Raw genomic sequence first — 72,089 nt, 5'->3', positions numbered from 1 at the left:
TATTTGCAAATTTTGAAAAGTTAAGGTGCAGTTTATAAATAGTACTCTACAGTCTCGTTTAGAACTTGAATTGAATTGAGATCAACTCAGTTCAGTCTAATTTTAAGCTGAGTCTAATATCTAAACACCCAACTCTCAAATCATTAAACTCATATCAACTCAAAACTTCTTTATACGTGGGACCCACAATATTTTTCAACTCAACATCCAAACAGGGCCAAAGAGTCTTAGATTTGTAATTTCTTTTGATAACATGATTCCTCATCTAAGTATATCTCTCATTTCATTCCACGACAATTTATAAAACTTAAAGATTTGTAGGTTAGTTTCTAACTTACTTCCGGTTTATGGTAGTATGTTAAATAATAAATGACATGTTAGTGATCCATGTATTATTCTATTTTCTCATCAGTATCTGAAATATTTATGTTATATCATGTTGTCATCTATCATGACGTATGAACATTTATCATGAAGCATGAACATTGACTTGAAGTATGAGTCAAGCATGTCATTAGAATTTTGTCACGAACTCAATGCTAGGATTGAAGATTGTCTTAGTGGAACTCTCATATCCACTTTGGAATGCATAAAATGGAGTGAAATGCTCTGAGTTGACAAAAAACAATCAATAGGCTTTGAATGAGACAAAAAGGTTTCTGGAGTGAAGTTGTAGCACCTAATGCTAGTGGGTGCGAAATAAGATACTTTTTGGTAAAGGCAATTCGATTTGTCAAAAGCTAAAGGGTACTCATAGTGAAGGCATTATGATCTGCGTGAGTATTCCTTCTCTGTATGACGTATTCACAACTGGTCCAAGGATCCGTGATGTGGTGGGATAACTAGTAGAAGCACACAGTTTATAGGGAACCATGAGGCATCCACCCTCTATAAGAACAAGAAGAAGAATGAATGAGGTTTTATGAAATCAAGTATTTCATGAAGTTCTTATGACTAGGCCCGTTTGGATAGTAAGATGAGATGAAATGAGTTGAAATTGTTTATGAATAGTAGTGAAATTATTAGTTAAAATTAGATAAGATGAGAAGAGATGAGATGGTTTCATCTTACCTTTGTATCCAAACGGGCCCATTATTTTTATGAAAACAAGCATGTCATGAAGTATGAAGTCCTTATGATGATGAAGCTATTTTTTTTAATAGTAAGCTCATGTCATTTATGTATTCACATCATGTTTATTATTATGCATGCTTTATAAACTGTTAGTAGATTAGTAGAATAACTTATTAAGATTTGTAAAAATCTCACCGTGGTAGTCCCAACTACCATTCATATCCAGAATGGTAGGAGATGTACCAAGTTGTTCTGAAGAAGGACGAACAAGCCTCGACAAGATCGATTGGCGAGAGATTGAGCCCAGAGGATTTATTGGAGACTATCTTCCAATTTTTTAATGTCATTTTACTGTTGATAGCCTAGCTGTATGAGTAGCTCAATCTGTAGTGAGGAGAAAATTTAGATATTTGTTACTACAGAGTTCCTACTCCCGTACAATATTTCTTTTGGTTTAAGATTATACTTTTGATGGATGTTGAACCAGCATATATATTAATGTTATGAAAATTATTTTGGGATTTTAGTTTATTTTGGTACAATTTAAAAATGAACAAATTTTCCCTCACGATTAGTACATATTGCTAGATGTATGATAGATATATTGTATATTATCTGTCATGAACGGGGGTATGTGACATTGTGTTGCATGTTTTGAAGCTCTAGTCTCCGTTAAATTCTAAACGGTGGTTGGGTTGTCACATACTATTATTCACAAATATTCTGAGATATTTGTCCAAATGAATTCTTATTGTACTTGTATTGACAAGTAAATAGAACTTTTTTTTTTTTGTAAACTATGTATTTATTTTCTTATTTCCAAGAGCCCCTTGGAAACCAAGATTCAAATTCCTACATTATTAATTTTGATAAACCAAAGGAAGATATTTTATAAAAGGAATGGTTATTCACTTATACATGAATTATAAGGTTAGTAGTGTTTACTTTCTGAGCAGTGTACTCATGTATCTACTGCAAAATTGTCTAAGTTTTTTACACCACTACTATGCAAGCAAATTTCCGCAATTACATTCTTTCGTCCATCTCCCAAGATTCATCTTACAACAAGCAACTAATCAGAACTCCACATGTGGAATTCAAGTGCCAGGTCAGCACCAATATAAATAAAATATTAAAAAAAAATAGTTAAAGAAAAAGTTTATATTCCAAAATTAGTTTTTTCTTTTTTTTTTTCTCTCTCTTTTGAATATCTTTAATTAATTATTTTTGAGGTTTTTAAATAATATTTACAAATATTTTTCAAATATTTCTTTTTTTCTTTTTAATTTTTTTGTATATTTTCTTTAAAAGTTTTAGGTTCTTTGTTATTTTTAATAAGGATGCTAATGTGACATTCGAATGCGACATGTGGAGTTCTGATTGGTTACTACATGGGAACCTCGTTAGATGAATTGACGGTAGATGGAAAACTCACATACTTAGGGAGTAAATTATAAAAGATTGAAACCATGAGAATAATGTTTATAAGGCTAAAATCCTGGGAATGATTTGTAACTATCCCTTTATATTTTTATAATGAGTAGCTTTAAGCTAGTTTAGTTTTTGTAATATGGCGTAAGAACCATGCATTTTGTAGAACAATGGTGTTAATATCAACGAAAGGTAGTTTATGTGCAACTGATCATGTCTTGACGATTGTGAATCTGGTGTTGATAATGTTGCATTAATCTTGCAAAGCTCTAGATATGTTATAAGATGTACGGGTGACTGATCGGGATGATGTCGCGGGTAATTGCAGGTGCGGCTAGTAGATCGAGTCAGACTTCTTCTATAGGCTTGTTGTGCAATGTTGATCGGATGGGTTCACTATCTCAGTCCACTCCCTTAAGTAATGGCCTAGCTTAATTATTGCATCTATAGAATATGACTTGTTTATCGTAACAATTAACATGCATCCATTCTAGTACGTACTTGTTTCATATATATAGAGCAAAATTACATTTGAAAGATTTTTAATCGACTGTCATTTCGAGAGAACTCAAGTCATGAACGAAGCAAATACTACAAAAACTGGAAAAGAAATAAATAAATGGCGAATCTTAAGTTACTCGATGCCTCAAAAATAAGAGTAACACTTTTTAAACGCTCTAGCAGACTTGGTCATCCGTTCAAATATGTTTTTCTTTAGATGAATATCCTTCATCAATACTTAACTATCTCTTCCTCTACCAATTTATAAGCCATAAGTCACTTCAGTGTTTCGAGTTTCCTATCGAGTCTCTGGGTGGTGCCCTTGGCCCTACGTAGTTCCCTGGCTAGGAACCATGGTGCCCAAGATACTAACCGGTCGGCTAGATCCCTTGTTTCCTCGAACAAGGTGTCCTCCTCACGAATACAGAAAGTGTAAGTACGTGCCACTCACCATGCGGAATCAAACTCACGTACGGTCATCTAAGTATACATAGAAATACGCGCCCAACTTCAACCCCACCCCAAAAGCATTCAACAGTACAATGATATCATGTTATTCATGGCCATAGAAATCTAGGTTTTCTCCTCTGTTTTGACTTCCCACAACAACATCACCGACTCGATGAAACAGTACTTGGAAAAGTATTACATTAAAGAGGTCATCTGGTCGTGGGATATAGCATACAACATATAAAGAGAGTTGGGCTAACTATACAAGGTCAATCGGCCTCTAAGTTGGGCAAGGACCCCACCCAAGTGATCAATTACAAGCCTCTACGAACGAGAACCATAGCTCTCATTAAGATATTGTGTCGCAACTATGAAGTGAAGGAAGCCAGCTCTCAGGAAACTGAACAAGAAATGAGAAATAAGTACCCACACTTGTTTGAGGTTTAGTGACCTAAAAGAAAAATTAAGGTGTTTCGGGAACGTGCCTAATCCATAGAGCTACTGAGGATTCTATTGTACTAAGGAATAACAAAATATACTTTGGGGCGAAATCTCACCGTTCTGAACACTCAGGAAGCATATACTATTTATTAAGTACATATCTATAGTGTCACACGGCAGAAACTCTAATTTTCATTTTTTTGCATTATTCGCTCAAGCAGAGTGTCGAGTGCATCTCAAGCAAACTCTTGAGCGAGCCTTGAAACTCTTTGCCTGAGCTTCTCTCAAGCTACCTATTACGCAAACATCGAGCGAACTTTCCGCTAGCATTTCCTTTTATTGCAAACAGTACCTTAAGTTTTTCCTTTTCCAAAATCCTTGGAGACATGAACCCCAGTCCATATCACAAGTCCTAGAGAGCAACTAGATCATGCACACGGTTAACTAGTTTAGGGAGATTAGAGGACCTCAACAACGAGAACTAGGAGGACCTAGAGCTGGATCCAAGGGACGAAATGTGGTTAGATCTGATCTCACCCCCACAAATCAATGAATGAGATGAGATAGACCAAGAGCCCACTAACCATAACCTACCACCCGACTCAAAGTAAAACATTAATTGACCTATTATCTACACGCATACATGTTACTAAATCTTGAGGACATTTTTTGATGAGGGAAGAAATGTAATACCCCAAGTAGGGAGCAAGCTAGAGGAGGAGTTTTTTAAGGAGTTTTTTCAATTAATGCTCAAAACAGGATTATATGGTAGATAAGGTCCATTTTACATAAAAACAACAAAGTTTCTGTTGTTTGTGTAGAGAAAACACTAGTTCTCTCTATACGTCCAAATGTACATAGAAACTTGAAGTTTCTTCCCACATTTACCATAGGGAACTTAGTAAAGGTTGAAAAGCTGGTTAGCATGCATGCACATATACGTCAAATTATATTGAAAATTGAGACTGGAATGCAAGTCTTGATGTGTTCTTCCGTGCAAAACCTACACGGTGTTGGTCCGTACTACATAAGTTTTGTAGGAGCCATTCTTCCCCATAACAAAATCCTATAAGACTCATAAGACCCCAATGCAATATTAACAGGCTTTATTAGCAATCAAACTAATAAAATGTGTAAAATACTTGCACTTCAGTGTTACAGCCACCGTACACAAAAAGCTTGGAAGAAAAGCTTAAGGCCCTGTTTAGATGTTGAGCTAAATTGAGTTTTTTACGAATAGTAGTGAGTTGAAATGGTAGAGCGAGTTTTGTAGAGCCGACTTAAGAAAAGTCTAGATGTATTTGGATGTTAAGATGAGTTTAGATGTATTTATGAAAAGTTAAAAAAGGTTATGGGTCCTTCATGTAAAAATGTGTTGAGTAGAAAAAGGTTGTGGGTCCCACGTGTAAAAAGGTTTTGAGTTGAGATGAGTTTAATGATTTGAGAGTTGTGTGTTTGGATGTTAGACTCACCTTAAAATTAGACTGAATTGAGTTGATCTTAGTTCAGTCCAAGTTCCAAACGTGGCCTAAGTCTACGTAATTACTTATTGACCAGATAGTTCAAAGTATTTAAAACATGGTTTTCTTGTGAAAAATGATAGTTGGTAGAAAAATACACTTGACATACGATGCATTACCATGTGTGACTAAAAATGATAGAATTTACAATAAAGAGTGTGACGCCCCCAACCCCTGCTTTGTATTTAACAGCGACTGAAGTGTCAGGCCATGATACACACAGTTACGTATATATACATGTACATGATAGATAAGAATGCAATGCACATGGTATGCTTCTAGTAGTCTGCAATAATTGTAGCGAAAAAATTTAACTCAATCTATGATTTGTACCAGAATAAACTATAATCCCAAATATTTGATAGTAACTATAAACACAACACATTGTACGAACAGTTAGTCAATACAATATACAAACAAAAAAGGTCACAACCTATTGCCTTGGAGTAGCATACCCTTTCATTACAAACTTGAACCATCACATTGCTTCCATAACACATACTTAATAAAATAAACCATAAATAACTGACAATATATATATAACAACATTCCTCCATCCAAGCAAAGATTCTTCTCAGTCAATTCCATCCAATCCTGGTCTCTTCTTGATTAAGACCCAACTCTTCATATCTTATCATAGATTATATAATTTCGGGGTGAGAATGGTAGTTAGAAATGCCATGGTGAGATTTTCATAAATCACAGTAAGTTAAGTTAAAACCATATAAACATTTTATAGTAGCATGGTTAACAATAAACATGACATGTATGCATGAATAACATGAATTTGCATTACAAAAACTATATTTTTCTCTTATCCAGGTTCCTTTACAAAAACAAGATAACATCATACTTTCATAACATGCTTACTTTCATAAAACATCGTCATCATTGTCATCATAACATCATAACTTCATTTTCATTAGAGCATCGTAACATCATCTTTTAAACATGCTTAAGGTACCTCACGGCTCCCATCATAATCCTTGTGCACTTATTGGTTATCTTCACCACATGATAGGTAACATCTGCTTGTGGCTTCGTCTCAAGAGTACTCAAGCTTTACATAAACGTCCTTCACTTAACGTAGTCTCTAGCCTCCACCCGCGAGAATGCACATACTTACCCTTGCTCTGAGACTATTATTATCTCATTTGAGGTCGTTAACTATTCTTCGTTAGCCCAAGATATTCCACTCTACATTTATGCACTGGAGTTCCACTAAGATAATCTCCAATCTTAGCTTGGGTCGTGATAAAACATTTTTAATGCATAACTTATGTTTTATGACATGTACATATGTTTCATGAGAGATGACAAAATATCATGACATAAATCTTTCTGATATCAATGGAACGTTTGAACCTAAGCATTAATCTTACTATGTCGTTTATCAATAAAAATCTTAATACAAACCATAAGTAAGTTAAAACTTAACTTATAGACCGTCGTTGTTGTGTGTTTCGTGTTCACGTATCTACATAATCATAATATAGAGTTAGGACTCAGCTTAAGAACTTTTTATTAAAAACTAAAAATAACATTTCTAATATCATTTAAGACTTTATGTTGAATGGTCCTTGAACTTTTACTAATCACTCAATAACTCCTATACCTTTTACTATTGTAATTTGACCTCAACCTTAACCATTTTCCATAAAACAACATGAAATACTCGCTTTCATGTAACATTATTCTCATGTACAACGTGCATAACCATCAACACTAACTTGTTACAAACATAAAATAGAACCTAAATCCATCATTCTCTCATAAAGCTACAACTAAAAAATCAACACAAAGGTACACATACTCTATTCATTAATCACTTGAGCCCAACACAAATGCATAATTTCATATCTTTCTCTACCCAAGCATTCAAATACAATACCATTTAATCTCATAAACATATCCATCCATTTATCACTTAAATCATCACACAACAAACCAACACAATCACATGGTATCAAAGTCATAAATCTGTCCATACTATAAAAAGCTTACATACTTAACTCAACACACACTAAACTACCATAATTACATAGCCATACAAGCTCAAGCCGTGACCTCCCTTGATCCATGAAAACCAACACCACACCATCAATATAAAAAGTCTTTCCATAACATCTATGCTCCGACACAAACACAAGCACAATCCCAAAAGTTTATATATTTCCTTGATGGCTCCATAAAAGTCCCAACCATAATGTCACTTTAATATTTAGTACTAATTCACATAATTCCATTTAACCATTCCATATACACAACTCAAGTTTATAAAACACACTAACATACTCGTTGTCCATGTAAATCAATCCAACACAATTACATACCTTTATGATTTCCATTCATTCTCCATTCACCCAATACGTAAATCTATCCATTATCTAGACACAACCATTACATTTTCCAACCTCACTTACAACTCCATGATTCAATCCCAACACTTCAAGACAATCCTTCTCAATCCAAACTTCATACATTCTCATCAAGCATCTCAATTTTAATAAATTAAGTAACATGGTTCAAAATTCAACATAATCAACCAATTACAATCCACTTCCAAGCTCAAATATCAAGTGCAAGTAAAACTAAGGACCAACCTTAAAATCTGTCCAATACATACAACCAACTCAAAGAACTCATATTCCATTAATCTATCATTCAAGCTCAACATAAATTCGCCACACAATCATATATTCCACAAACTCAATCCACACATGATACATTAAATTTGACAACCATATATATATAACCAACCAAAATATACTTATATCCTACTTATATATCACCTAAAATCAACATACAATGCATTCAAGGCACCCACTCTATTTCCAAACTCTATTCATAAACCACATATTTAATACCTACAGTTTTGTCCAACCAACCTTCACAAACCCTTTACTCAGTCAATAACCCTTTTGGCCATACCTCCACATTTCCATGTTACAGCCCAATGCAAATACATGATTTCATTCCAAACCAACATCTTTCTCTGCCCCAACACTCAATTACAACACCATTCCATATACGTAAACATAATACTCATTGAGATAAAGAGATAGAAATTATACCATAGATTGAAGGGATGTTGTGGTGGTCACAATTGAGGATGTTGAGGAGGCTTGGTTTGTTCTAGTTTGGAGAGTAAAGGGGGGCCTTTCGTGACTCCCATCTGATTGTTGAGTGGGCTAGCTCACAACATTGAGAAGGGGACTAGTAACATCCCGTACTCGAAGGGTCAGGGAGTTAATTCCTATCGCCTAAAATCACATCCAACAGTATATCTATAGAGTCCATATAACACAAGAAAACAAAACTAACTCATAAAATCCTTTAATCAAAAGTATACATTCATCCACAATCATCACTGAAGTCCTCAACATATAATAATAAAGAACTCAACACAATTTAAGAAAGTCATCAAGGTTCCACAATACTAATTAGAGAAACAAACTTTCCAAATAAGACTTTAATAATCCATAGTACCCTTTCGTACTTAAACCACTATGCCCAAATGTAACAATCCGCCTAATTAACCATGAGAATTAACCTTTAAATGCCCTTAGATTAAGCTTATGATTTTGGGCTTTAAATTTTTTTATTTTATTTTTTATTACTATTATTAAATTATTTTGTTTGCTTATTTTATTATTTTACTTCAATGTGGATAGTTAGATTTATTTAGATCATGACACATAGTGTCATTAATTATTAAGCATGAAGGATTAGAGAAGCAAGCCCTTTAGTAATCCTATTAAGGCCTTTTAGAACCTTAGGACATTTATGAGCCAAGCCTAAGAAGCCTTAAACCAAGCTTCATAGGAGTGCAAACTTGGTAGGATGGCCTTGGCCTAAGTATAAGGAAGGCATAAGGCCTTTGGGCTAAGCTTGGTATGGATTTGAAAGGCCTAATTAGGTCAAGGTAAGCCTTTCAAGCCCCATCTTGGTAGATTTTGAGGCCTTTTTCAATCCCTCAAAATCTGGAAACAAGGTCCCCATTCACTCAAACCCACAAGCCATTTTAAGCCCACAAGGCCCAAAGCCTTGTTTTGCTTCTATTCACTCTTCAATTTGAAGCCCAATACATCATTCTATGGGTTTTCTCAAGCCCATATCATACCCTAAATACCCATATTAAGTTTTGAAATTTGGTTAAGACCATCAATCAACTTATCCATGATTAGTGATCTTTAAACCATATTTTGGAGCTTAATTTTCTTTCTTAATATTTTTAACCATTTTGATCTAAAACTTTCTTGTTTCATTATTCAATTACATCACTCTTAGATCATATTAGGACCCTAGATAAACATTCACACATGTCATTAGAAGAAATGACATATCAAATCCCAAACTCCACCAATCGGCACACATGTGTGCCATTTGTGTGCAATGGACTGTTTTGCCCTTAAGAACAATCTTTTTGTACCTTTTTCTCAAGGGAACTATGGTCTTTAAACACCTCATTTGATTCCTTTAGATCCAAACCAAGCCTTGGATGAAATTTGGTTTCAAAAACCAAACCAAAACCCTAAACCGATTCACCTTAAACTCTAGTTGGATGAGAACCGAATTAGTTAGGTTTCAACCTCCCATCTACCCATGGCTGAGCCACCACCCCATGCCACCTCCAGCACCACCCAATCCCAAAGAGGCCCTCATGGTCATCATGACTTTTTGACCAGGCTTTTGTGCACCACTCCACTCGGCAACCACCCTCCCTTGCATCATCTTCTTTGAGCTGCACCTTCATGATCACAAGACAGCCAACCTCCACCTTCAAAAAGCCTAAACAAAAAGCCCTCAAGAAGTGACTATTGACCTGCTTAAGTTAGCCTTGAAGAAGACACAAAGGGATGAGTCAAGGCTACAATCAAAACTGCCCAAGGAAAAACCACTTGCCCGTCAGCTCCATGGATGGTTTTTGATGATTTTGCTTCTCTTGCTTCTGCACCACAACTTGACCAGCACCCTTAGGATCAATGTAGCAACTGTAGTGATGAATTCACGATGATTTAGAGCACTATTTTATTCTGCACTTGTGACACAAGGTGATGAAGTGCAAGCTGAAAATTCAGCCCCTTACACCACTGCCCATCTCATCCAATTCCCATGAACTTAGGCCAATGTCTCCACTCTCTTGCCACCTATAAAAGGCCCTTCCACCCCTCATTTCCTCCACACCTTATCTCCTCCTCCACTTTGAGCACTGAGAGCAATCCTTCCCCCATAGTTTTGAGGGAAATTGAAAGGTGTGTGAGCTTGAGTGTTCTTGAATTTCTTGTGAGTTCTTGTGCTAGGAGCTTGAGTGGGCTACAAAATTTGTAATTATTCTTGCCCTAGATCTTAGTTTACATGTCAAGTTATGATCTTAAGTGTTGAAGTGGTTTCTAGATGAATTTAGAAAAGGTCACCATGCTTGTTTCAAAACCAAGCTCATTAAGAATGGTTTAAGTGTTTAAATTGTTTTAAGTGGAAATTTTAGCTATAACATGTCTTAGTATATTTTTATATTATTTATTAATGTCTTAAAAATATTATGGAAGGGTTGATTTTTTATTAGAAGCATGCAATGATAGGTTTTAATTCTATCTCATTTTGATCATCAAAACATGCATGGATTTTAAGTAAGTTTGTGATTAAGGCATGAAGCTTCATTTATTCCACCTAGGCTTGATGATTAAGCATATAGAAACCTTCTAATTGGAATAAGAATGAAAATACATATTTTGGGTAAAGTTTCGAAAGCACGCTTTTGTGATTTGCACTAGGAACATCAAAATTGATTAATGAAGGATTAATGAAGATTAAGGTTTTTAGCCATGATTAAGTGTTGGGATGAACTTGCTTATCCAAGGATTGGCCTTTATCACATCATCAATGACTATAGTGATTGTTTTTTATTAAAGAAAATTGTTTAAGCATGCATTCATAGGGATCAATAGTTGAAAACACATTACGGCATCAACTAGAGTGCATGCCACGGGTTGAGAGTGTTTGAGCTAGTCTCACTTTGAATTTTATAATTCTAAGAGTATATATGGTTTAATAATATCAAAAATATGAGGTCCATGAAGTTTGGTTAAATTTGTGGTTTGTTTGCAAATAGTGAAAATTTAGGGCCTTAGTAGCAATTTTTGAAAGTTTAGAGAAATTTTTGTAAATACCACTTTGATTATGAAAGTCTTCCATAGTGGTATTAATCCTAACTTAGTATGAATTTGATTTCAAACGCTACAACTTTTCAAACTCAGGAAGTTTGTAAGTTGGCTTCTAACTTACACATTGATAAGTTATTTATGATTTATTGATAAATGTCACATTCATGTTTCAATTGTCATTTTGAGCATAAAATATCATGTTATATGATACATTGAGTGCATACTTACATGACATGTGATATTTTCACCATTTTAGCATATTGCATCTATAAATGTCATTTTCACATGAAAGCATGCTGCATATGCACATGTCACGAAATACATTTTTCAACATAGAATGAAAAATAATTTTGTCTCGATCCCAAATGTTAGAATGGAGAATATCCTAATAGAATTCTTCTGTCCACTCTAAAGTGTTTAAGAATGAAGTGGTAACTCTTGCGTTGACGAAGAACAGTCAACGGGTTTCGAATTAGTTCTTTTTAAAAAAGGCCAGAGCGAAGTCAAATGTTATGATACCTAAGGCTGGTGGGTGTACATGTTATGATGTTATGTTATATTACCAATGCATTGAGAACGAGTCTGCAGGCAACATAGTTTCAATGTGAGCTGTACTACAGCCACCGGCAGGTACTCACAGTGCATATGAGGAACTGTGACAATATCACACTTTATGATGTTATTATTAAAATTACAAATAATGATGAAACATTATGATTATTTTTTCCAGTAAAGTGAAACATGTTCTCTGCACAAAAATTTGTCTCAATTTTCTGAAAATGTTACGAAACCTGGATGGGAGGCAGACACTGATTTTTCACATTTCATGCATTTCATATTTGTCATTCTTCATGCATAATTTATCTTTGTGCATGTTGGTTGTTTAACTTACTGAGATTTCAAATAAATCTCACTCCTTGTAGACCCATTATCATTCCACTCGGAATAATAGAAGTTATGTCAAGACTTGAGGAGGACGAACTGGATGGAGCTGTGGATCCAACTGATTAAGGAGGAGCCAGACCTCGAGAAAATATTCGACCTTATCCTTATGTTTATAGCACTAGTTGTTCATGCTCTAGAACTCATGAAGCAGTTGATTTAGCTTTGGAGACTTTTTATGCTTAGTTGTACTAAGTTTATGCTACCATGTGGTTTTGAATCTATGATGGTTATTAATGCATTGGAATGTTTTTAGTTATATTGACATAAGTTTTATTTTCACCCTTAATCCCCTGCAAATATTGTATTATGCTAGTTACACTTATAGGATGCATTGCATATTAACTATTATGTAAGGGGTATGTAACATTTTTGTTACATGTCCCGATGTTCTAATCTTCATTCCATCCCAAGCGGAGGTTGGGGATGTCACAGGGTGGTATCAGAGCAATTACGTCTCTAGGTATACCCACACACCCTTAAGAATAACATGCCAGAGTATAGGATTTAATCTATAGACTTGCTAAGCTTGAAATCTTGCAGCAGGAATTGGATCTGATACACGTGCCTCATAGGATTTGGAGAACTGAAGCAGCATGGCACGTGAAAGAAGGGAAAGAAACCCTGAAGGATCCAATGCTCCACAGGATCAGGACTGTTGTTTGGATGGAGGACATGACTTAGAGAATGCAATTCGTCAGATGACGGAGACCATGAAATGAGCCTTCTGATTTGTAAAGAAGTGGAAGCTAAGTCCAAGATACATAGTACCTTATGAGATACTAGAAAAAGTAGGAGCAATCGCGTATAGACTAGATCTTCCCACTGACTTCCAAGGAATTTACAATGTCTTCCATGTGTCTTTCCTCAAGAAGAGCTTCGAGAGACAGATACCAACAATTGTAGATACGAGAGATATTTCGCTCCAACCCGACCTAAGCTATGAAGAAGTTCCTGTTCAGATCACAGATTGGAATGATAAGGAACTACGAAATCAGAAAATTCCTTTGGTTAAGGTTCTATGGTGGAATCACGATATTGAGGAAGCTACATGGGAAAAAGAAGCCGATATGAGAAACAAATATCCCTTTTTGTTTGGCTTGTGAATTGTTTGACATCACATCATGCCATTCGCATCCATTGTTATTTCATCGTGTGATTCGCATTCCTTCTTGTCATTTTCAGTTGCACCATGGCCGGTAATGGTAGATCACACTTATATGACCCCCAGTCTACTTCAGAGACTGAGAGCTGAGCAGCGACGAAGACGGCTAGGCCATATGGTTGACAAATTTTGGACACAGTAGGAGAGGTTGGAGTACCATAGGAATCACATCCTCGACCATGTTAGGAGAGGTAACATTCGATTGAGGAGAGCACTACCGCATGAGGAGCATCAGCCTTATGACCCTGCCGATGGATGGGAGAGGCTAGGATTAAATGGCTTAAATTCCATTTTAGACCGACTCTCTCAGTTACACCAGATCAACCTGAGCTGAGCCAGGCATTTGAGTAGCATCAGGTCGACCAAGAGCCACTTATTCCTGACCCCAATCCCCTCAACACATTAGATCTTTTCAACTCTTCCCCGAGTCACGTTCATTTTCGTGAGGAGGGAAATCCCCGACTTGAGGACGAGGAATTTAGGCAGTGGAGATGCCATGAGGAGAGAGTTAACACTTTCTATGATTTAAAGGAGAATGAGTATTATTACCACACTCAAGATGAAATGTTAGAGGATGGCAATGAGAGAACTCTATTGAGCCCTGAGCTATAGCATGTTTTGTTTAATGCGTATCTTACTTTGACCCTGAATTCGAGGATGAAATCTTGTTTTAAGGGAGGGAGGATGTAACACCCTGCCTAATGAACCATTAGGATTAACTTTTAAACACCCTTGGATTAAGCTTATGATTTTGGGCTTTAAATATTTTTTTACTATTTTATTATTACTATCATTATATTATTTTGTTTGCTTATTTTATTATTTTACTTCAATGTGGATAGTTAGATTTATTTAGATCATGACACTTAATGTCATTAATTATTAAGCATGAAGAATTAGAGAAGCAAGCTCATTAGTAATCCTATTAAGGTCTTTTAGAACCTTAGGACATTTATGGGCCAAGCCTTAGAAGCCTTAAACCAAGCCTCGTAGGAGTGCAAACTTGGTAGGATGGCCTTGGCCCAAGTATGAGGTAGGCATAAGGCCTTTGGAAGCTTGGTATGAATTTGACCCTTGGCCCAATTAGGTTAAGATAAGCCTTTCAAGCCCCATCTTGGTGGATCTTGAGGCCTTTCTTAATCTCTCAAAATCTAGAAACAAGGCCTACATTCACTCAAACTCACAAGCCCATGAACCATGAACCCACACTCGTGGCCCTTTTAAGCCCACAAGGCCCAAAGCCTTGTTTTGCTTCTATTCACTCTTCAATTTGAAGCCCAATACATCATACTATGGGTTTCCTCAAGCCCATATCATACCGTAAGTACCCAAATTAAGTTTTGAAATTGGGTTAAGACCATTAATCAACTTACCCATGATTAGTGATCTTTAAACCATGTTTTGGAGGTTAATTTTCTTTCTTAATCTTTTTAACCTTTTTGATTTGAAATTTTCTTATTTCATTATTCAATTACATCACTCTTAGATCATATTATGACCCTAGATAAACCTCCACATAATTCATTAGAAAAAATGAAATATCAAATCCCAAACTCCACCAATCGGCACACATGTGTACCCTTTGTGTGCAATGGACTGTTTTGCCCTTAAACCCAATCTTTTTGTGGCTTTTTCTCAATGGCATATGGTCTTTAAACACCTTATATGATCCCTTTAGACCCATACCAAGCCTTGGATGGAATTTGGTTTAAAAAACCAAACCAAAACCCCAAACTAATTCAACTTAAACTCTAGTTGGATGGGAACTGAATTAGTTGGGTTTCGATCTCCCATTTGCCCATGGATGACCCACCAGTCCACACCATTTCTAGCTCTACCCAATTCTCAAGAGCAGTGTTTTAAATTTCATACCGTACCGGCCGGTACAGGTACTATATATGTTCCGTATCGGCCTACCGGCCTGAATTTCGGCCTGTACCGGCCTATATTTCGGCTGGTACCGGCTGATATTTCGGCCTGTGTTTTTTTTTTTTTTTCATTTTTTCAAACTACAAGCTTATTTTTTAACCCCCAATTCAGATTAGACTATTTAATTTATATATATATGTATTTATATATAATTTATTTATATATAGACTATTATTTTAGAATATAATTTTTATATATATTTATATATATAATTTATTAATATCGACTATCCCGAAACGTTATCCCGAAACGCTATCCCGAAACGGTACCGGTACCGAAATATTTCGTTCCAGTGCCTTGACCGGTACGGCGTCCGGTACGGTATTCAAAACATTGCTCAAGAGGCCCTCATGGTCAACATGAGCCTTTGACCAAGTTTTTCCATCCAAAGAAGGCACCAAAACGGAATGGCTTTTGTGCACCACTCCGCTCGGGAACCTTCCTCCCTTGTATCATCTTTTTTGAGCTGCACCTTCATGATCACACAACCAACCCTCCACCATCTACCGCCTGAAAAAAAATTAAAAAAATAAAAAACCTTGAAGTAGTGAATATTGACCTGCTCAAATCAGCCTTGAAGAAGAGACAAAGGGATGAGTCAAGGCTATGATCAAAACTACCCAAGGAAAAACCACTTGAACTCGTCAGCTCCATGGATGGTTTTTTATTATTTTTCTTCTCTTCCTTCTACACCACGACCTGACCAGCACCCTTAGGGTCAATGTAGCACCTATAGTGACGAGGTCATGGCGATTTGGGACAGTATTTCGTTCTACACTTGTGACACAAGGTGATGAACTGCAAGCTGAAATTGAGCCCCTTACAGCACCGCCCATCTCATCCAATCCCCATGGACTTAGGCCAACATCTCTACCACCTTCGCCACCTATAAAAGGCCCTTCCACCCCCTCATTTCCTCCACATCTCATCTCCAACTCCTCCTTGAGCATTGAGAGCCATCTTCCCCCTTAGTTTTGAGGGAAACCGAAAGGTGTGTGAGCTTGAGTGTTCTTGAAGTTCTTGTGAGTTCTTGTGCTAGGAGCTTGAGTGGGCTACAGAACTTGTAAGTATTCTTTCTCTAGATATTATTTTACATTTCAAGTTGTTATTTTTAAGTGTTTGAGTGATTTTTGGATAAATTTAGGAAAGGTTACCATGCTTGTTTCAAAATCGGGTTCATTAAGAATGGTTTAAATTGTTTTAAGTAAAGTTTTAGCTATGATATGTCTTAGCATATTTTGATATGATTTATTAATGTCTTACAATGATTATGAAATGTTTGATTTTTTATTAGAAGCATGCCATGATAGGTTTTAATTCTAACTTGTTTTGATTATCAAAACATGCATGTTGTGATTAAGGCATGAAACCTAATTTATTCCACCTAGGCTTGAAGATTAAGCATATAGAAAACTTCTAATTGGGATAAGAATGAAAATACATGTTTTGGGTAAAGTTTTGAAAGCTTGCATTTGTGATTTGCACTAGAAACATCAAACTTGATTAATAGATGATTAATGAAGATTATGGTTTTTAGCCTTGATTAAGTGTTAGGATCAACTTTCTTATCCAAGAATTGGCCTTTCTCATATCATTAAGGACTATAGTGATTATTTGTGATTAAAGAAAATTTCTTAAGCATGCATTCATAAGGATCAATAGTTGAAAACACATTAAGACATCAACTAGAGTGCATGCCACAGGTTTGGAGTGTTTGAGCTAGTTCTGTAAATGTAATTTATGTTTTGGCTAGGATTAGGTGAGTCTATATTTAAATTTGAATTATGGATGAATGTAATTTTAAATAGGACTCTAGGATTGCATCCGATAAGGATGAGTATTTGAATAGAAGTTATCTGATAAGGATAAATGTTTAAATTGTAACTCTTATCAAATCTTGTTTATGTTATAAGATAGGAGTCTACAGGAGTCCTATGTATGTTTCAAGTCTAAGAATTAGTTGAAGAGATAAAGACGCAAGCTTTATTGGCTTTCCTGGGTTTGGTTGCCCTATAGGGTTTTACTTTTGACTAGTTCTTCAAAGGATTTCCCTTCGTAACCAAATTATTGTGTTAATACTCTTAATATTTTATATTGTTACTAATCCATGCTAATTGTTTTTGTTCAGCATCAATGTGCATAATCAGGGGTACTTGGGTAATTTCAATTGGATCAGAGCATGGTTCACTCAATCTGAGTGTGATCCGTTCCCCTGGAAGATCATGGTGACACTATCATCACCAACACTTTTTGATGGTAATAACTATGCCTACGGGAAGGTAAGAATGAGAGTGTTTCTAAAGTCGCTTGAAGAAAAAGTCTGGCTAACCATGGAGATAGGATGGACAAGGCCCACAACACCTATAAAAGAATGGATCAAAGAATAATCAAGCTGCTATAATTGGAACAACAAAGGTCTAAATGTCATTTTCATAGCAGTTTCTCCTAATGAATTCAAGAGAATTTTCATGTGTGAGAAATCCAAGGATGCTTGGGATATTTTGGAAACTACACATGAAGAGACCAAAACGGTAAAAAATTCCTAATTACAAATGTTGACCTCAAAGTTTGAAGAGATAAAAATGCTGGATGATGAGACTTTTGCTGAGTTTTATGCTAAACTAAATGGCATTGTTAATTCTAGGTACAATCACGGTGAGAGGGTGAAGGAGGCATGAGTTGTGAGAAAAATTCTGAGATCTCTGCCTGAAAGGTTTCAGCCAAATGTGACAGCCATAGAAGAAAGCAAGGATTTAGACACAATTCGGGTAGAAGAACAGGTAGGTTCTTTGCAAACTTATGAATCTACTCTTCCACAACAAAAGAAAGGTAAGTCCATCGCACTCAAAACTGCTAAGGAATAAAATCAGTCTGATGATGAAGATCTGTGTAATGATGACTTAGGTCTTGTGGCCAGAAAATTAAAAAAAAAATCATGTTTAATAAAAACAATTCTGGTCAGATGAAAAAAGGTAAGAATTCACTAAAAAGAATGAATCTGAAAAGTGGAATAAAGACAAAATCGAGTCTAAAGATAAAGTCCAATGTCATGAATGCTCTGGTTTTGGTCACATAAGAATCGAATGTCCAAAATTTAAAAGAAAGGCGAAAGCTTTAAATACTACTCTGAGTGATGATTCTGACTTTGAAAGTTCATATACATCATTTGGTAATGAAACTGCCTTTATTGCTTTCTCTGCCTTTGTTACTGATTGTACTGACACCAGTAAACAATGTGCTGATGATAGAATGGTTGTTTGTGATACTGATTCTGGTGTTGCCACAAAAGTTGCTGATCATGAATTAAGTGTGCAGAAAGCATATGAGGACTTATGTGAAGAGTTTGTGAAAATCCAAAAGGTAAATAAAAAACTGTACAAAAATCTGACCACCATAGAGAATGAGAAGAACAATTTGGTGGAGGCACTGGAAGTGACGGAACTGGAAGTGACAAGGCTGCTCGCATAGAAAGAGGTGCTGGAAAAGAAGTTGGCAGCTTGTCAGGAAGTAAAAAAAAAAAAAAAAAAAAAAAAGGCTCCCACTCAAAAACTCAACAAACTACTGAAAGTTCAAAGAGATAGTTTTGATCGCACAGGGTTGGGATACAATACTTCAAAAGATCCACATCGTACAACATCTGCTGCCTATACATCCAAAGGTATCACCTTTGTAAAAGAAAGTAATGTAGAAAATGTCTCAAAGAAACCTGTGAACAAAGGCAAGTCAACAATGATTTCTCCAGGTAAGTCCAAAGGTATGCTTGTCCCTACTTGTCCTTTTTGTGGAATAATTGGACACACTAGGACAAATTGCTTTAGACTTAGAAAGAGAAAGAGAAAGGAAATAGAAATAAGTTTTTAAGCAAGGATATGAACCTAGAAATTAAGGTGGACAAATTGAGCAATCAAATAAACACCCTAGGTAAGAAACTTGATGAACTATCCGAATTGTGTTTTCCTAAAAAATGAATAATACGAATATCAAGACCAAGTGGGTAGTGAAAGAAAAGGCTGTATGTCTTGTAGCACACACAGCACTCAAAGCTATGAACACTAGCATGTGGTATCTGGACAATGCTTGTTCTAGACATATGTTAGGAGACAAATGGATGTTTAAGATGATTGAGTCCACCAGTGGAGGATTCGTAACTTTCGGTCATGGAAGTACAGCAACAATGGAAGGAAAGGAAAGTGTAGATGTTCTTGGTTTACCTACTCTTCATAATGTTCTATTTTGTTAATGACCTCAAGGCCAATCTATTAAGTATTAGTCAGTTTTGTGATGATCATCTTTTTGTACAGTTCTCAAAGGATGAATGCAAAGTCTATAATAGTGTTGGAAAATGAATCTTGAAGGGTACCAGAACTACCGACAACTGCTATGAGTTATATCTCCTATGAACACGATGCGTTGTCACAAAGTAGAGCTGGATGAAACTAAGTTGTGGCACTACCGTCTAGGCCATATCAACTATAGGTGATATGCAAAAGATCTCTAAGAATGAAGTTGTATGTGGACGGCCCAAAATTTTTAAAAACAAGAAGATGGTGTGTGGAGCCTGTCAGGAAGGAAAGCAGACCAAGGTACAGCACAAGAAGATAGTTGATATTCTGACCTCAAGACCACTTGAGCTATTACACATGGATTTGATGGGTCTTACTTAGACTGAGAGTCTCAGCGAAAAGAAGAATATAATGGTCATCATGGATGACTACTCAAGATACACATTGATCATTCTGTTGAGAAACAAAACAGAAACCTTCGACCTTGTGAAGAAATTGTTCAGACGACTACAAACAAAGAAGAATTCCTCTATCTCTCGTATTCGTAATGATCATGCTAGAGAATTTTAAAATACTAATTTCTCTTCTTTCTATGATGAACAAGGGATGCATCAAGAGTTCTCGGCCCCAATCACTCCACAACAAAATGGAATTGTGGAGAGGAAAAATAGGGCAATACAAGAGGTGGCTCGCTCCATGCTGAGTAGCAAAAAGTTGGCTTTATACTTTTGGGGGAGAAGCTATTAACACTGTTGGATACATCTTGAACAATGTAGTCTTTCGTCCACGCACCAAACTCACTCCCTATGAGTTATGGAATGGAAAGAAACCCACGGTAAAGTACTTTAAGGTGTTCGGGAGTACTTGCTACATTCTGAGAGATAGAGAGAATGCCCACAAATTCGATAGCAAGAGTGATAAATGAGTATTTCTTGGATATTCATCAAATAACAAAGCTTACAAAATTTACAATCTACATAATAAGACGGTGATGGAGTAAGTCAACGTAGTTGTGGATGACAACTCTAAGGAGATGACCAAGAAGGAACTTGACAACCTTATTGGGAAGGCTGAAGAAAACTTAACCGATCAAGAGGAACAGATCCAGTGGAACCTACTACACCAAGCTCAGTTTTACACTATGAAAAAGAGCCCTCTACAAGGATCAGCCACAATCATCCAAATGAGAACATCCTTGGAGAATTGGATGAATGTATGAGATTAAGAAAACGTGTTTTAAATCAAGTCTCTTACGTTTGCTATTTGTCTCAAGTTGAACCTTAAAGGGTGGAAGAAGCCTTACAAGATGAAAGTTGGGTCAATGTCATGCACGAGGAATTGCACCAATTCAATCAAAATCAAGTATGGACGCTAGTTCCAATACCTGAGGATCACAACATCATTGAAACAAAGTGGATCTTCAAAAACAAGCCAGACGAACATGGAACCATTGTTCAAAACAAGGTCAGACTGGTAGCACAAGGATACACCCAAGTTGAAGGAATTGACTTTGACGAGATCTTTGCACCAGTAGCTCGTTTGGAATCTGTTCGCATGTTGCTAGCAATTGCAAGCCATTTAAATTTTAAGCTTTATCAAATGGATGTTAATAGTGCTTTTTTAAATGACATACTCAATGAAGAAGTATATATAGAACAACCAAAGGGATTTTCTAATCACTTGTTTCCTGACCATGTTTTCAGGTTGAAGATAACTCTTCATGGATTGAAGCAAGAACCTCGAGCATGGTATGAGAGACTAACGAAATACTTGCTTGAAAATAACTTCGTAAGAGGTCAAGTTGACTGAACACTTCTTTTAAGAAAATTTGGTAAGCATCTACTTATTGCTCAAATTTATGTAGATGGCATTGTGTTCGGTTCCACTCTTGACAAACTCTCACATGACTTTTCCAAATAAATGAAAATTGAGTTTGAAATGAGTATGATTGGGGAATTAAATTTCTTGGGATTCAAATTAAACAAACTAAAGGAGGTATTTTTATTTCCCAATTTAAATATGCTAAAGATCTTGTTAAGAAATTTGGCATGGAAGGGAAGACACATGCTCACACTCTAATAAGCACCTCGGTTAAAATATGTTTGGATTCTACATGTAAGAACATTGATCCTACTCTGTATAGAAGCATGATAGGAAGCCTTCTTTACATTACTGCTAGCAGACCTGACATTGCTTTTAGTGTAGGTGTTTGTGCACGATTTCAAGCTAATCCTAAAGAATCACACCTCACAACAGTAAAAAGAATCTTGAAATACCTAAGTGCTACTGTTGACTATGGCATGTGGTATTCAAAAGATTCAAATTTGAGTCTAGATAGCTATTCTGATGCTAACTGGGCTGGTAATGTTGACGACAGAAAAAGCACCACAGGTGGTTGTTTTTATGTTGGTAGCAATTTGGTAGCATGGATGAGCAAGAAGAAAAACTCCATCTCCCTGTCCACTACTGAAGTCGAATACATTGCGGCTGGCAATTGTTGCACTAAGCCTCTTTGGATGAAAAAGATGCTTGAGGACTATGGGTTCTCTTAAGATATCATGACTGTCTACTGTGAAAATTCAAGTGCAATTAGTATCTCAAAGAACCCTGTGCAACACTAAAGAATCAAGCACATAGAAATAAGACATGACTTCATAAGAGATTTGGTTGAAACAAAGGTAGTGTCTCTGGTACACGTTGATACCAAATACGAATTGGCGGATTTGTTCACCAAACCTTTAGATGGTCTAAGTTTTGAATTTCTAAGGAAGGCCATTAGTGTGTGTGACATGCCCTATTTCTTTTATAATAATAATAATAATAATAACTTCATATTGCTATCATTCTGCAAGGTACAAGTTTTATGAGTATACTGGGTCTTTGAGCTTTGTGACTCCACCAATTCATTTTGCTGGGATCAAGGGTAGATCTTGTCTCGTATGTGTTTTTACTTTTGATGCACATCTCTTAAGGAAGACCACACAAGGATTCTATTCTCTGCATTGTGAGGAGCTTAAATCTGACCTCTAACAATTTGGTGACAACATGCGTATGCTCATACAATGCACAAAAAAAAAGGGGAGTCTATGCCTTGAATTGACTAATACTAGTTGAACCTAGTACCAAATCGAAAAAGGTCTCCTCTTGCCATTCATTAAGCTCAATCTGTATAGAAAAAGTCGGGTGTTCAAAAGTCATTGTAGAAAAAGATGAACACTCATGCATGGATCTAAGCTCTAAATGTCCTCGTAGAAAAAATCGTTGTCTCAATCATTGTGGAAAAATATGAGAAATACAAAATGGACATATAGAGTGAATATGGCTTTGTGCTTGGAAGGAGTTACTTTTTCGAATATCTAGGCCCTAGTATAAAGTTTGACTTTCAAGGAATGTTCATTTTCGCCCGACCACCCAAAGGTTTCTCCTTTACTACATTTTCCTCCCGCAGAAGCTATAGTCGAGATAGAATCCCCGAAGCTGATTAGGAGCCATGCGATTCGTCTCTTTGAATCTGTGGGATTTGGGTCAGTTGCTTCCAACTGAGGTTGGTCGAGATTCAGTTGAGGGATAGCGTGGGTCCTTCCGTCACCACAAGTATGGCTGCAACTCAGAACTAGTTTGGTAATGAATCAATTTTGCGCGCATGTTTCTTTACAAAATTAGGAGCTTTTTGTTTGTAGACTAATTTCTATATGTGCAGTTGTGAAATCTACCACTTTTTTCACAAATTTTGCTGTCAATATCTGCATTTTGTGCTTCACATAACTCATGTCCGTGGCTCGTACATTGAATGACCCAGTAAAAAATATATATTTTGCCAATACATCTTATACTAATTAGTTGTTACTAAATTATAGATAATCTCAAGTTTCTAGTCCTACTTGTTTTTGGAGTGTACCTGTTCTCATAACACAGTATAGAAATTAATTGATTAGTGTTTCGATAACATGAAGGAAATCTATATTTTTCTGGGACTATTCCCTAGTGCAGTCACCAAGAGAGTGACATTAGAGTAAAAAATTTCCAAAGTTCTGAAGAGAACAAGGAACAATTTTAACATCCACAAAAAGTTGGCATATATGTGTGTGTGTGTGTGTGTGTCTTTTCGTGGGGCTAACACAACAAGACTTTTTTAAGGATAACACACAAGGCTTGAGGAAATTTTTCAGAAGTATGTCTTCCCCAAGCATGACTCTGTACGAATTTGGTTCTTTTTTGAGCAAGTTTCCAGTTCTCATGAGCATATGAGGGGATTTAATGGTGGAGTCTTATGTAAGAAGAAATGAAGAAATTTTGAGGAGCCCATAAGCAAACAGTAAGAGAATTCACAATAGATTCTAACGAGTTGTGTATATCATTTCTGGAATTTCACTATTACGAATACCGACTTTAAAATCTCAATATGTGACACTAGAGAAACATTTATAGAAACCACGTAAAAGGGTGGGGTATAGTAGAATCATAGCCTCTTGGGGACTAATGAATTTATTGCTTGTGAAAAGATCATTGCTCTGGTATTTTTATAACAATACACAGTAGTGAAGTTTATTTTGTTGTAACGGTTTTTTTTTTTTTTTTTTTTTGTGTATCATTGCCAGATTGGAGTTGGAGAGATCAAAATATTCAATATGCAGAAATTTTAGCTATAAGGGCATTGTTGAAGTCGTGTTGAAGCTTGTTCTACCCACCCCTTGAGCCCAGGTGCATATTGAAATAGCTGAGTAGATGTAATTTTTAATGCTCAATTCAGGTGCAGGACAATTGAGAAATATTGAATGAATGTGCACATTTTCAGATAATATTGTTTAGAACATATATTTAGTAGTTGAGTTGTAGGTTTTGGACTCCAATTGGTACACCCTAGTGTAGCCCATAATTACATTAATGTGAATTCTATGTAACTGATCGACTTTGGATGAATGAATGTATTTGATTAGGAGTTGATTCTATTTCCTATTTTCTGTGTGGTGTTTATTATTCTTTTAAAGTATAATTTATCTTATTTCAGGTCAAATACTAAATATATATTTAGTGACTGACCTGAATTTAATAAGATGTGCAATATGTGTTACTAACATTACCTGTATAAGTATGACAACAAAACCCATCCAAAACGGCGAATGGAAAAAAAAAATTGAACCAAAGCATCTTTCGGTGAATTCAAACTCGCTGGAATTAAGAATAATTAAGTATTAGTCGCGACTATGTATCGCCGTCGATTACTTACTTGCAGCGATTTATATGCACTGCAAATCTGCAAGACTTCCGTCAAATACATATTGCGACGACTTGTGAAATCGACGCAAATATTTTTACGATGATAGACCAACTTTGCGGCGACTTTACGTTCGTTGGAACATCACAATCCGCGACGAAAATTGAGATTGTCGTGATCATTGTCGGGGCATTTACATCGACTAATATCGCCGTAAATAATACTAGTCGCGACGATATCACAATATCGCTGGGAAAGGGAAAATTTTTTGCGGCGATTTTACGTATCATTTACGACGATATAAATCGTTGCTTTTTACTTTTCCCAACGATATTGCACCAAACGGACAAGCTCTTTTGCGGCGTGTTATGATATGGTTTGGGACGAATAAAATTCACAGGAAAAAATGATTATTCTAGGCGAATTTTATTTTTCGCTGCGATTGATCAGAAAAGGCATCTTTATTTCGTCGAACGTGCAGCGAGGTAAAAATCGCCGGAATAAATTAATTGCAGCGATTATGGTATGTATTAGCGTCGATTTTGAGCGCTGGAAAAACCCTTTTTTCTTGTAGTGTAACTTTGAGGGGGCAAATCCATTGGGCAAAGTATCATTTTTCTAACTAAAAACTTAACAATTTTTAGCACTCATCTCGCAGGTGCTTTATTAGTTATAATTAAATGGTCAACGACCACTGAGGATCTCCTTAATCAAGAACCCAAACTTTCTCATCATCCTTTATAAATGGTGAAACTCCTTCTAAATCAACTTGTATCACATTCAGAGGTGGTATGATCATAGTCTCTGCTAACATGCACAACAAACTTCTCATGTCCACTATGTGGGGGAGGGGATGGTTGTGATTAAAAAGTTCATTCTCATAAATTATTGCCGCAGTTTTCTAAAAGTCCTAAGCCATCTAGGATGATAAAAGAACATGGTTAATTCCAAGCCCTATAAACACATGAACTGGCACAACTATATGGTAAAGGGTACAAGTTATAATGCTCGTTCACAGCATGATGCCTGATACGATGCTACGAAATATTATACCCTGAGTCGGTTTTTGCATTCCAAACTTTTATGAAATGAGCCCCATGTTCACTACATGTACACGCTGTCAACTGGTGTTTTAATAATAGGGCCACATTTACATATTATCCATCGATGTGTAGCACAATTCATGAATTTTAAGACATGATACCACTCTTTCCAAGACTAAACACAATAACTTGCAACCAAAAGTATTTCCAAAAAAGATATGGTGTTCCGACAAACTATTATTTAAATATAAAACCATTGCTTTAGCAAACATAATACAAATATAAGTCCACAATATGGTGCAGTCCCCCGGTCTTAGGTTAGTACTTCATAAACAAAATGAACACCCCAGAGTACAAGAATTTATGCAGAAATTTGGGTAGGTTCTCCCTCAAACAGAAATTTTACTACATGATAATTGTACATTCATAGGAGGTAATTTGATTACCTAGACAATTAAGAAACAAACGATGTGTTGATGTAAAAGTTTGTTGGCTAGGATTAGATGACTATGATCTATTTGATTTATTGGATGAATGTAATTTGCATTTATCTTTATCTATGAATATTTAAACTCAAAAATAAGTAGATTAATAGATAAAGGTTTATCTTTATCTTTATCTATAAATAATTGAATTCTAAGATAAGTTGTTGAATAGATAAAGGTTCAAAAGACTTTTGATCAAGATTGAAGGTTTGAAAAGATAGAAGATATCAAGTGATCTGGATAGAAAACTTAGAAAGAAGATATCAAGCAAGGAAGAATTTCGAACTATCTAAAAGTTATCTAAAGCAGTTATCTGATGAAGTTTTAGCGCTAGCGCGCTGTTAGCAATCTATCAGCACAGTTATCCCGCCAACAGATTCCTACTGCACCTGAAATTCCTAATAGACTCAGCCCGTCAGCAGAGTTCTACTACTGATCAAATACAGAGCAATTTACTTAATTGATTATTTCGACTGAGGATGGTATCGCTTGCACAGTGAATTTCCAGAGTGCTTGGTGATCCACATGAGATCCAAGAGTTTGAGTGTGAGAAAAATTATCTTGAAAATTTTCTAGTATTTGTCTCTTTGAAGTGCGTGCATACTTCATGTCGGAGTTGAGGTGATTAAGTTCAACCACTGGAGTTCCAGGAGGAAAGTCAATAGTTTGACGATCGCTAGAGGTTCTGGCTGCTACTGTGGTAGAAGACAAACGGGTCGTTTGTCTGGTCAAGTAAGAGAGTCAAGTTACAAAGGTTTTGTAATTGAGATTTACTTGTAAATGATTTTCAAATAATAAGATTGAATTTCCTGGGTTTGGCTGCCCCGTAGGGTTTTACCTTTAAAGAGTTCTTCAAAAGGTTTCTCTTCGAAACCAAAATTGATCTTAGGCACTTTTATTACTTTATGTATTTGAGTATTTATTAGATTATCATATAAGAAAGAGACTAATCAATTTAATTATTTGTGTGGTGAAGCGTGTGATCTAACTACAGGGGTACTTGGGTAATTTCACAATGGTAGCATGATCTATTGCAGAAGTAGAGTACATAATGATGGCTCAAACCACCAATGAATTGACATTGCTACAACATTGTCTACAAAATATTGGCTTCTATTCCAATTTCATTGTTCTACAATAATTAGCCTAGTCTACATGTCGCATCTAATCTGGTTTTCCATAAAAGAACCAAGCACATTGAAACAGATTGTCATTTCATTCGAGACAAGATACTAAGTGGAAATATTTATGCTCCATTCACTACGACTGGAGATATTTGCATATGACATAGCCCTAAAGTCCATGCGTTTACAAAGCCTATGTGCTAAACCTTTCTCTAATACCTATAATAGAATTCTAAGAGTGGTATTCTATTTTGAAAGTTCTGCATCCCTTACTTCGTCACAGTTAGAGCACTCACAACAGGCTCTCTATAGCCCTGTTTTCTCCAAATTTTAGGGTTTATATTTGGAAAAAATCCCAAATGCACCCTCCATCTGACCCCCAAATTAGGGTTTTGGTTTGGAGATTTTATTGTTCCTCCTCATATTTGAGGAGCCACTGTGCATTCCCTTTCCTCATTTCAGTTCCTCAACTCCTCCATATCTCGTCTCTCCCACGCCCTACTTCCTACCATGTCTCCGTCGTGTACCCATCCAGCAGCCCCTCGTATTATACATTACTGCTATTTTCTTGTTTACCAATCGATATTATACATTGTTGCTATTTTCTTGTTTACCATTCAATATTATAGCAATGATATTGGGTCTCTGATTTGATTGTATTTGGGTCACCACTATGCATCCATTTTCATTGTCTTCGATTTCCAAGCAAGAAGCTCTCAGTTGATGATTATGATTTTGGCCGTGATTAGGGTTGTGATTATCGAATGTTGGCTATAATTTTGGTTGTGATTTAGGTTGTGATTGGGGTTGTTGGTTGGTTGTGATGACCATTATTTGTACCTATGATTGGGGTTGTGATTACCATCTTGGCTCCATAGAGCTTCTATGCTCATGTTTTGGGGCTTTAACAAATTTTCATGGTTATTTCATTTCCATTTTACAGATTTTGTTATTTTCATTGTATAGATTTTGTGATTTTCATTGTCTCTGATTTCCATTACTGCTCTCGGTTGTTGGTTGGCTATGATGACCATTATTTGTGGCTGTCATTGGGGCTATGATTACCATATTGGTTTTATAGATCGTCGATGCTCGTGTTATGGGGCTTTAAGAGAAAACCATGACTCTTTCATTTCCATTGTACTGATTCTGTGATTTCCATTGAAATTTAATTTCCATTACTACTCCCAATTGTTGGCTGGATGTGATTACCATTATTTGTGGTTGTCATTAAGGCTTGTGAAAACCATCCTGGCTTCATAAAGCTTCTATGCTTCTGTTTTGAGGCTTTGACAGATTTCCATAACTCTCTATGAATTTCATTGTACAGATTTTCTGATATCCACTATCTTTGATTTTCATTACTACTCTCGTTTGGTATGATTTACCATCACCATGGTTGTGATTGGTGCTTTGTTTAATGTATAAGTTTTAAGTTTGGAATTTAATTGAGGTTGTATATGTAAGTGCAAGTGCTATGATAATGGTAGGATTGTTGGGTGTGTGAGTGTAATATCAACAGCTTTAGTGAATGTTCATCGATCGGTATGGCATGGTAACCTGGATGGCCATCTTTATTGTGAAATTTTCACAAATGCAATCGAGATTTGCAGCCATCCTATCTTGTGCCATTTGCTATGCTTGAAATTGTACCATTCTAAGCCTCCATGATATGTAAATATAACCTATTGTGGACTTTCATTTTATGCTTTCTTGGCTTAATTGGTTAGGTGTGCATGGGGGCTTGGCCCTTGTTGGTTGATGTGGCAGCCCCAAAATCATGTGCCCACACATGTTTTCTACATTGTTTTGTGCCTTATAACTTATTTTGAACTTTGGTTTTGTGATTTCTTGGCTTCATTGGTTGGTTGTGTTGCAAAAGGGCTTGGCCCTTGTTGATTTATGTGGCAACCCCATCACTGGTTTTGGCATGTTGTGCCTTATAACCAATTTGTGACATATTTTGTGCATTGTTAAGATGTTAGGTGGATGTGAAAGAGGGCTTGGCCCTTGTTGGTTGATGGGGCAACCTCATGAACCCTTGCTGGCAGCAACTTTATTGCCCCCTAGGTTAATGGGGCAGCTCTTGAACCCTTGGAATCATAAGTTATTGCCACTTCCTCTAAGTAAACATTCTTTTCCTGATCCGGTTTGCAAAATGCTTTCATTGTTGACCATTGAGTTTTTAACATGTTTAAATTCCTTACTTTTCTCTGATTGTAGAGAGATGGACTCACAAGAGCATGGATATATGTTCTTCATGACTCTCCTAGCTCAAGATCCTAACATTGACCACACTTTCTTAAGTCAAATTCAACACAGTCCAGTGTTGGTACAAGCTCTCCACCCCCACCCCAAGTGAAGGTTCTCACCACGAAAAAATCCAATACGGGTGCCAACTTCATCTAAGAGGAAGACAAACTACTTGTGACAGCATGGTTAAATACTTCAATAAATGCAACCCAAAGGACCAATAAAAAAACATGCCCAACTTTGTGAGAAACTTTCTTTATTCTTCAATCACTATAAGCAAAGTACAATGGAGCGGACCATTGGGTCCTTAATGCATCGGTCGGACTAAAAAGTGACCAATAAATTCTATGCGAAGCTAGCCCAAGTGGAAGGGTTAAACCAAAGTGGCATGACCGAGCAAGACAAGGTATATCCATCCACTACTTTGAAGTTCCTGTACATACTGTTTTATTATATTTTTGGATAAATACACAGTAAACATTTTCTTTTTATTTTTTGTACAAGTTTGACAAAGTGAAGCTGATGTACCAATCACGGGAGAAAAGTCAATTTTCGTTCGAGTATTGTTAGCACTTGTTGAAGGACCAACCAAAATTGATTCAGTGTTGCTCGAAGGATGGTCCAAAGCGAAGATCCATGATGTCACGGACCTCAACTTGTACCTCTGTTGTTGTCAATTCAATAAACGATGCCGAAGAGGAGCATGTTGTTGACAATGATGATGTTGATTTGGAGAGGCCAATGGAAAGCAAAATGGAAGACCCCAACTAGGCCAGCTGAGGATATTCTCAAGCTCTCCAGGATGACTTTTCTTGATGAGTCACGCGCTCAAGAGAAAAAATTTTTCCATCTTAAGGAGCAAAAAATGCATTATGATCAAGAGAAGGTGGAGGCAAAAATATGACAAAAGGACAAGAGGCTAAGGTTGGAAGTGAACAGACTTGAATTTGTCCGGTTTAAAGCAAAGGAGAAAGTGGAGAGGGAGCGGTTAGAAAAGGAGGAGCGGATCATGTTGATGGATGTCACTGGCCTACTTGAAATACACGCACAAATTTCCAGAAACATCAAATGGAAATTATGGCAAAACGTTATAGGGAGGAGTAGTGACACTTTTTTATTTTGTATATTATTTATTATAACTAAGTTAATCATTGTGACACTTTTTATCAATGGCTAGCATTGGTTAATTTGTATCTCCTTCGCTAGTTTTTTTTTTATTTTTTGAGGATATTGTTTGGGATGTTGGACAATGCTTCCTATGTTGGATGCATGTATGAGGATAATGTTTGTATAACAATAATTAAATATTTTTTAACAGATATTATAAATATTAATTTGATACAATTAGCTAGAATAAGTTCTGATAACTTTTATAAAGAAAGTTAAATCATACATAGGAATGGAAACAACAAAGACCTTGTGGATTAAATATTACACTAGCCCCAAATATTTCTAAGTCTGGCTATATAATTGTCATTGATGCTCAATTAGATTCGATTGGAGCTTATAATGAGTTGAATTGTCTCTAATTTGATGATGACGTTGAATGAACTCCATAAGTTCAGTTGTATAATTGCGTAACAATTCATGAAGACTATATCAACTTGTCCGTACTCGAAGTCGGGAACATGATTATCATCTTACTCGTCTTTGATAATCATGTTATATAGAATTATGTATGCTTTCATAATTTTTTTAAGATCATTGATTTTGAACATTTGAGTTGGTCTACAAACTATTGCAAAGCGCTGTTGAATGATCCCAAATGCACGATCTACATCATTTCTTGATTATTCCTGTGTTGCTACAAAACATTTCTTCTTCTACCCTTGTGGGGGATGGGATCATCTTAACAAATGTTGATCACTTTGGATAAATAACATAGCAATGTAGTACCTCATAATGTAGTCATTATCATTAATTGAGTAATTGATTAGAAAAGCACGCCCTTGGGCGAGTTTAGTGAAAATAAAATATCTCTCTAGCATGTTGATATCATTATGAGAATCGGGTAATCCAAAAAATACATGTAATATCCAAAGATCATATGATGCCACCACTTCTCAAATAATAGTTGGTTCACGACTGTGACAGGAGTACATACCTTTCCACCCAGCTAGGCAATTTTCCTACTTCCAACGCATGCAATCAATGCTCCCTAGCATCCCGAAAAATCCACATTGTTCACCAACAAAGAGCAATTGAGCAATATTATTAGCATTTGGAGACGTTAAATATTTATTGGAAAAAATATTTACGATGGCAGCCACAGATTTTTTCAAGCTCTCTATTGCATTACTTTCTCCAATCTGTATATATTCATTCATGAAATCGACAGTTACTCCATACGCAAGCATTCTAAGTGCAGTAATTATCTTTTGCAAGAAAGACAAAGTCTTCCAACATTATTTCTTCCTTAGATGAAGTACGTCTCATAAGCTTTTACCTCATTCTAAATACGAAGTAAAAGTTCACGACCCATACGAAATCCCCTTCAAAATAGATTCAATGGATATATTGGTGATTCTACAAAATAGTCTCAAAATAACTGTTTGTATCCTTCTAAATGATCACGCCTAATGTACTTAAGACGTTGACAAGTACGACCAAGATGAGACAATGATCCTCCATCTTCATTAACAACTATCTCCAACTCATTTTCAAAGTCTTAAATGAAGCAAAAATTTGCGAAAGAAAAAACGAGTCATTTAAGAAGCGAGTGGGGAATGAAATCGGAATGAGAGTTTTCTCTTAATCTGAAATGAAACTTAGGTTGCTCTAGATGTCAATAAAAGAGCAAGTGCTCTTATTTATACACCAAATTAAATATTACTCTTTGAAAATACATCCGTCAGGAAAAGAACAAAATATATTACTGTTAGACCAAAGACAAAAATTATTACCGTTTAAAATTTAATCGTTACAAAATAATACCGTTGAGAATTTATATTATTCTTAAAAAAGTAAAAATTTTGAAAATTTGTTCGTACTGACAAAAAAGTATTTTTCTACGATGTGTTTAAAATATTCTTTAGAAAGTAATAGTTCAAAATAAAAGAAAAAAAAAAAGACAAGATTGAGTAATTAAGATTGTAAAGAGAAGTGAGAAAAAAATAATAAAGAAATAATAGAGAAAGATTATTTTAATAAAATAGAGAAAAAATAGAAGTGCGATGTATGAAATTTTTTAAAGATAAGGAAAATTTAAGAGAATAAAAAAAAAATAGAAGGGATCATTTTTGGCCAAAATTTTTGTTAAATTTTGAAGAGCCGAATGTAGATGCTCTTAGATAGTTAGGTCAAGGTGCCACATTCTTATCAACTGATTCTATGATATCTTTGACCAGAAGTGAAACTTCCCCCCTTAAAATTAGATATGACACATTTCAGTCTCGCCTATATTTAGCTTCAAAAGAAACAGTTCGGAAGGAAGCTCTTACCTTCCTGAAAAATAAAGCAGTCCTAATTGTTTTGTGCTCTTCATAGGGCCCTCGACAGGTTTAGAACAATAGTGAAGGATGAAACCTTCACACTGCTCGACGCATGCATATAATCCAACACTATTTTATGATCTCCTGATGATAAATCACATTAGATACTTTTTTTTTTTTTTTTTTTTTGGGATTTAAAGTTGAACTAAACAAATCTTGGGATGTGTTTGTTTTGACATGAAACAATAAAAATAAGATGTTTTCCACATTTTTCAGTGTTCTGGCATGGGCAGAATTACTGGTCATAAAAAAAACTAGCATGCGGTCAGCCTAACAAAATCTGGAGCAAAACAACGGCTTACCCTTCTACATATGCTTTCATTCGTTCATAACCCTAGCCGCAACAAACCCATACACAACAAACCCCCAAGAGTTGCCATCGGCACCCCACAACACCCAATGAGCCACTGGATGGAATAATCTTGAACAAAAGTAGAGAGATGAGTATACTATGATGACATGTTCTCTTTAATCATTTGCAGAGAGACTGCCACCAATCTTTACCCCCGAGGCTGAGTTCTTCATATTTTAGTTCTCTGCAATATGAAGAAGTCAACTCTCTAGTAGTAATGTTACAAGATGTGAAAGAAGATCAATTAAGAACAAGGTGAAAGAAAGGAAAAAATAAGGGTTCAAATCTCTCTATTGAACATTTGATCTTATTGTTCATGGCAGAGGCACAGAACTCCTGGCCATGATGGCATGTCACTGTTTTTGTTATTTTCAGTTAGTGATGGTCCTCCTCCCCACCCGAACCCCCTGTAATCGTGATATGCAAACCCTACGTAAAGCATCATTGATTTCCTCTTGAATGGCCACTTGACAAGTAATAATTCTTGACTGCCTAAAAAAATAAATATAAAAATTTCTAGGACATATTCTCTAATCTCCCCCAAACGATGAAAAGGAATTTCTTTCAATAAAATGTTTTCGGCTGAAGAAATGTATTTGTTGTCCATACTTTATGTCAAAGAAACACAGCCTTACAGATATTTGCTAGCCCTTTCAACTGTCTTCTAATTGGTGCACATCACAATGATACTACTGAGACAAGCCTCAAAATGGTAGAGGGCAACATTCATGAAACCTTGTGATGAAAAGGTGTCAGTGATAAAATGCCTGCAAATGTCACACAACGAACACAAGAGAGGGATAGAAAGAGAGGTCGGCTGAAGGTAGGCATACCACTAATTAAAAATCATCGCAAGCAATGCACTTTGATTTTAATGTATGTTGCGGTTTAGCAATCCTTGAAATGATAGGTAAAGATCTTTGTTATCCATCCCAAATATCTCTTCTGCTTTCCTTAGAGTTTCCTGAAAGAAAAAAATTACAAACCATATACTACTTGAGATTTAGATAAGTGCGAGCAGTTTTAAGAGATAGAATAGCAAATAACTAGGCATTTAACAATTCATTACCTCTCGAGTTTGCTTTTGACCATTTAGTTCCTTGATATTAGCCAGAAATGCACTGAACTGCTCATATGATAACCGACTCCTGGATTACAGAAACATGTAAATCACTGTTTAAGAGCTCTATTACTACCATAACAAATTAGCCGGTATAAAATTCAATGGACATACACAGACTCACCTGGCTTGCCGAAAAAACTCCTTTCCATCTATTCGAGGAGTGCGCCCTACATATTTTTTTAATTACAAAAGACTGATTAATGGCAGACGGCAGAATGCAACAACATACAAGATGTGATCGAGGAGAGGTATAAGCTAATCTACAGACTGTCATCATCAATTACGGAATACAACACAAAATACAGTGGAATGTTTTGCTAGCTGTAAGGGTAGGCCGTGAGCAGTTAGAACTCTTAGCCAAGCATGCACCCAACAAATACCAACAAGTAGTTATATGCTATACTAGATAAAGTGAAAAATGAGAAAAACTGCCCATTGAAACAGCAACTCATAAAAACCTGGCTGTTGTCGTCCACGAGGAGGAGAGTTTGCTGCAGATGACTGCTGGCTTGATGGGTACCATGAAGACTGCGTAGTCCTTCCTTCGTAGGGCAGTCTTGTGGGAGATGTTGAACCAGAGTTTTTTCGGGGAGATCCAACAGCAGAATAACTCGTAGGGGACACACTTGTAGAAATAATTTTTGGAGTTCCAGTTGGCGTAAGCTGTGGAGTGATATATGGAGTAATAGAAAATCTTTGCCTAGCATGCCTTGATGCTGCGGACAACAAAGTAGCTTAATTTCTTTTCATGAGAAGTAATAACATATATAATTTCAAGATACTTAGTTTCATGACTTCTAATTTACAACCTAACCATAATAACTTCCGATGACCCAAGGTTTTAAGCTATTGAAAAGGGAACAATCTAGCCACACAATCTAGGCTCAAAATATAGCACAGACAAGTTCAAACAAATACCTTCATCAGATTGATGTCCCATGTAGCCATTTGCCCTCTCGTCTGTAAGCATGAAACACAAGGTGCCCACAAGGTGGCAGGCAACATAAAAGAAAGAAATGTGAGAGCCTTGACAAAAAGCAACACATTTGCTAAAAAAAATAGAAGATAAAACAATCATATTTATCGAAGATTAATGAAGTCAGATGAATAGTACCCTTGTCTGGATATGATTTGGGAATCAATTGGTCACAGGTTCCAATATCAACAGTTTCAGCTGACTGTTAAAAGGAGATTAAAAAAAAAGATGGTATCTAATTAATTTTTAAGGTCTACATAAATCATATGCAATGCCAATGTTGAGAAAAAGCATAAAAACTTAACAGAGAACCTGAACCAAGATTGGTTGGGGAAGGAAATCTTACTGATGAATTGTCATCATTTAGGGACTGCATGAGTTGCTTCTTAAATTGTTCCAACTGTTAATAGGGAAAAAAAACAAATATATTGGAGCACTCGTGTCAAAGAAGCTTGGATATCCACAGTAAAAATAATTAGGTAACACCATACAAGTGAAAAAACCAACTTGAAAGTAACAAAAGAAACTCAAAATGGGTATGAGCAAGAGACCAAAAGATGACAGAACTGAACAAAGTTGAAGCCCTATGTTGAAAAATAGTCTAGCACAAGGTTACATCAGTAAAAGTAGAAGCACCATAAGTTCCATAAGATAGGATCAATATTTAGATATGGATATAAATAAATAAAAGCACTGCAACCATGAAACATCCTATTTTCTCACATGCAAACTGAAAGGTGAGCAAATGACTTTGTGGCATCAAGGTAGTTGCAATGATGTACTAGAACCACAACTAAATATGTGATGGTAAGCCAAGCACTTTATACACGTGAAGTTCTAATTTTACAAGTTAATTTTAGCTAAGCCAGCTATAATCAACTGGATTTTGCTTGAGCCTAGAATTCATATTGGCTACTGTAACGTCTCAACGGAAGGCCCAAACCACATGGCTTATACTCCAAAAGGACTAGTCATTGATACAATTGGAGCCCCATTGGAACCTTATAAAGAGCAAGAACTTCTCCTTCCCAAACAATGTGGAATCCCATACACCACCTACCCTTATCCATGTCATATGGGATATCACAATCTACCCCCCTTAATGACTAGTCAATAATACAATTGGAGCCTCATTAGAACCCTATAAAGAGCAAGAACTTCTCATTCCCAAGCAATGTGGGATACCATACACCACCTACCCTTATCCATATTATATGGGGTATCACACGTCGTCACCACCTGTGCGATACCGATCTCCACACAATTTCTCAAGGAACAAACGGAGTCAATGTTTCCTATCTCTCTTTGGTTTTATACTACCGGTTCATTTTAAAAGTGTATCAATTGTTTTCTATGCGATGCTGTTACCCGTAGTAATTTCATCCAAACCCATTAGAATGGACTAATTGAGCCATGACTCCTTTAACTTGACCATTTGACTACCCACTTGATTGGACCTCTTGGCGAATTTAGTCTCCGTGGATAATTTTCCCCACATTTGCTATGGCCCAATTTGCTTCCTATTTCTTGTAAAAAATAATTTTTTGCTCAGGTTGATATTTTTCAGTGTTTGCACTTATTGTTCATTAATCTCACTATTGCACTTCATTTAGCTGGTGTTGCATTGCATGCAGTTGCGTAGTGATTGTCTTGTCACCTCTAGTTCTGGTACCTTTACCATGGATCATTCCCAATTTGATGCCCTCACCCAACAATTAGCTCAACTAGCCACTAACCAGCAGCATTTACAAAATCAATTAGTGGCTGTCCAAACTAAGATGGCTGTTATTCGTGAAGAGAATAGGGACCTAGCTACTAGATTGAACAATTTTGAGGAACCCCCTCATTCGTCTGACAATTCTGAAGCGTCCCATAATAGACACTATCATCATCGACGAGGTGGTCGAAAACATTTTAGACGTGAACGTGGGGATAGGGATTATGATCGTGAGCGAGAACGCAACCATTTCCATCAGGGTACTCAATCTCCTACTCGCCATGAAGAGCGCTTATTTATAAACATTAAGTTAGATGCCCCTACTTTTGATGGTTGCTTAGATTCTCGAGTTTTTACTCAATAGATTAGGGATATGGATCGTTTCTTTACATGGTATGGGGTCCCTGAGGATCGGAGAGTTCAATTTGTCAGTTTGAAATTAACTGGCACTGCCCAACTCTTTAGGAAAGTGTAGAGGATCTCCTTGAGACGCCTCCTATTGGAAGTTGGGAAGAAATGAAACGCCGCCTTCAAGAGAAGTACTTGCCCCAATCTTACAGGGGTAATTTGTTGAACCAATGGAATGCCCTTATACAGGGCAATCGGCCAGTGACCGAGTATGTCACTCAATTTGATGAATTCCGAATGAGAAGTCATGTAGTTGAGGATAAGGCCATGAGTTTGAGTAGGTTAAGACAAAGCCTAAAAGATGATCTTAGGCTCGAGCATGTCCTTCGGAGTGTCACTACTCTTGACCACGCTTACTCTTTAGTCCGAGACTATGAGTCGGTTACTAGGACTCCGTATGAAAAGCGTGGTGACAACCACGCTTCCATCACCCCAGCATCCACTCTTCCCCCTAAGTCTCTCCTAAGGCCTCCCCCATCTAATGTTCCTCCCGTACAGGAAAATAAGGATAAAGGTCCTGAAATTCCCAGGACTTCCTCCCGCTTGCAGTGCTTCAACTGTTAGGGTTTTGACCACATTTCCTCCAATTGTCCTAGTTGAGCCCTAGTCATTAAGGAACGTGAGGGTGTAGTTGATGGGCTGTTAGAAGATCAATTCTATGAACCTAAGCTTGAAAAGTTTGGTGATTTGGGTGATGATGAGGATACCTTCTTAGGTTGTATCCAGACCCTTCCTGTGGGTCTATGTTCTGTGCCCCTTGTTCCCAACACACCCCAATTAAGTGTTGTACATTGTACCCTTACCCAACCCAAAGATGCTGATGATGGGCATCGTCATGTCATTTTTCATACTTATATCAAAATCAATAATAAGGGTTGTAAAGTCATTATGGATAGTGGTAGTTGCATTAACGCGGTTTCCGTGACTACTGTGCCCCATCTTGGGTTGCAGCCAGTTCCTCACCCTTTGTTGTATAGTGTATCTTGGGTTGATAATTTTTCCATAGCTGTGAAAGAGCATTGTCTGGTGCCTATCCAGTTCCTAGAGTATAAGAATCATATATGGTGTAACGTCATTCCTATAGATGTCAGTCATGTCATTCTTGGTCGGCCTTGGTTGTTCTACTTGGATGTGACCATCCATGGTAGATCCAATTCATGTTCCTTAGTGTTTAATGGAAAGAAGATTCATCTTAATCCTTTACCCCCAAAACCTGTTGACTCACAGCAAGCAAAGAAAATTGTGGAACGGAAAGGGTTAAATATCATTAACCTTACGAAGAACACTCGTGAGTGTTCTGTTGTGTTTGTTGTGGTTGTTATGGAGGTTTCGTTGGAGTCTCCAATAGTGGCTCCTGCTGAGGCCTAGTTGTTTCTTCAGGAGTTTCGGGATGTCTTCCCCGAGGACCTCCCTGACCACTTGCCCCCTTTACGGGATATTCAACATGTCATAGATTTTGTCCCAGGAGCGTCTCTTTCAAATTTGCCTCATTATAAGATGAATCTCATTGAGCATGCCAAGCTCCAGAGGCAAGTGGATGAACTTCACAAAGGATTTATTCGTGAGAGTTTAAGTCCTTGTGCAATTCCCACCCTTTTGACTCCTAAGAAAGATGGCTCTTGGAGAATGTGCATTGATAGTCATGCCATTAATAGCCATTAATAGGATCACAGTGAAGTATCGCTTTCCCATCGACATGTTGGATATGATGGTTGGGGCCACAATATTTTCTAAGATTGATTTAAAGAGTGGGTATCACCAAATTAGGATTCACCCGGGTGTAGGGGTGTAAATTTGAACCGGAAAACTGGTCCGGATCGGACCAATTGACTCGATTTTGAACCAGTCAAGTCCAGGACTGGTTCTTGTAACCATAAAATCGGACAGACCCAGTCCGGTCCCGGTTCCATGGTTTCCAGGACCGGACCAACCCGGTTGGGGAAAAAAATATAAAAATTAACGTTGTATATATATATATATAAGTTTTGTACAAAATTAATATTATACAAAATATTTTTTATATATAATATATAATTATATATGAAACTTTTATATATAATATATATAATTATATATTACATATGAAATAATTTCATATTATAATTTATAAATTATAATATAAAATGTTAATCTTAAATATGAACATTTGTAATTTATTTAATCATATGTTATTAATATAATTATATATAAGATAATGTTATAATAATTTATAAAATAAAATTTTAATCTTAAAGATGAAAATTTAATTGATCATATGCTTTAAACATAAAATATATATTTAAATTATTAATAACATTTTATTTATAGCTATACTAATATATAACTAATTCTAATATATTATATATAGCTAAATAATCACATATAAAATAATGATTTAGTAATACTAATTACTAATACTAAATTACTATACTAATACTATCACTATAATAAATTACTATATTAATACTATCATTATAATACTATCAATAATATAATTATAATAAATTAAACTCACTATAACAATTAACAAATACTAATATAACAATTAACAAACTCACTATAGCTATACTTTTAGTCTAATATAGACTATAGTTATACTTATATTATATAGCTACACTAACATATAAGTTTATAACTAATATTAATAGTCTAATATACACTATAGTTATACTAATATATAACTAATACTAATCACTATAACTAAATCACTAAAGTCTATTAAATGTATTACAAATATAATTATCAATTTCTCAAACCATAAAAAAAAAAAAAAAAAAAAAAAAAAAAAAAAATAATTATCATTTAAAAAAAACCACATTGAAAATTTGAAGCCAATAGGAAACAGCGCCGTTTCTCTCCAGTCTCCAAGCCTCTGTTGGACCGTTTCCGCTTGATTCTCGAATAAACCCTAAAGGCTCACTCTCTCGTCTCAAGTCTCTCTGCAAACGGCGCTCGTCTCTCAAACTCTCTGCCTCACTGAGATTGTGTTTGAATGTTGAACTGAGTTAAGCTGAGTTGAGTTGAGTTTAGATAATAAAATATTGTTAGAATAGTATTTTTTTAATATTATTATTATTTTGAGAATTGAAAAAATTGAATTATTTATTATATTTTGTATTGAAACTTGAAAAGATTGTAATGATGGGTTGAGATGAGTTTAGAAAGCAAACGAAGCCTGAGTCACTCTCTTGTCTCTCTTCTCTCTACCTCACTCTCTTGTCTCTCACCTCTCTACCCCCTCACCAGCCGTCGCACATAACTTAGCCAAAGGCTTGCAGCCTACCAAGCACAGACCCTCGGCCTCACCTCATTCTCTGTGTCTTCAATTCCTCACGGACCCACAGTAACTTGTTTGTGTTTTATAAATTACTTTGAAATCTAGTAGAACCGTAGATGGTATTTGTTTTATTAGGGTTTTTGAATTTGAAATTTAAGATTTTTGTGATTGTGTCTGTGTTATTAAAGTTTTGTGATTGAGTTTGTATTATTAGAGTTTTATGATTGAGTTTATAACTTTAAGAAAATGTGATAATTGCATATGGGATAACTATAATATGTAGTAAATTACAATTAAATAGCATCCAATTGACAAATATTTCAAACATGGTACATGGTCACTTCCTGATTATTCAGCAGTGCCCAGAAAATTATTGTATTGATTGAACTACATTGTAACATTTTTCATCATAATCATTGTCTGTATAAACAGAATCATCTCTAAGTTTGAATAGGAAACGAGAAATGAAGCATCTTTAAATGTGGCTCAAAACTACCAAAATCAATTAAGAATCATATAGTAATTTGCATGCACTGACAGATGACAAACTGTCAAACTTACATTTTAAAATAACCAGACCAGAAACCGGTAAAAACCGAAAGTACCAACTTAGGAGGGTAACAGGTGCGTAATTGGTTTTAGAAAATGCAAAATTAGTACATACCGGTTCGGTCCTAAATTTTGTCCAAAATTGGACCGGACCGGACTGGACCAGACCGGTTACACCTCTACTCGGGTGATGAGTGGAAAACTACCTTCACGACGAAAGATGGTCTTTATGAGTGGTTGGTCATGCCTTTTGGACTAACTAATGCTCCGAGTACTTTTATGAGTGATGACACAAGCTCTTCGGCCTTTCATGGGTAAGTTCCTCGTCCTCTACTTTGATGACATTCTCGTTTACAATAAAATTAGGGAACAACATCTAGATCATCTCATAGGTTTGTTCTATCCTTCGTGAAACAAGTCTGTATGCTAATGTGAAGAAATGTTCTTTCTTCACCAATCGAGTTGTCTTCCTAGGATTCATTATATCCTCTACAGAAGTATCTGCCGACCCCACAAATATTCAAGCCATTGTTGGTTGGCCTAAGCCCAAGACTATACATAACAGCAGGAGTTTTCATGGCCTAGCTACCTTTTTTCGTCGCTTCATCAAGGGGTTTAGCACAATCATGGCACCTATCACGGAGTGCATGAAGAGAGGAGAATTTCATTAGACACGGGAAGCAGTTAAGGCTTTTAAATTAGTCAAGAAGCGAATGACGAAAGCTCCTATCATGTGACTTCCCAACTTATCCCAAATTTTTTAGGTCAAGTGTGATGCCTCAAAGGTAGGATTAGGCAGAGTCCTTAGCCAGGAATGCCACCATGTTGCTTATTTCAATGAGAAGTTAAATGATGCCAAACAATGGTAAGGAATTGTACACAATTGTGCAGGCTTTGCGCTATTGGTGCCATTATTTGTTGTCCCAAGAGTATGTTCTTTATTCGGACCATGAGACCCTCTGCTACCTTAACTCCCAAAAAAGGTTGAATTGTAGGCATGGTCGTTGGATTGAATATTTGCCAGCTTATTCTTTTGTTTTGAATCATAGGAAGGGTGTTGAGAACCAAGCATCTTATGCTTTGAGCCGCCACATCTCCCTTTTGTCTATCATGAATATCAATGTCATAGGTTTTGAAAGACTTAAGGAAGAGTATGAGTTTTGTCCTGATTTTGGGATATTTTTCTCACTTTGCAAAGTGAGCAGTCCGGATACCACTGATGGTTTCCATCTTGAGGCTGGTTATCTTTTTAGATCCAATAAGTTGTGCATCCCTTGGACTTCAGTTCGGGCCTTTATAGTTTGGAAAATTCATACCGGAGGCTTGGCCAGACATTTTGGACGTGATAAGACCATAGAGGAGATTGAACGTCAACTCTATTGGCCTAACTTGAAGAAAGATGTGGCTAAAATAGTTAGCACTTGTAAAACCTATCAGTTGGCCAAACAAAAGTGACAAAACACTGGTCTCTACACGCCCCTTCCCGTCCCTAGTTTTCCTTGGCAAGACGTCAGTATAGATTTTGTGTTAGATTTTCCACGCACTCCAAAGAAGCATGACTCTATTTTTGTTGTAGTGGACCGTTTCTCAAAAATGGCTCACTTTATCCTTTCTAGCAAGACTTCAGATGCATCTAAGGTCGCTAGGTTGTACTTTAATAAAATTTTGTCAAGTTGTATGGTCTTTTTAAGACTATTGTTTCATATAGGGATGGTCGTTTCACTAGTCATTTATTGAAAACCCTATGGCATATGGTTGGCACTAAATTGAAATTCTCCACAGCTTACCACCCTCAGACAGATGGTCAAACTGAAGTTGTTAACTGCAGTCTTGGCAATTTATTAAGATGTTTGGTCCATGAAAATCTTCGGAATTGGGATTTGATCCTCCCTACAACTCAAATTGCATATAACAATTCTGTGAATCGGTCTTTAGGTATGAGTCCCTATGAAGTTGTTCAAGGCTATAAACCTAGGAAGCCTTTAGACCTTATTCATGTCCCCACATAATAGTGTGTCTGTGTCAGCTGAGGCATTTGTACATGACTTGCATATTGAGATCAATAAACAACTTGAAATCAATAATGCATCATATAAACTTCGAATTGATTTGCGTAAACAACATATTGAATTTAATATTGGGGATTGTGTTATGATCCAAATTAGAACCGAACGGCGTCCACTTGGATCTGCTTTCAAATTGCAAGCCCGTAGTGCTTGTCCTTTTAAAATTTTAAAACGCGTTAGTCCAAATGCATATGTCATTGATCTTCTATCAAATTTTGGTTGCCACTCTACTTTCAATGTTGAGGATTTAGTTGCTTACAAAGGCTATTTCAATCCCTCCAATGATCCTCTTTTACCTCCATCTGTGGACCTTGACCCTGAACCTTTCGTTACTCCTACTCCAATACCATCATCTATCACAGTACACAAAAATAAAATTGATGTTATTTTAGATGAACAGATTGTGTTGACCAATGATGGAGAGGTTTAGCGTTTCCTTATTCATTGGGTAGATCGACATGATTCCGACTGTACATGGATTCCTAGAGAGACTCCAGCAACTTGATCTAAATTTATTAGAGCTTTATCGGAGTCAGTAGAATCTTCCTTTGCCTGGGTCACCATCCACCCTTTCTGGGAGAGTTGGTGGGGACATTAGATTCAGGCCTCCACTCACACATGTTTATGAGCATCAGAAGAAGTTTGCTCAACCACTTAGCTTATGGTCGGGTGATTGATTGCAACCTTGTTGTGATTTGTCAACTCGACAGAGTCGAGTTTTTCCCACCCTAAGAGAGTTGATGAGGACATCCCTTATTATTGTTATTTTGGTCATTTTACTTATGTTTTATTTATTTATTTGGGTCTATATTAATGGGCTTGGACTTTAGCCCATAGACTTTCTAGGGTTTATTTAAGTTGTTATTTTACTATTTAAATGCTTGTAATAAAACATTGAATGGGAGTTTTTAGAGATTAAACAATTGAGTGCTTGTTACAGCCGTCATTCTTCCAACCAATGTTTTGAATTTCATACCGTACCAGCCGGTACAATCGAAATATATCATTTCGGTCGTTTTGGCCGATACCGGCCGATATTTCGACTTTTACTTTTTTCTTCTTTTTTTTCATTTCTTCAAACTGCAAGCTCATTTTTTGATCCCCCAATTCAGACCAGACTATTTATAGTTTATATATAATTTATTCATATATAGACTATTATTTTGAAATATAATTTTTATATATTTATATATATAATTTATTCATATATAGACTATTTCGAAATAGTATCCGAAACGGTACCAATACCAAAATATTTTGTTTCAATGCCTCGACCGAAACGGTCACCGGTACAGTATTCAAAACATTGCTTCCAACCCCCTTTCTCTGTCTTCTCTTATCTTTTATGGCTTCTTTTCTTCTCTATTCTACTATTATTTTGTTTCTCTTTCTTGTTCCACTATTATCCTACATCAATGTTTGTGGTAATCAAACATCAACCAAAAAGGCCAACTAGAAGCCATGAGGCCATATCAACTGGACTCAATCACTTAGTTTGACGTACTTTTCCTGGCCACTTGAAAGATATTGTCTTACAATCAGACTTTTGCTGATAAGTAAAATCAATTATATTATAAGCGCAATGAGCATGTAACTCAAGTAGAAAAGCAGTATGCATGAGAAAGCACCCAAAAAAGTGGGTGTTTAGAAACATCAGGATGAGCATTAATACAACACCACTCGAAGTGACTTAAAAAAACAAAGTGGTAAAGACGAGCTCGTATTGAAACTTTGGACATTCCTTTTAATCCAAATGCACTACATTAAACAATAAGGGATGGTATTCCAAAAGTATTAAGATTGTTTGACTAAAATCAAACTACCTGAGATTCTCATCAAATTGATGGTAACATCACAAAGCATAAACAAATTTGATTTAACTACTTGAAAACAAAACGAAGAATCATATAAATAAAGAGGAAGGGCCAACCCTAACTGGTGCCAAACATACTATGATCGACAAACGCTAGCAGTTCTTTGTGATGCAATGATTACAATATGGTAACCGGCCCAAAACAGAAAAATTCAAGACAACAGATTAGCTGATGGTCAAAAACTTTCTGCTATTTCACATTTACTCCTATTTCAAAGAAAACGGCATTCTATCTGTTCCATCATCACTATAATGTATTCATCAAGCTTATGTCTTATATAATGATGGACTGAAACCCAGGATCTGATTAGCACCAATTACAGTTGCTTGATTTAATCTGGTGAATGTTAGCATCTTAAAGAAATTCTCACCATTTGGTGGGAAGGGATATGGGTGAACGAAAGGTTGCAATGGAAGGAATTACCAAAAGGAAAGAAAACCTGCTTTCCTTCTGTGTGGTTTACTGCACAAGGAAGAAAGGAGGGAAAAAGTAAATGTTGCGCTTAGGTTGGAAGAAAAGAGAATCACCCCAACTTTGCAAGTTCCAGCCCATCAGAAAAAATTAGTAACCCTCATTTCTTTCCATTCCATTTCTCTCCAAACTGAATAAAATCATTTTACTCTACTTTTCCTTAGCCCACTTACCCACAACACTCTTCCCCCCCAACTAAAAGGAGTACTTATTCTGTGATCACCATATGCACGCATATATATATATATATATATATATACACACACACACACAAAAAATATCTTTGGTGGGCCCAGGATGAAATGAGCATCCTTTGCTTTCTTCCTTTAAGCCAATCAACAATGGCAACAACCATCTTACTATCTCTTTTCCTATACCAGCTTTCGTACCCTCTACTCTTTCCCCCAACCAACTGAAGTATTTATTCAATTATCGTTATAAGGTCTAAGAATCTAAATTTTCAATGAACGTGACCCAAAGAATATGGAATTATATCTCACATAGTATTAATTAAGATCAAGATCACTAAATAAAAAAATGGATATTGGTGGTTGGCTCAAGTGGTAAAGGCCTTGGTCTTGGTGGTACGCTCCCTCCAGGTCTAAAGTTCAAATCTTTGGGTGCAAACAATTTCTAAAGGTCATCGGACTGGGAGAACTTCCCCTTGAATTACCTGAGATGCACTTGCGGGGATCTCCCTGCCGAGGGCTTGTGCACCCCCGGGATTAGTTAGGACTTTGGTCTCAGACACCCGGTGCCAATCAAAAAATAGATATGTAACAAAATGGATATTCAATCAAATTGAAATTCAACCGCTTCACTTGTAATCCAATTTAAGAAAGTCACAACTCCCAACATATATGCCGATGTTAACTAATCTTAGGCTGCAAAAACAACCATAAAGACATTTTAAAGCTCCATACATCTTTAATAAAGATTATGACCAATAGAATTTTTTTTGGCCACAGGCCTATTACCTTTTACATTCTTGTAGAAGGAAAAGCTTTAAAGCACGTGGCAAATATGCCATTGCTAAGTTTTTCAGAAAACAAATGTTACATGAAAAATTATTGCTAATTACGACCAGAAATAGAATTGTTTTCCTTTTTTATATGTAATGGAATAAGTATATACATGAATGTAAATACAAGACTACATTTTATTTTGGTGGCTCATTCCCAACAACGGTCCATTAACTAGCTATTGTCATTAATTATGAAAGAATAGAAACCCAAAGGGCAGCCCAATTTACACTATTCCACTCTTTGAAACGAAAGATTTTTGTTCTCTAATCCCATAAGAAGAGTTGCAAGATAAATAGAACACAAATTAGTATTATGTTTTTTACAAGGAATAGAACACAAATTAAAATAACCCCAGCAAATGAACAATAAGATGACTACAGTTCAACCAGAGAAATAATAAGACCTCCCTCACCTTTGCCAAATCACGGCCAAGTTTTTTAGCAGTCATTGCCAACGAATCTCGTTCCCTTGATAGCCTCATCTTCAATCGAACAAGTAAAAAAGAAAAAAAAAGTAAAGGATCAGAACAAAGAGTTTCAAATGCTTCAACTAGAAATTCAGATGCCTATTTCTATTCCAGAGAATTTAAAGTTAAAAAATGGACACTTTCAGATGTTATGCACTCTTGTTCTCTCTCTTTTCTTTTTCTTTTACTTTCTTTTCAATTTTGGGACTCAAGAAAACAACACCACATATCTCTAGGTCAGTGATAAAAATATTGGATTTGAATGATTTTAACATATCGAAAATATGGATCTCATAATCCAATCACAACTTTTTTTGGTTAGTTCTGTAGGCAACCTAAGAAAGATTAAGTCTCAAATTATTTTCCAAAAAGTTTTCAAAAAATGTTTTCAACTTCAAACCAAACATCTTCCAATCTCAAAAAATTTACTATTTCAACTTTTCATCCAATCAGTCTAGATTAGAGTGAAAAGTCAAAAACACAAAACCAAAACAACTTTTACAAAAACCAAAACAACTTTTACAAAAACCAAAACAAAAACATCCTAAAATTGTTACATTTAAACAAATTTTCCCATTCACTTTCACAAATCCTAATACAGAACATATTTTACAAAACAAATCAAATCTTCCTATCTACTTTCACAAAACCCAGTAAAAAAATCTCAAAATTTTTCAAGAAAGATTTGTCAAAAATTCTCTTTTTTTTTTTTTTTTTTTGTTGATCAGTAAAAAAGAAACTTTATTAATGAGAATAGGCATAGTCCAAGTACAAAATTCTCAAAATTTCATTAACAAAACATGGCCTAAGATGGTATAAAATGAAATCAATTTGCTGGCAACCACGGGATTAATGAAATACATTGGCTTATAAGGCTTCTCCCCTCAGCATTATCATCAAACTCCATCATTAGTTTCCGTCAACCAACGACACTATGAAACTTCAATTGAGCTTAATTCCTCATTATCTTTTAGTTGTAAAAATGATCAAATATAAAAACTCAAATATTTTTGCTTTTCTCTTCTTTTACACCCATGTAAAGCATCACTCTCTAAAATTCTGATTGCAAACAATGACACCCGAGCCCATAAAACTCCTAAAGCTTTTGAGTTTAGACCCATGGGTACTGATCAAAAAAAAAAAAAAGTTTAGACCCATGGGCAAACTGCTTTTCTGCATATTTATATTGTATTAAATTTTAATCAAGTTTAGACATTGGTTATATTTGAATGTATGGCTGAAAATTTATGTTTTTGGAGTAAATATGCTATAAAAGGAAAGTTTTCGGGGAAAAAAAAACTAAAGAAGACAATGATCTTTAAGATCACCAACTCTTACACAGGGCATAATTGTGTGTTGGCTGCCCAGAGATTAAAGAAAATGTTTGTGATATGTCTGAATGTTCTTTAAGTATTCAAGTTATTCAAAATGTGAAAATCTAATTATTATATTGTTTACTGTATTATATATTTGCTTACTTATTATTCCACTCACATCGTGTTTATGTTTTTTTAAACGTTTCTTGGTACTGAAGTCATTGACATTGGGCCAATAGGGCAGGTTCTAGCACTTGGAGACCATGGCTTAGATTACACATCACCCTATCACTAGAGAGTTTCATTTATGATTTCTTTTATTTATATTTTTATTTGCTTTGTTCTCAAGAACAAAGTCTTGACTAATCCCGGAGGTGCACAAGCCCTTAGCAAGGAACTTTCTGCAAGTGCACATCGGATACATTTATGATGTCTTTTATAACATAGAGAGTTTATAAACTTATCAGCTTATGGGTTTTGCTATAACTATCACCATTTAAAGCTTTATTAATAAAATTTTCAGCATGTTTGAGCTGTTTATAGATTAACATATAATCTGGCTCATGGAATATAAACCATTGTAGCATTTCTAACCGTTGAGGAATGGATGTTACACAAACTGTGCCAATTTTAATTTTCTTTTGAAAACGTTACTCAGTTGAGATCCACTAGAACACTAGAAAAAGAGGCCACCTGTTTATCTGGAATCTCAAAAATACAAAAACCCACAAAAATTTAACTAATCCCTTCTAACCCACCCCCACCCCAGAAACTTTCTGACACAAACAAAACCGTCAAAATCAGACGCATTTGAGTCATAACAACAATTTTCAAGCACAATTCAGCAACTTAACAAAAATACTGGAATCAATTATTCCAACTGCTGTTTTTTTTAACCGAACAAAAGAAAACACAGATTAAATTATATAAAGTAATTAAAAGAATAGGGAAAAAAAGAATAAAGGAGTACATTGTCGTCGAGAGCGATTTTGAGTCTCGAGTCGGCCTCCCGGTAGGCGTAGTCGAGACGAGAGACCTTCTCCTCCAGGTCCAAGACAACGCGGTCCTTGTCTTGGAGCTTGTAGCGCATGCGGGCAACCTCAGACTCGAGGTTGGACACACGCGAGGCTATGGCCATGGAGGTGATCTTCCGGGCGAGATCGAGCTGATCGTAGGGATCAGTCGGAATCACAGCCAGTATCTCGTTCGGGAGGTCGAAATCCGGGCCCACGCTCCCAACAATGCTCAGCTCCATACCAAAATGTTCTCCTCTATCCCTCTCTCGCTGGTGTCAGCGTGAGAATTATACGTATATACGAGGGTTTGCTAAGGTGGATGTGATTGGCTTGGTGTGGTTGTAGAGGATATATGACAACGAACAGTCTCAACCTAATTCCATGAAATGACGCACGCTCATGAGTCTGTCGCTTTGGACACAACGAATTTGATCCCTTTTTTTAAATTTTTTTTTATTTTTATTTTTATTTTAGTTTGTCTTCTTTTGCTTTCAAAATTCAAAGTCGTGTTTATTTAAATAAAATTTGGTGCGGCACTTTCTTTGTTGGAGTTTGAAATTTAGGAGGTTTCCCTCCAAACAGACCTAGGGATGCATAAACCAATTGATCTGAAATATCTTTTCCAGATATATGTAAAAATGGTAAGCCATTTACCATTTAATCCTAAGAACAATAACATTCAAAATTCATACAGTGAGTTATTCAGATGAGATGAGATAAAAGTTAAATGTTGAATAAAGTATTATTAGAATATTATTTTTTAATATTATTTTTATTTTAAAATTTAAACAAATTGAAAGTTTATTATATTTTATATAAGAATTTGAAAAAATTAAAATGATTATATAAGATGAGATGAGATAGTTTCAACTGTATAACCAAACCAGGCCTTATACTCTGGATTTCATTGTTAACTCACAAGTTACCTTGGCATGCTTATTTATTGAACAAGTAGATTTTTTTTTTTTTTTTATAAGAAATCTGGAAATTCATTAATAAAAAAAGTTTACAGACATTTATCAAGTCAAATTGCCTGAGAAATAAAGTCTGGATAACACTCATTCCACATTAAGATATCCTCAACGTTCCAAGCATATCGGGCAAGAGTATGAGCAACCCAATTACCTTCTCTATAGACATGTTGAAACTTACACGCAACAAACACTCTTAACAACTTTCGGATTTCACTCAATAATGGATCCAACAATGCATCAGAAGGAATTTCATTGTTGAGAACTTTGATAGCCATCAAGCAATCTAATTCCACAATCAAATTGTGAAGTCCCATACTAGCACACAACTGTAATGCACGGAATATGGCCAATGTTTCAATAGCTTCCGCATTAATCACTTCTAATTCTATCTTGCTTGCTGCCATATCACCTTGCCAGCGTCATCTCTAAGCACCACACCCACCCCTGCCTTATGAAGTTCACCAAAAACAGCACCATCCACATTAAGTTTCAACCACCCCGATGGTGGTGGCTTCCAATCATAGTACTCTTGAACTTTCCTCCTGAGCAACTGTTTCAACTCAGTATATGATTGTAGCACAGACAGTGTATGGTCAATGACATGTTGAACTGCAGTAAATTTCTGATCATGAATCATTTGATTTCTTCTCCACCAAAAACCCCAAGCAATAGCAAAAAAAGTAGCTAGATCCTCCTCATGTCCCTGATTTAAAATAGCCAAAGCTATTTGCAAAATTGGTAAGTTAATTCCTAGCTGTTGAATGAGAGGAAGATATGAAAACCAGCTTGAATAAATGTTAGGACAATATACTAAAGCATGAGCTATATCCTCAGTGTGTTGATTACAAAAACAGCAAGATCCTTCAATATTGACATGCTTTTTAAGAAGATTATGTTGGGATGGAAGGATCTCTTTACATGTCCTCCAAGCAAAAACCGTTATCTTATTAGGAACCCTCATTCTCCACAAAGTATTCCAAAGAGATTGTTGTTGCCTGTCGTTAGAGCACTCCCCTTGATCACCCTGAAATTGTGACATAAAAAATCTGTAGCAGCTTTTCACACTGAATTTTCCACTTCTTTCATGGGACCAAATCATCTTATCAGGTTGCTCATTTGGATAGATCATAACCTTCAAAATATCTGTAACCAAACTTAGATTGAAGAGAGCTCGAAGCTGACCTAAGTTCCAGTCTCTAGAAACTGGATCAATTAACCTGTCAACAACAGCTTCTCGAAATTCATCCGAAATTAAGATGGCTTCCTTCATCAAAGACTGATGGCCTAGAATTCAAGGATCCTTCCAGAGCTTGGCTTGTTTACCATCGCCTATCCTCCATGAACATCCTTGACTCAGCAACTTTTTGGCCTTCCAAATGCCTCGCCATGTAAAAGGACTCTTACCTAAACCAGCATCTAAGAACACTCCTTGAGGAAAGTATTTAGCCTTGAATACCTTATGGATCAAAGAATCCGTCTCCTGCATAATCCTCCACCCTTAATTGGCTAGCAAAGACAAGTTGAAAACATGCAGATCCTTAAAACCAAGTCCCCATTTCCCTTTCGGCTCACACATTTTCCTCCAACTCATCTAATGGAATCTCTTTTCTTCCTTCTTTTGACCCCACCAAAACTTTGCCATCATGGATTCCAAATCTGCACATAGACTAACTGGGAGAAGAAAACAGCTCATTGAATAAGTTGGGAGAGAAAGTGCCACTGCCTTGATCAACACTTCCCTCCCACCTTCGGATAACATATTCCCTTTCCAACCTTGAAGCTTTTTCCACACCTTTTGCTTCATCTCAGAAAAAGCCTTTGATTTTGAAAGACCAATTACAGGAGGAAGACCCAAATACTTCTCATAATTTTGCACCTCAGAGACACCCCATAGCTGCCTTAACTCTTCCTGCCTGTACCTTGAAACATTGCCACTAAAAAACATTACAGTTTTCTCCATGTTCATTTTCTGGCCAGAAACATTTTCATACTTTTTCAGCAAATCTTGTATCCTTCTGTTTTCACCCACGTCAGCCTTACAGAAAATAATGCTATCATCCGCGAATAATAAGTGATTAATGCAAGGGGCATTTCTACAAATCTTAATACCTGAGATCTCATGATGACTGGCTGCATCTTTCAAAAGAGAAATCAACCCTTCAGTAACTAGCAGAAAAATATAAGGGGACAAAGGGTCCCTTTGTCTAATCCCTCGACTAGGCACTATATGACCCTTTGGCTCCTCATTCACTAAGACTGAAAAAGAGGCAGACTGGATACAATTCATAATCAACTCGATTAATCATTCCTCAAAACCCAACATGCTCATAACTTCCTTTAAAAAACCCCATTCTACCCGGTCATATGCTTTACTCATATCGAGTTTGAGGGACATATAACCTTTTTTACCCATTCTCTTCATTTTCAAAAATGGACTAACTCATAAGCTACTAAAACATTGTCAGTTATGAGTCGACCAAGTACAAAAGCACACTAAGAATCTGAGATGATACATGGCAATACCTTCTTAAGCCTATTAGCAATGACCTTAGAAATCAATTTATAAATTACATTGCATAGACTGATTGGAAGAAAATCAGCCACCTTCACAGGGTTCTTCTTCTTGGGAATCAAAGAAATAAAAGTGTGATTCATAGAGGAGGGAATAATACTAGAATTCAGTACTTCCAGAACAGCAGTAGACACTGACTTACCCAGGATAGGCCAATAATTCTGAAAGAACAAAGGTGCCATGCCATCGGGTCCTGGTGCTGATGCTGGTTCCATCTGCTTCAAGGCTGCAAACACCTCAGCTTCAGTATAAGGCTTGCTCAAATCAGCATTCATGTCCGCAGTCACTCTTCCAGCCAAGGATCCCAAAAAATCATAGCTTCCTCGCTACTCTGTTGCTGTAAACATATTCCTGAAATACTCCACAATCAATTGATCTCTGAGTTCCCCTTCCTTCCATTCTCCCACCTCATTCTGTAACGTTCCAATTGAATTCTTTTTTTTCCTGTGGTTTGCCTTAGTACGGAAAAATTTTGAATTATGATCTCCTTCTCTCAACCACAAAACTTTAGCTCGCTGCCTCCACATAATCTCCTCCCGCTCTAACCATTTCTGAACCTCCTCCCTAGCATGTTGCTTTTCATCTCTTCTCAGCCCCATGGAATCACACTCTTGCAACAACTTGAACCGATCTTTGGCCTTCTGTAACTGCCTTTGAACCTTACCAAAATCCACACGATTCCATACTTGAAGCCTTTTACCATAGACCCGAATCATTCGCATCAAATCTTCCATTGAACAGCTTTCATTAGCAAAATTCCATGTAGCCTTCACAATGTTATCACAGCCTGGTTCACCAATCCACATAGCTTCAAATCTAAACAATCGTTCCTTCCTCTTCTCAACTTGAACAACTTCTGATTCCAAACAAATGGGGGTATGATCGGAGTATGCCACACTTCCGTGAACAACTTCAGCCTATGGAAACAAATTCCACCATTGAGGATTACCAAAGAATCTATCCAGCCTTTCACTTACTCTAGAGGCAGCCTCCCTCCCATTACACCATGTAAATTTAGGACCCTTAAAACCAATGTCTCTTAGTGCACACTCATCAACAGTTTTCCTAAACTCTTCCATCTGACTCTGCATTCTTTCTCTCCCCCAAAACTTCTCATGATTAAACAGAACTTCATTGAAATCCCCAAAAATCAGCCACCCCATCCTCATTTCTTCTTAAAGAACAAATTAGATCCCAGGATCTATTTCTTTGGCTAGAAATAGGATGTCCATAAAAGCCGGTAAGAAAAAACTACACTGGTCTACTCCCATCTTCTTTCACACAAGCATCAATATGAGATTTTGAATAACTCAAAATCGACAAATTAATATCCCTCTCCCATAACATTGCAAGTCCCCCACTTCTTCCCTCACTATCGACAGCTAAACAATTGACAAAACCCAGCTTAAATTTACATCTCTCAAAATCACGTACCTTTAGACGTGTTTCCTGAAGAAACACTATATCGGGAGCTTCCTTCTTGATGAGATCCCAAAGGACCCGAGTGCCACGTGGGTTCTCAAGCCCATGGGCATTCCAGCTTAGGCATTTCATGGTGCTCGGCAGTGCTGGGACCCAGCCACCGCCGATGAAAATTCTTGAGGCTTCTTCGCATCATCATTAAGAGAAATAGACGCCACCTTCCTCCGTGAAACTCGAGTCACCACTGCATCCTCCTCCAACTGTTCCTTCTGTTTGCGAGTTGAGGATGTCCGTTGTGGAGAGACTAAAACAGGAGGCTGTTGTTTGTTAAGAATGGATAGCCTTTTCCATTTACGTCCCTCCAGTAAAATGGGTTTAGTTAGCTTTGGTCCAACCAGGTCCGTGTGGGCTTCATTGACCATGATTGCGAACCCATCAACAGGACCTTTAGTCCCCACTGCATAGGGTTCTTTTAAGTTGATGCAGCCCAATTGAAAGCCATCCTGAGGGTCCGTAATTCCCTCATCCACCTTCAACAATTTCTGCGTAACATCTGCAGCAGTATCCTTATCAACTCCCTTCTCACTTTCAACAATCTTTGCTAGAATCCTGGAGTTCAACGTATGCGTGTCTTGGGGAACCGTCTCCTGTAAAGTCGCCGTAACCCCAAAAACGGCTCCCGGATTCTCGCCCTGATCTATGATTACATCACCTTCCTTCCTCATGGACTCCACCGGGGAAGTCATCGGATTACTACTACCAGCCTCCGGTTGCCTTTCCCGACAAGGCCATCGTTTCATCGATTAGAAACCAGCACACAACCAAATACCATAAGGGAGCCCCTCTAACTCAAAACTACTTTGGTGTCCTTGCCATTTTTCACACTCCAAATGGACATCGTTTAGGAGGCCACAACAATAATAAAAGTGTTTATCAACTTTTGTTATTGTTGATGGCTTTCAATCGATTAGCAAGTGTTTATCAAAAGCCCAGGGCCCATCTTTAGGAACACAAAAGTGAACTTGATCTGATGGACTTGTTGATGGCTTTCAACTTCTTTGACCAACACCAAGTGTTTATCAAAAGCCCAAGGCCCATCTTTAAGAACACAATCTTTATCACGTTCGTCCTCAAATTCGATTAGCATGAGCACTGAATTCAACTCCCTGAATTGGATATCCCTGACCATCCTCCAAGCTCTTTTCATCGTGGATTTGAACACCTCCCGGTTGTAATGGCATTCAGTAAAGAGTTTAACCAACAAGCATTTCCCACCACAAAGAACAGCATCTTGCAGCCGCTGTACATCTACTTGAATATCTTCAGTCTCCTTGACGTGAGAGAGAGTTTCTTGTACATGTCTTCCAGATTCACTTCCATTGTAACAGATATCACCCACCCAAAAGTCCACACAAAACAAGGCAGGAAAGAAAAAACTATCGCGCTTGTACCCCGCCAGGAAGAAAAAAACCTCTATACAGAGAAACCCTAGGAAAGGGAAACCTTAGGAGAGGAGAAACCATAGGAGGAGAAACCACCATTTTTTTTGTAAATCTTTTCAAACAAGTAGATATTTGGTTCTTCTTTTATTACTCAATGATACTTCTCTCTCTTTGGCAAGGAAAATATAAAAATAAAAGAAATTGAAATGGCAAAAAAAAAAGTAGAGAATGAGGGAGAAAGACTAGAGTTACATTATATTTTGTTATTCACAATTGTTTTTAATACAAAATAGAGATAAGGGAAACAATTTCTTAGAGCAACCATTTTAAACTCTTGATCTTAAAGTGTGAAATTATTTTAAGAAAATCTATTAGTCTCTTAAGTGACGTAGAGGTGCAATCACAATAATTTCACTTGGATTATAAAATAGGCAAATATATGAGTTTGTGAGAATTCTGCTCTAGCTTGAGGTAATTCGAACTCGCTTGAGATAATTTGAATTAACCTTATTTAACAATATCAAAATATACATTATCAAAAATGGGAAAGAAATTCTACTAATTGATCCGCCTCAAAAAATGAATTTTGTGCTCAACTTATAAGAATTCAACCTATCACAATCCAAATAAATTCAAAACAAAAATATATCTACTTTGAAGATGACATCATCTTTTTTTTTTTTTTTGTCTGAATGGATAAGACCTAGTTTGGATAGTGAGTTGAGATGAGATTAGATGAGATGAAAGTTGAAAATTGAATAAAATATTTTTAGAATATTATTTTTGTTTTAGGATTTAAAAAAATTGAATTGTTCATTTTTGAGAAAGTTGTAATAATTAGTTTAGAATCTTAGGGGTGTCACAGGTCAAGTGAAAGTTGTAATAATTATTTAAGAATCTTAAGGGTGTAAACGGTCCGATATGATCCGATTTTTTCGGTATATTATATAGTATATATAATATAATATATATTATAGTATATAATAATACAGTGATAATATATTGTAATATATTATAATTATATTGTAGACTATAGTGGTATACTATAATATATAACATAGTGATATATTATATTATATTATTATATATAGTGATATAGTATTAGTATAACTATTAATACAATAGATTATAGTGATAATATATAGTTATTTATATAGGATTTAAAATTTAATATTATATTAGTTAATAATTTATCATATAGTATAAAATTATTTTATATATAATTATATATATTATATATAATATTAAAAATCATATAAATAATATTTTATATAATATAAAAAATTAAAATATATATATGAACCAGTCTAGTCCGGTGTTAGAAAAAGGAAAATTGAAACCGGATCAATTTCGACTGGTTTTGAGAAAAATTGAGCGGGTACAAGACTTGATATCGGACCAAACCCACCGGTTCAGTCTGGTCAGATCCGATTTGCCGGTTCACTGATTTTTTTTTTACCCCTAGTTAAAATGAGATCAATTGAGATGGTTTTCTTATCCAAATCATGCAAAAAAAAAAAGGCCCGATGCATATAAGAAAGATAGACACAACATTACATATATTTGGGGTTGAAACTTAGCACTATTCACCCACGTTTCGGACCAGGTACCTGGGCATACCAGGATCGTAACCCGGGTCGAAACCTAGCTCGATTATGAACCGGGTTGAAACCCAGAAATCCGGGTTCCAGACCTTACCCGATTATTTTTCAAATACAAAAATTAACTTAGGTATGATTTAAATAATAAACCATCATGCTACATTCTTGTAGTGTCATGGTACGAATCATTTGGGTTGGTTTTGGACTCTTCAGCAAAATCAATTAAACATCTCCATTTGACTTCGTATTCTGGTTGGCATCAAGCCTCCCATTCGTTTAAAACAATCTGGGTGCACATAATCAAACGCCCCATTCGTTTGCCTTCCAAAAAAGACTATCTCAAAAGTATAATTTATAAATAAATGAAATAAGAAACATCAAAACATTCAAACCATGAAAAAGGAAAAAAAAAAAATCGGATTCCTGGTTTAAAGGTACCCGGACTTAGTGTACCCGGGTTTGGTTATCCGAGTACCAACCCAGGTTTGTTCTAGGTTCTAGACAGGGCCGAGAAAAATAACGGCCTAGATGAACAGGCCTATTGACACTATTAAAACATAGTGTATTGCATACACTAGCAACATGCATTAAAAAAATAGTACATAACCTTTGGCAAAATCTCGTTGAGCCTAAAAAAAGTTAATAATTATTATTTAAATTTAAATAAAATTTGATAAAAAAACAATATTGATCTCAAAAAATTTAAAAACAAAACTTCTTAAAATCTTTTAAAAATATGAAGATTGTCTTCTAATCCCATCTAAAATTCTTGAGTCTTCTTAAAAGTATGAAAAAAAATAGTTTTCATATTTTCTTAAAGTTCATAATTTTTGCCTCCAAAATATAAAAATGTGTATACATACATAAAAAAAACAAATAAATACCACCTAAAAATTAAAAACTTGAAAATATGAGCTAAAAAATATACAATCCAAAAAATAACTTCTTATAAAGTGAAAGGAATATGAAATTAAATTACATATATAATGTATTTTCTTATAATTATAAACAACAAAGTGTATAATATATAGATATACATACACATAGGCATGTATGCAAGCATCCTCATTGTTGAAGACGTATTTCGCACACTAAGTATTGGGCTCAATTACCTGCAACACAAAGAAGATGAGGGGCTTGAGGTTGAAGCTTCACTTACAATGCCTAAGTTAGATTTTTGTTCCTTGGAGAGAATTCTAGTAAACAAGAGAACATAAGTCTCGAATTCTAACTTGGCGTCTAGCTTTTATAGTGCTCGTTAAGAGGGAACATCCAGACAGACGTTGAGAGAAGGCACCGTAGATGGTGCTAGAATGCCACTCGTATGGGTTGAAAATGCTTCTCCCCATGTCTCTTCCTTGCCCCTTTGGCAATTAGGGCATTGGGGGCAGACCTCCAAAGTTAGAGAAAGTGAAGCCCCATGGGCCAGCTCGGGCTTTGATCGAGCCCAGACCGAGGCCATTAGTTGGGATGCTAACAAGTTAAAGGCTTTCTTCTCCTCGGTATGGTTGTCCTCCCTCAGGTTGTTGCAATTTTTGTATTTTCCTTGCTCGATTTGCCCCTTACTCTGTCTGGTTCATTTTTCCTTCTAGGGTGTTAACTAGCTAGCTATCCCGATCATGGATGGCAAGGCAAGCTAGAAGAAGAAGTTTGAGTGGTATGACCCCTCGCCATCCTGGTCTGCATAAAGGTCCATCAGACAAACAACGAAAGGGATGAAGCCGAGGTGGCCTTCGCCCAGATGTACGTCAGCAAGGGTAAGAAGAAGAAGAAAACCACTAAGCTTCCTTAGGAAATGGTCATCCTTCAAGGCGACTTGGCCAACTCCTTATCGAGGTCAAACTCTTAGAGGAGCAGCGAGACAACTTGCGCAAGTCAATGGATCAACAGGAGGTAGAGCTAGAGGAACTCCGAGCATCGTGTCACCACCTTCAAGCTGAGAAGGACAGGTTGGCTAAGCAACATGACTCGAATGTGAGGTCGTATAACTAGTTGGAGACGACTTGGAAGTGTAAGTCATCCCTCCTTAAGGCTCGGGTGAAGGAGGTGAGAGACCTTGAGGTCGAGTTAGCCGTAGTCGGGGTTGAGCTGCAGACGTGAGACCAGCGGGTGGAAACCCAAGAGTCCGAGTTACTTGCTTCATAAGGTGAGTTGTCTACCCAGGACTTAGAGATTGTCTATACAAATTCTAGTGGTGAAGAGGATTTGTGATCGGGCCTGGGGTTGCGATTACAAGAAGGGCTTAGATAGTCTGAGGGATCACTTTTTGGAGAATCCCCAGACCGACCTAAGGACCCTCAACCTGATATCTCTTCAAGCGGATAGTGCGACCCTACGCCACACCAACACTATATGCCAAAAGCAGATGCCCAATGCTTTCTTAGAGCATTCAGAGTTGCCAAACTCGCTTATGTTGTATTTTTATTCTCATCCGTTCATTTTCTTATTTATGTAAGTAAGGACGATTTTCTTCAATATACATGTTGAAATATTCTTACCCGACTCATTCGCCTTGTTTTTTTCCCATTCTCTTCCTTTTGACTTTATGCATATAAGTTATTTGTTTCCACCTTTATGCTAGTGAGAGGGGTTGGGCAGTTAAGTGACTTGACTAACCTGCTTTGTGCGTGAGTGAGGTCGGGCAGTAGAATGACTTGTCTCGCTTGTTGAATGCGTTAGTGAGGTTGGGCAGTTGAATGACTTGTCCCGCCTGTTGAACGCGTGAGTGAGATTGGGTAGTCAAATGACTTGTCTCGCTTGTTGAATGCAAGAGGGAGGTTGGACTGTCGAATGACTTGTCCTGCTTGTTGAACACTTGAGGGAGGTCGGGTGGTCAAGCGGTCGAATGATTTGTCCCCCCGTTGAACGCGTGAGGGAGGTTGGGCGATCGAATGACTTGTCCCACCTGTATAACGCGTATGCGAGGTCGGGCAGTCGAATGACTTGTCCTGCCCGTTGAGTGCGTTAGTGAAGTTAGGCAGTCGAATAACTTGTCCTGCCAGTTGATCACGCGAATGAGGTCAAGTAGTCGAATGATTTATCTTGCTTGTTGAACATGTGGGTGACTCGACTTATGGGATACCCTACGACACCAAACACGTAATTTGAGGAAAAGAAAATTTTATTCATAATCTTTCGATGTTTGTCAGTACGTGAGTACATTTAAAAAATATTTTTGCAAGTGCTTCGCGTTCTAGGGTTGCGGCAGTTCATTTCCTTGTGAGTCTCAAAGTCAATAGGAACCCGGTCTATGTTGGTCTTGGTAAGTAGAACATCATAATGGACCTCCTATTGTTGCACCTTCCACCTAGGCATAAATTGCCTCCAGTTAGGCTTGCTTATGCCCAGTTAGGTCCAAGCAAATTTCCATGTCATCCGGCATGACTCTCCAAACAGTGCAAATGGGGAACTCGCGGTGGGCATCCTCCCTGGCGAGAAACTCCCACCTTTCTTCCATCACAAAGAAAAGTTGCTTGAACCAATCTTTGGCGCAGGAGAAGCAAGACTCTAGGCCGGCAACTTTCTATCTTGTGTGAGAGTGGAAGCTGCACAGGTTACCACCCAGATGTAGCACTTAGAGTGTGAACAGAAACTCTTTCGTAGTCAAGTTTGGGTAACCTTTGCTAGCGGGTCCCAGGACCATGCACCAAATGATGCAGTAGCATAGCAAAATCCACCACGCGCTGGGGTGAAGTTGCAATGGAGCTAGACGGAGAAAGTCCAATATTTCTTGGATGGGGTGGTAGAAAGGAAGCCGCAGTCAATTGGTGAACATCAAGGGGGGACAGTGCCACCTTCATGGCAAAACCCTCCGAGTCAACAGCCCTTTCGCAATTCACCAGAGCCTTAAAGACGATGGAACCAGGCATTCTGAAAGAGGACCTGAATGACCTCAAGTCCACGGAAGTGACCGCCAAGGTCCAATGATACCTATCAAAGTAATGAGACACATTGCGCACCTCAGGGAATCCAACCCCAAGAACCCTAGAAGGTCCCTCCGAACGGATTGAGTGAGAACCCCAAGAAGCAAAACACGAGGTGTTCTTACACACCATTGAAGGGGAAGATGAGGGAAAATGAAAGGGTTTGAAGGTGAACAAGAAGGAAGAAAATTGAGAAGAACTGAATAGAGGAAGCAAATAAGAGTCACAACGAGAGCGAGAGATGTAAGAAAGTAAAAAGGTAAAAGTAGTACGGGGCTTGTGTTTAATTAGGCAACTACGATGATCGGGCTGCCTAGAAGAGAAAGTGTCATGTGTCATAAAAAATGAAACAATAGAGTGATAGGTCCTGCGATTTCCACTACATGAGGAAACGTGGGATCGAGTTGTTAGATGCAACCTCCAACGTGAGAAAATGGATAGACGCGCGTGACAAGCAGCCCCCCACGTTAGATGTCATAAGCCACCAAACACAAAAATAAAAAGGAGGGGAAGCAAGAAAAGAAAACAAAATAATAAGAATCCCCTCTGTATGCATATAGTAGGAATTGGCGAGGTAATTGGAATGGATGTTTGCATCCCTATCGGGCTGAGCCAAGTTGGGAGGGATATTTACATCCCTCTCTGGTCGGGCAAGTTTATCCTAGAGGCCCAATGTTCAATAGTACAATCGGGCCATTACTTGGGTAAGAGAGAAAAGGGCCCAGTGCCTAAGTGGGAAGCTGGGTGACAAGGAAAGGTAGGACACCACCTACCCTGACACTGCCCTGCAGAAGCATGTTGTGCCAGAGCCATGCCGCATTTAAGGATTGGATACAGGACATGGACAGAGATCATGGCAAAACTCCTTGTCACTTACAGAGCACATGGAAGGTGGCTACACCCACCCACCCACCCACCCACCTGCCACCAAGGCATGGAGTGGGGAGGTCATGCCACATTAAAAATGACAATGTGGTATCTCCTACAGGACATCAGGGCCTCTAACATGAGATATGGAGTACCTTGATCTCGATGAGCAGTATGAAAGCCGGAAGTCAAGCTAGAATTCAAAACTTATGTTCTCTTGCTTATTGAAATTCTCTCAAATGAACAAAAATCTAAGTTTGGCATAGGTGACCCTTCAATCCCGAGCCTCTCATCTTCTTTGTGTTGCAGGTAACTGAGCCCAATACTCGTATGCAAAACACTACATTAACAGTCTATCATTGCACACATTAATATGGCCCCTACAAAATAGAATTTCTGGTTTTGCCACTGTACATAACTGATGCGATATTTCTATTGTTCTCTTTTTCTTATAATTGGACGGCCATTTGATTCGGTTAGGCGACTAGAAATACGATTTCTATTCACACAGTGCGATTTTGCGCAATTAATTTAAATGGAAAAAGATTTAATAACTTATATGTGATAAACTAGTTAATTTTTTTTTAATCTTATTTCTAATTTGCTCATATCACGACCGAGGTGAAACCCAAAAACATTGAGAATTATTAAAGTCGTTCGACTATCCTGTTTGTAGCCTCAGAAAGATCTTCGTAAAGCTTCATCCTATAAACAACATCTTTCGGGATTTGATCCCCATAGCTTCCGATCTTCGAATGGCATTTCAGCTCGTACTCGAGGGCTTCGTTCACCAACATTTCAGCTTCGTCGTACTTGCGTTTCTCCAAACTCGAGGTCGCCGAAGACAGCTCTTTATATGCAGATGAAAAACCTCGGCCGCAATCTTCGAACACATTCTTCATGGTTAGATCTGCGGTTCCGGAAGCCAGCTCCGACATGTTTGTTGACAAGGTCATTGCGTGGTTTTGCAGGCAGTTCACCATTATCGCCGCGATTCCTACTCTGTCTGAGTTTTTGGAACGTCGGTCGGATTTCAGACACTGGATGCATGTGGATGGTACCTCCGCATTGTGGCATTCGATTTCGATCAAGTTGTCGTTGCCTCTAACGGGATTAAGAGCTTGGCCAAGCAGAAGTAGCGGTACTGGAGTTAGCAGAAGTTGCAGAACGATGAAAACTGTGAAGGAAGTAGTCATGGTTTTCTTGTTTGAAGACGGTAGGTCTTATTCTCTATTCTCTCGACGTTTTATAGGCGAAGATCCAGAAAGAGGAGCTTCAGATAAAAATAAATTTTTTAAAATTATTTATTTTAAATTTATTTTAATTCTATTCTTCATATAGATTATTATTATTATTATTATTATTATTATTATTATTATTATTAGGACTATCGGAGAAAAGATTCTTTCATTTTTTTATTAGAATTTGATTGTTTTTCCATAAAATGGGTTGTATAATATTTAGAAATTTATATAAAATATAATAAATATTATAGTATTTATTCTCTTCATATATTTTTCCAGGTTTTAAATTAAATAGACATGACATGACACAATTTGAACATAGACATGACACGAAAATGATAAAAAAAAATAAAAGAGTTTGAGTAAGATGTAAATGATTATATGTAAAACTAGTATAACCCAAATAAATAAAAGCATTTTCACAATTTTAACCTTAACCCTAGTGTATTACACGGGCCTCTAACTATGACGCTGCACACCATCTTCAATATCTTATATAAAATTTTAATAAGATGAGATTTAATTTTTTTTTTTAAATCTCAAAAAATTTTAATTTTTTTTTTAATTTGAGATTTAATCCAATTCTTTAGAGATATCTACAATCTTGCCACTACTAAAAATTATTGATTTTAATGTTCTTATTAAATCTTTTGGAGATTGATTAATACAAGATACTTTATCATGAAGTTAGTGGGAGATCATGTGACTGATTTATAGTATTATATTTATACAATATAAAATTATATCAATTAGGTCAAAATAAATATGTAAATCATCTCAACCCATTTCATTTGTATGATAATTTAGAAATAAGTTACGCTCGATTTAACCCAACTTGAATTAATTACTAAATAGAATATGCAAATCGTGTCGTGTAATTAATTAATTATTTATTTATATAAGTTGTATTAAAATTAAAAAATCTAATCTTTTTTAATTAAATGAATCATAAGTTGATTGATCAATATAACCGAACGTTGGCGACTCTCATAAATACTATGCACCAACATGAACAGGTACCCATCAAATTTAACTATATGTGGACCGTGTTTGCCTTTATATTGCGAGAGGTGGATTTGTTGCGGTGCTCATTTTTTTAAGATTTCGTTTGGATACAAAAATATTTTTAATTTATTTTATTTTATTATTATAATTTTTTTAAATTTTTACATAAAATATAATAAACAATTCAAATTTTCAAATCTCAAAATAATAATAAGATTAAAAAATAATATTTTAATAATATTTTATTCAACTCATAAAAAATAATCTAATCTTCTTTCACATGGTACGGTGAATGGATTTTTTTTCCCCCATAATTAAGGGATACAAAAGAAAAAGAAACGTGAATAAGAGGTAAGAGATTCGATAAATACCATTTCTTAATTAACGTAGCAATATAGAAAAAAAAAATGGATACTAGAAATAAATAAGGCTTGGTTTGCATAGAACCCATAATAAATTGAAATGAAATGAAAATTAAAAATTGAATAAAATATTAATATTATAATATAATTTTTATTTTTAGAATTTAAAATTGTTGAATTATTTATTATATTTTATTTATAAATTTGAGAAACTTATAATAATTATATGAGATTAGATAAAATAAGATGAGATAAAATAAGATGAGATGTAATAATTTTAAAAAACAAATAGTCGTAAATATTTCCTATCCTTTCCCCTAAGAGGGAGTAGCAGAAAGTATCAATTTTTATACCATCAGACAGTGAGATTGTAATACCATGAACGTACACCATAGCGATTGTAGTGATTATATTTTAAATGACTATTGAGAAAGTCTACTACCTCGTTCTCATGATCATGTAATTAAATAAGATAACTCAAAGTACATAAAAAAAAAAAAAAATCTAAACTCAGTCATAAAACTTCATACTATTTAATTCTAATTTATTTTTATAAATAAAATAAGATAAGTTGAGATAAAAATTGAAAATTAAATAAAATATTATTAAAATATATATTTTTTAATATTATTTTTATTTTAAAATTTAAAAAAATTAAATTATTTATTTTATTTTATATAAAAATTTAAAAAAATTATAATAATAAAATAAAATAAAATAAATTGAAAAATTTCTTCAAAACAAACGAGTCGTAGAGCAATCAAGACGTGGTCACTCGATTTGCATTAGTATAAGGCTACGTTTGTTTTCATAAAACATCTCATCTCATCTCATCTTATCTCATCTCATCATTATAATTTTTTTAAATCCCCATATAAAATAAAATAAACAATTCAACTTTTTCAAATTCTAAAATAAAAATAATATTAAAAAATATATTCTAACAATATTTTATTTAATTTTTTAACTTTAATCTCATCTTATCTCATCTCTAAAAACAAACTACCCCTAAATAACATTCATCATGATCATGTAATTAAATAAGATAACTCAAAGTACTATTTAATTCTAATTTGTTTTTATAAATAAAATAAGGTAAGTTGAGATAAAAATTGAAAATAAAATAAAATATTATTAAAATATATATTTTTTTAATATTATATTTATTTTAAAATTTAAAAAAATTAAATTATTTATTTTATTTTATATAAAAATTTAAAAAAATTATAACAATAACATAAAATAAATTGAAAAATTTCTTCAAAGCAAACGAGTCGTGGAGCAATCAAGACTTGGTCTCGATTTGCCATTAAGTATAAATAGCATTCATCACCAGCTATCTACAAACTCAGCCCTTTGTTAATTAATGCCTACGTTATTTTCTGTCTGATGCCGAACTCGAATTCCGAAGCGTAACTGAAAAGTACGTAATTGCAAAGGAGTATGCGTTTCTGATCTACTTTTATTACCTTCTGACAACAGTTTCGATTCCCTCTCAGAACCACGTTTATTTTATCTTTAGACAAGAATAAAAATAAAAATAGAGAAAAGCCTTGGGAAATAAATAAAAAAGGATAAGCTATTATACGTGTAATGCCCCGATTTAGTATTATAGCGAATGGGATCTAATTTATTTGAGGATGAGATTCTTATAATTTTTAATGATTTTAAATATATTTAATTCAACGATTATTAATCCTTTTGAAGTATAAATTCAAAGGTAAATTTCCATGACTTCATTCAAATTAGTTCCACATGTATGGTTCTATTCGCATAATCTGTTTAATAATTAATTTGAGTTGGATTAATTCAAACTAACACGAATTATTTTATATAAATGGATTAAGCTGATTGATATATTTATTTTGATATGATAAATAAAATTTTGTTTATTTTATAAGAATAAGTATATAAATCATTTACAATTACAATTAAATTCATGATAAAATATTTCATAATTAATATCCAAACTAATAATATATAAAACATTAATATAAAATGCTTTTAGTACTAACTTGATAGTTAATACATACTAACAAAAAAAAGACAATATTTCTAAGATATTAAGTAGTTAAATAATAATATCATCTTTACCTCCTGACAATATCATAGGCATAAATCTGAACGTTGTAAAATTTGAAGATTGAAGGAGACGGTCATCTTTGATTTTGATGAAGATAGAAGTTATTTGGTTTATATAGGTTGATAGCGGGCTTCATGCATTAATTCGTAATTTACCAATTTATTAATCATTTCTTATTGAATCGACCTTATTTCAACTCAAGTCAATTTATACCAATTAATGCCTCCAAGTATAAAAGCAGAATTAATGTATTGTGTGAGATTCCAATGTCATTTCCTCAGGGATAATGGGTTTCACAAATTTTACAATTCAAAAATGTATAAGAACAAAAAAAGGATCGCAAGATAAAATGACTGGCTATGTTATGAATTTTCTATATGAAAAGGTATTTACAAAATTATGATATGATTTATGGAATATGCACAGTGGTTGTGGGGAATATAAATGCACGTATCTAATTGTGATTTAGTGAAAATTTTGGGTTTTGTTTTGAAGATAAAAACATCAATGAGATTAAAACTCCCTAGATACTGAAAGTACCAACTTTGTATGTATCGAAATAGATTCACACAAAAACAATGCAATCAAACTCTGAATAAAGAAAAATGGCGTAAGAAACAGTTTGACAAACACTTGGACTGCAGTTTAGAGTTTCATTGGAATCGAATAAAAGATTGGATTTCTGAGTGCTATCTGTTGTTATCAACCCAATCAAGGAATCAACAACTTTGAAATGAAGCATACAAACTTAGATTCACACACCAATATTTGAAGTCCCTCAACAGATTAATATCCAACATCGTGTTTAGCTCTAGGTAAAAGGAATCCTTTATTGATTCAAGCTTATGTTGTGCCGTGAGTCGACAATAGATCAAGAACAAGAAATTCCTCGAATACTCGTAAATAAATTGTGTTTATCATCATAATGAAGAGAATAAAATGGAATCCACAGAAACTAAGTAGTTATCGAAGCAAATAAAAAACCCTTCCTTGCAACCCAAGTTTCAGATCTAGCCTCAAATCATCATTTTGATGATGAATACGAGGCACAACAAAATCCCTAACAACTACTAGTGAGAGATTCAAGAAGACGAATAAAGAAAATCCTAGTGCTTTCCACAAACCGAATTCACCATCATCTAGTCCTCCAATTCCTTTTATCCTCATCTCCATCACCTCTTTCTCTCTCTATAATTGTTTCTACCTTGGTGTTCACGGATATGGCCCTCTAGGATTTTCTCTCTTTCCTCCCGTGGGTCACTAGAGCCTTCCCGTTGCCCCTTCTCTTGTCCTTCTACTCAATACAAGGTTGACGTCCCTTGTAAGAATTATGGGCCAAGTTTGGGTTTGAGCATTGTGCGGCCTTAGGCCAAGAATCCTGCACTCAAATAATGTCAACAGCTTGGTATGCCTTGCTACAAGGCTCAACATTAGTAGGCAAATGGGCCTAATAATAATTTTGCATATTAGTAAGACCATTTTTTCAAAATAGTGTATCTTAGCATTTGAGACAAATATAACCTACTAAAAAAGTAATTCTGAAGGACAAAATAATCACAATCTCTCACTAATCACACCCCCAACTAACTTTTTGCTAGTCTCTTGGCAAATAAGTAATCAACAAATCATAAGGGATGTATTCTCATTTAAGCACTGATATATATATATATATATATATACATATATATTTGAACATCCTTACTGAGAATTAGATTTATTGAGCCCAAAAATACTGAAATTAATCAAACCATATACTTAGTTCCTAGGAGGAATTTATACATTAATTTGTCTAACAACCAAGATAGGTAAGTAGAAAAGGATACAACTTATAATGAGTGCACAATTGTGTGTATAGATTCCAAGGTTGACCACCAGAAGTTATTAAATGTCTCTTCCATAGCAGCTAATCTAGAAGGACCAAGTGATCTTACTCTAATTCAAAACTATTGTAATAATGGCTTTCACGCTACTACACTTTAAAAGGTCCTCTCTTTTTTCAAAGGATCCCAGTAGCAGGCAGCCTTTTCCACTACACGGCTTTTTTTGTTTTTTTGTTTTTGTTTTTTTTTTAAATATTTGAAGATCCCTGGCTTGTCCCTTTTCTCCATTGGTTTTCCTTGTCAATCATGTTTCTTCCTAAGCCATTAGGATATGGTTCACTAGAGCTTTAAACAACTGCTAGTCTGATTAATTAATGGCTCAAAAGTGTTGTTCTAGGCATTCTAAGTGTAGATGGTGGCAGATTTCAGCAAAAACCTTTTAAACAAACTTTCTCTTGGTTTTAGTAACAAAAGAAAATGGATAAAACACTTATCTTGACCTAAGTTCTAAAAAAAAAAAAAAAAAGTTCAAAGTGTTTCATAGGTTCATCAAATCTACTCAAGGCATCCAAATTCGAAATAAAGGCCCAGTGTTGCTATTTCTTAAGCTATGGCATGCAAGGCTAAATCTAGAACCTCACCCCCCCCCCCCTCCCCCCAACTAGAAATCAACATTGTCCTCAATGTATCAGAAATAGAAATTTCCAACAGAGAATAATACAAGAGCAATGAAAGGATTTGAGAGAAGTAAGTATCTGAGTGGTGTTGAAAATAAACAGGAAGAGAGAGCACATATAACAATAGAAAATAAAGATGGAATAAAAAAATGACATGTGCTTCAAAACAGAAAAAAACTATAAAAATTAGACCTAATTAGCTGAAAAGTCAATGGGGTCAAATAAATTCAGAGTAGAATCCTCAAGTTAAAAAGTAGAAATGAAAGGTTTAAGTCTCTGTCCATTTACTTTGAAAGTGTTTCTATTTTAAGGGTTTATGACTTCAACAACACCATAGGAAAAAACAGATTTTACCAAGTATGGACCACTCCATTGAGATCTTAACTTGCTAGGGAACAAGTGGAGACGAGAATTGTATAAGAGCACTTGCTGGTCTAGTTCGAATGACTTCCTTTGAATATGCTTATCATGGAAGGGCTTCGTACGGTCCTTGGACAGTTTAGAATTTTCATAAGCATCTTTTCGAAGCTCTTCCAGTTCAGCAATCTGTAATTTTCTTACCAAACCAACTTGGTCAGTATCAAAATTAAATTATTTGATAGCCCAATATGCCCTATGTTGTAATTCCACAGGCAAAGGACATGCCCTGCCACACACCAATCTGTATGGTGACATTCCCAGGATGGTTTTATAGGCAGTCCTATAGGCCTAAAAGGCATTAGACAACCGCAAAGACCAATCTTTTTTGTTGGGATTGACAGTTTTATCAAGAATGTTTGTTTATCTCCCTATTGGCTAATTTAGCTTGCTCATTTGTTTGAGGTTGGTAAGGTGTAATGGATACCATATTTCTTCACTAAGGTCGAGAAGAGATAGAAATGGGTGCCATTATTATGGCCTTAGACATACCAAATCTTGCAAAAATGTTTCTTTTAGAAATTTTAAAACAACTTGATGGTCACTATTTATGCAAGGGATTGCCCCAACCCATTTAGAAACATAATCAACAACAAGCAAAATGTACAGATAGCCATAAGATGAAGGAAATGATCCCATAAAATCTATTCCCCAACAGAAAAAATCTCAATTACTAAAATGGGTTGCATAGACATCATATTTCTCCTAGTTTTTTACAAGGTTCACAAGTCTTACAAAAACTATAGGCATCTTTGAACATGTTTGGCCAATAGAACCTACTTTGTAAAATTTTTGCTACTGTTTTATGGGCTAAAACGTGTCTCCCACAAGCCTGAAAGTGGCAAAAAGAGAGAATGGCAGAAATTTCATTGTTAGGAACACACTTCCTAATTATTTGATTAGAACAATATTTAAACAGACAAAGATCATCATAAAAGAAAGACTTAGCCTCAGTTTTTAGCCTTCTAATGTCTTGAGCCTTCCAATGAGGTGGAGTTTGTCCCGTGACCAAAAAATTAACCAAGTCAGCATACCAAGGAATAATATCAATTGAAAATAATTGTTCATTAGGAAAACAATTAGAAATCAAAGGGGATTGAACAGATGATTCTAGTGTAAGTCGAGACAAATGATCTGCCACTATATTCTCCACCCCCTTCTTGTCCTTTATTGAGATATTAAATTCTTGCAACAGGAGCATCTACTTGATCAGCCTTGGCTTTGCATCTTTCTTGGTTAATAAAAAATTAAGTGATGCATGATTAGTGAAAATAATGACAGGTGAACCAAGTAAATATGCCTTAAATTTGCCCAAGGCAAACACTATGGCTAGCAGTTCTTTTTCTGTGGTAGAATACTTTTTTTGAGTACTGTTCAAAGTCTTACTAGCATAGTATATAACATATGGCAGTTTATTTTTTCGCTGCCCAAATGCAGTTCCTACAACAAAGTCACTAGCATCACACATTACTTCCAAAGGGAGAGTCCAATCTGGTGGTTGAATGATAGTTGCAGTGGTGAGAAAAGATTTTAATTGATCAAAAGATGTTTGAC

At 36.0% G+C, this 72,089-nt stretch overlaps 3 protein-coding genes and 1 long non-coding RNA gene across 4 annotated transcripts; 2 read left to right on the top strand and 2 right to left on the bottom strand.

The window, feature by feature from the left end:
* Positions 1-21,948: 21,948 nt before the first annotated feature.
* Positions 21,949-22,452, top strand: LOC121235391 (secreted RxLR effector protein 161-like). The gene has a single exon (XM_041131738.1). It carries the CDS (start codon positions 21,949-21,951, stop codon positions 22,450-22,452), a length of 504 nt encoding a protein of 167 aa, XP_040987672.1.
* Positions 22,453-33,697: 11,245 nt separating this feature from the next.
* On the bottom strand, positions 33,698-50,537 carry LOC121235308 (uncharacterized protein At4g15545). Its single transcript, XM_041131646.1, has 10 exons — positions 50,081-50,537; positions 47,741-47,809; positions 36,309-36,362; positions 36,101-36,164; positions 35,905-35,946; positions 35,445-35,702; positions 35,108-35,153; positions 34,933-35,011; positions 34,697-34,827; positions 33,698-34,047 (listed from the first exon to the last, which is right to left on the bottom strand). The coding sequence occupies exons 1-9, from the start codon at positions 50,363-50,365 to the stop codon at positions 34,735-34,737; spliced, it is 990 nt and encodes a 329-aa protein (XP_040987580.1). The 5' UTR covers positions 50,366-50,537; the 3' UTR covers positions 33,698-34,047; positions 34,697-34,734.
* On the top strand, positions 37,766-43,902 carry LOC121235309. The gene is made up of 3 exons (XR_005934562.1): positions 37,766-38,059; positions 41,460-41,462; positions 43,855-43,902. It is a non-coding gene; the product is annotated as an uncharacterized LOC121235309 (long non-coding RNA).
* A 12,977-nt stretch (positions 50,538-63,514) lies between the features above and the next one.
* On the bottom strand, positions 63,515-64,145 carry LOC121235196. The gene has a single exon (XM_041131477.1). The coding sequence runs from the start codon at positions 64,121-64,123 to the stop codon at positions 63,575-63,577; it is 549 nt and encodes a 182-aa protein (XP_040987411.1). The 5' UTR covers positions 64,124-64,145; the 3' UTR covers positions 63,515-63,574.
* Positions 64,146-72,089: the final 7,944 nt, after the last annotated feature.

The sequence above is a fragment of the Juglans microcarpa x Juglans regia genome, chromosome 6D (genome assembly GCF_004785595.1).
Source record: "Juglans microcarpa x Juglans regia isolate MS1-56 chromosome 6D, Jm3101_v1.0, whole genome shotgun sequence".
NCBI lineage: Eukaryota > Viridiplantae > Streptophyta > Magnoliopsida > Fagales > Juglandaceae > Juglans > Juglans microcarpa x Juglans regia.
The sequence above is the reverse complement of the archived record's forward strand: the minus strand, read 5'-3'. Positions and strand labels throughout refer to the sequence as shown.

Excerpts from the sequence above, each read along its gene's own strand:
- LOC121235391 (XM_041131738.1), top strand. The coding sequence starts at position 21,949 with ATGGAAGGGAAGACACATGCTCACACTCTAATAAGCACCTCGGTTAAA.
- LOC121235308 (XM_041131646.1), bottom strand. The coding sequence starts at position 50,365 with ATGGAGCTGAGCATTGTTGGGAGCGTGGGCCCGGATTTCGACCTCCCG. Across the intron at positions 36,363-47,740 it reads TTGGCCGTGATTTGGCAAAG|TTGGAACAATTTAAGAAGCA; the intron begins GTGAGGGAGGTC and ends CCCTATTAACAG. Across the intron at positions 35,154-35,444 it reads TCGTGGACGACAACAGCCAG|GGCGCACTCCTCGAATAGAT; the intron begins GTTTTTATGAGT and ends AAAAATATGTAG.
- LOC121235196 (XM_041131477.1), bottom strand. The coding sequence starts at position 64,123 with ATGACTACTTCCTTCACAGTTTTCATCGTTCTGCAACTTCTGCTAACT.